General features: G+C 43.5%; 3 protein-coding genes and 1 pseudogene across 6 annotated transcripts in view; 2 read left to right on the top strand and 2 right to left on the bottom strand.

Moving 5' to 3' along the window:
- Nucleotides 1-14,246: 14,246 nt before the first annotated feature.
- Nucleotides 14,247-48,630, bottom strand: ZNF445 (zinc finger protein 445). Of its 4 annotated transcripts, XM_067753874.1 has the most exons (8): nucleotides 43,399-43,500; nucleotides 31,301-31,337; nucleotides 22,104-22,675; nucleotides 19,583-19,751; nucleotides 19,169-19,245; nucleotides 18,745-18,871; nucleotides 18,156-18,266; nucleotides 14,247-17,048 (listed from the first exon to the last, which is right to left on the bottom strand). In XM_067753874.1, the coding sequence occupies exons 3-8, from the start codon at nucleotides 22,530-22,532 to the stop codon at nucleotides 14,866-14,868; spliced, it is 3,096 nt and encodes a 1,031-aa protein (XP_067609975.1). In that variant the 5' UTR covers nucleotides 22,533-22,675; nucleotides 31,301-31,337; nucleotides 43,399-43,500; the 3' UTR covers nucleotides 14,247-14,865. The 4 variants fall into 4 exon arrangements, with proteins under 4 accessions (XP_067609975.1, XP_067609976.1, XP_067609974.1 ...); XM_067753875.1 differs by lacking the exons at nucleotides 31,301-31,337; nucleotides 43,399-43,500 and adding an exon at nucleotides 48,509-48,630; XM_067753873.1 differs by lacking the exon at nucleotides 31,301-31,337 and having other exon boundaries at nucleotides 43,399-43,538.
- On the top strand, nucleotides 46,446-46,948 carry LOC137233084 (transmembrane protein 14C pseudogene; annotated as a pseudogene).
- Nucleotides 48,631-52,118: 3,488 nt separating the features above from the next.
- On the top strand, nucleotides 52,119-54,765 carry LOC137231650 (uncharacterized). Its single transcript, XM_067752156.1, has 3 exons — nucleotides 52,119-52,209; nucleotides 53,036-53,202; nucleotides 54,038-54,765. Exons 1-3 carry the CDS (start codon nucleotides 52,119-52,121, stop codon nucleotides 54,536-54,538), a joined length of 759 nt encoding a protein of 252 aa, XP_067608257.1. The 3' UTR covers nucleotides 54,539-54,765.
- Nucleotides 54,766-63,849: 9,084 nt separating this feature from the next.
- Nucleotides 63,850-68,254, bottom strand: part of ZNF852 (zinc finger protein 852) — a 14,619-nt gene continuing 10,214 nt past the window's right edge. The window contains 2 exon segments of the mRNA XM_067753878.1: nucleotides 63,850-67,253; nucleotides 67,255-68,254. The exon segment at nucleotides 67,255-68,254 is cut by the window's right edge and continues 336 nt beyond it. Coding sequence (XP_067609979.1) covers nucleotides 67,130-67,253; nucleotides 67,255-68,254 — 1,124 coding nt within the window. The 3' untranslated portion in view covers nucleotides 63,850-67,129.

The following is a 68,254-nucleotide window of genomic DNA, read 5'->3' as shown; positions in this document are numbered from 1 at the left end:
AGCCACAGCAATCAGAGAAGAAAAGGAAATAAAAGGAATCCAAATCGGAAAAGAAGAAGTAAAGCTGTCACTGTTTGCAGATGACATGATACTATACATAGAGAATCCTAAAGATACTACCAGAAAACTACCAGAGCTAATCAATGAAGTTGGTAAAGTAGCAGGATACAAAATTAATGCACAGAAATCTCTGGCATTCCTATACACTAATGATGAAAAATCTGAAAGTGAAATCAAGAAAACACTCCCATTTACCACTGCAACAAAAAGAATAAAATATCTAGGAATAAACCTACCTAAGGAGACAAAAGACCTGTAGGCAGAAAATTATAAGACACTAATGAAAGAAATTAAAGATGATACAAATAGGTGGAGAGATATACCATGTTCTTGGATTGGAAGAATCAACATTGTGAAAATGACTCTACTACCCAAAGCAATCTACAGATTCAGTGCAATCCCTATCAAACTACCACTGGTATTTTTCACAGAACTAGAACAAAAAATTTCACAATTTGTATGGAAACAGAAAAGACCCCGAACAGCCAAAGCAATCTTGAGAACGAAAAACAGAGCTGGAGGAATCAGGCTCCCTGACTTCAGACTATACTACAAACCTACAGTAATCAAGACAGTATGGTACTGGCACAAAAACAGAAAGATAGATCAATGGAACAGGATAGAAAGCCCAGAGATAAACCCACACACATATGGTCGCCTTATCTTTGATAAAGGAGGCAGGAATGTACAGTGGAGAAAGGACAGCCTCTTCAATAAGTGGTGCTGGGAAAACTGGACAGGTACATGTAAAAGTATGAGATTAGATCACTCCCTAACACCATACACAAAAATAAGCTCAAAATGGATTAAAGACCTAAATGTAAGACCAGACACTATCAAACTCTTAGAGGAAAAGATAGGCAGAACACTCTATGACATAAATCACAGCAAGATCCTTTCTGACCCACTTCCTAGAGAAATGGAAATAAAAACAAAAATAAACAAATGGGACCTAATGAAATTTCAAAGCTTTTGCACAGCAAAGGAAACCATAAGCAAGACCAAAAGACAACCCTCAGAATGGGAGAAAATATTTGCAAATGAAGCAACTGACAAAGCATTAATCTCCAAAATTTATAAGCAGCTCATGCAGCTCAATAACAAAAAAAAACAAACAACCCAATCCAAAAATGGGCAGAAGACCTAAATAGACATTTCTCCAAAGAAGATATACAGACTGCCAACAAACACATGAAAGAATGCTCAACTTCATTAATCATTAGAGAAATGCAAATCAAAACTACAATGAGATATCATCTCACACCAGTCAGAATGGCCATCATCAAAAAATCTATAAACAATAAATGCTGGAGAGGGTGTGAAGAAAAGGGAACCCTCTTGCACTGTTGGTGGGAATGTAAATTGATACAGCCACTGTGGAGAACAGTATGGAGGTTCCTTAAAAAACTACAAATAGAACTACCATATGACCCAGCAATCCCACTACTGGGCATATACCCTGAGATAACCATAATTCAAAAAGAGGCATGTACCAAAATGTTCATTGCAGCTCTATTTACAATAGCCCACAGATGGAAACAACCTAAGTGTCCATCATTGGATGAATGGATAAAGAAGATGTGGCACATATATGCAATGGAATATTACTCAGCCATAAAAAGAAATGAGATTGAGCTATTTGTAATGAGGTGAATAGACCTAGAGTCTGTCATACAGAGTGAAGTAAGTCAGAATGAGAAAGACAAATACCGTATGCTAACACATATATATGGAATTTAAGAAAAATAAATGTCATGAAGAACCTAGGGGTAAGACAGGAATAAAGACAAAGACCTACTAGAGAATGGACTTGAGGATATGGAGAGGCAGAAGGGTAAGCTGTGACAGAGTGAGAGAGAGGCATGGACATATATACACTACCAAACATAAGGTAGATAGCTAGTGGGAAGCAGCCACATAGCACAGGGAGATCAGCTCGGTGCTTTGTGACCGCCTGGAGGGGTGGGATAGGGAGGGTGGGAGGGAGGGAGACGTAAGAGGGAAGAGATTTGGGAACATATGTATATGTATAAGTGATTCACTTTGTTATAAAGCAGAAACTAACACACCATTGTAAAGCAATTATACTCCAATAAAGATGTGAAAAAAAATGGCAGTCATAATTCTTCATAATTACCCTAAATGTAAGTGAATTAAATTCACCAATCAAAAGACAGAGTGGCTAGATGGATTAAAAAACAAGATGCGATTATATGGTGCCTCCCAAAACTCAGATCTAAAGACAAGGTAGGGACTTCCCTGGTGGTCCAGTGGCTAAGTCTCCATGCTCCCAGTGCAGAGGGCCTAGGTTCGATCCCTGGTCAGGGAACTAGATCCCACATGCCGTAACTAAGTTCACATGCTGCAACTAAGTGTTCGCATGCTACAACTAAGAGGTCGCATGTCACAACTAAAATATTCCGCCTGCTGCAACTAAGACCCGGCACAGACAAATAAATAAATAAATAAAGTAAAGACAAATGTAGGCTCAATGTGAAGGGATGGAAGATGATACTCTGAGCAAACGGCAGCCAAAAGGAAGAGTTCAGACATACTCATATCAGACAAAACAGACTTCAAGCCACAAAAGATTAACAAGAGACAAAGACAATATATAATGACAAAAGGGATAATTCATCAAGAAGACATAACATTTATTAATATATAGGCACCTAACCTGGAAGCACCAAAAAATATGAAACAATTATTAACAGACCTAAAGGGAGAAATTGACATCAACACAATAAGTGTAAGGGACTTAAACACCCCACTTACATCAATGGATAGATCATCCAACTGGCCTTAAGTGAAACATTGCACCAGACTGACTTAGTAGACACACACATACATACACACACACACACACACACGTATATATATACATGTACATGTATATATATAAGTATATATATATGTATATATATATAAGTATATATACATATATGTGTATATATATATATATAAAACATTCCATCCAAAAGCTGCAGAATACACTTTCTTCTCAAGTGCATGTGGAGCATTCTCAAGGATAGACCATGTGTTAGAACACAAATCTCAATAAACTTAAGAAAATTAAAATCATATCAAGCATCTTTTCTGACCACAACAGTATGAAACTAGAAATCAACTACAAGAAGAAAGCTGGAAAAATCAAAATATGTGGAGACTAAATAACATGCCACTGAACACCTGTTGGGTCAACAAAGAAATCAAAGGAGAAATCAAAAAATGCCAAGACAGGGACTTCCCTGGTGGTGCAGTGGTTAAGAATCTGCCTGCCAATGCAGGGTACATGGGTTCGAGCCCTGGTCCAGGAAGATCCCACATGCCACAAAGCAATGAAGCCCACGCGCCACAACTACTGAGCCTGTGCTCTAGAGCCCACGAGCCACAACTACTGAGCCTGAGTCCCACAACTACTGAAGCCCGCATGCCTAGAGACCGTGCTGTGCAACAAGAGAAGCCACTACAATGAGAAGCCTGTGCACCGCAACAAAGACTAGCCCCCACTTGCTGCAACTAGAGAAAGCCCACATGCAGCAATGAAGACTTGACATAGCCAAAAATAAATAAATAAATTTATGTTTTTAAAAAATGGCAAGACAAATGAAAATAAAAATATGACATACCAAAATCTATGGGATGCAGCAAAAGCAGCACTAACAGGGAAGTTTATAGCAATACAGGCCTACCTCAAGAAACGAGAAAAATCTCAATCTAACCTTACACCTAAAGGAACTAGAAAAAGAAGAATAAATGAAGCCCAAAGTCAGTAGAAGGAAGGAAATGATAAAAATCAGGGTGGAAATAAATGAAATAGAGTTAAAAAGAGAATGAAAAGATCAATGACACTAAGAGCTGGTTCTTTGAAAAGATAAACAAAATTAACATTTACCTAGACTCACAAAAAAGAAAAGGTTCAATAAATCAGAAACAAAGGAGAAGAAGTACAACAGATACCACAGAAATACAAGGGATTATGAGACTAGTTTGAACAGCTATACACCAACAAATTGGACAACCTAGAAGAAATGGATAAATTCTTAAATATTATAACTTTCTAAGACTGAATCATGAAAAAATAGAAAATCTGAATAGACTGATCACTAGCAAGGAGATTTTAAACAGTAATCAAAAAACTCCCAAAAAACAAAAGTCCAGGACCAGATGCCTTCACTGGTGAATTCTACTAAATATTTTTTAAAAAGGACTTAAAAAAAAAAAAGTATCCAGTGGGGGTGGGGAGGAGGAATTTTTCTCCTGGATTGAATTATAATTGCACTTATTATAATCAATCAAAACAAAAAATATTGTAAATTTATATAAATAATTTTTAAACAGAAAGAAATTTTATTGGAATTAAAGCTCTTAATGAGAAAAAAAATAAGAAAGGACTTAATACCTATCCTTCCCCAACTCTCTGAAAAAATTGAAGAGAAGGGAACACTTCCTAACTCACTTTATGAGGCCAACAGTACCCTGATACCAGAACCAGCTAAGGACAACACACATGAAAAAACATTACAGGGCAAAATCTCTGATGAATACAGATGGAAAAAATCCTCAGCAAAATATTAGCAAACCAAATACAACAATACATTAAAAAGATCATACACCATGATCAAGAGGGATTTTATTCCAGAGGTGCAAGATGGTTCAACATCTGCAAATTGATCACCATGATATATCACATTAATAAAATGAAGGATAAAAATCATATGATCAACTCAATAGACACAGAAAAAGCATTTAACAAGATTCAACATCCATTTATGTTAAAAAATATTCTCAATAAAATGTGTACAGAAGGAAAATACCTCAACATAATAAAGGCCATATATGATGAACCCACAGCTAACATCATACTCAATGGTGAAAAACTGAAAGTTATCCCGCTAAGATCAGGAACAAGACAAGGGCCCACTCTCACCACTCTTATTCAACATTGGCATTGGAAGTCCTAGCCAGAGCAATTAGGCAAGAAAAAGAAATAAAAGGCACCCAAATTGGAAAGGAAGAAGTAAACTTTTGGGCTTTCCCTGGCAGTCCAGTGGTTAGGACTCGGCACTTTCACTGCCATGGCCCCGGGTTCAATCCCTAGTCAGGGAGCTAAGATCCCACAAGCCATGCAGTGTGGCAAAAAAAAGAAATAAACTTTTATTATTTGCGGATGACATTATTTTTTTATTTTATTTATTTATTTATGGCTGAGTTGGGTCTTTGTTGCTGGGTGCGGGCTTTCTCTAGTTGCAGTGAGCAGGGGCTACTCTTCGATGTGGTGCGCGGGTTTCTCATTGCAGTGGCTTCTCTTGTTGCAGGGCACGGGCTCTAGGCGCACGGGCTTCAGTAGTTGTGGATCACGGGCTCTAGAGCACAGGCTCAGTAGTTGTGTTGCACGAGCTTAGTTGCTCCACAGCATGTGGGATCTTCCCGGGCCAGGGCTCAAACCCGTGTCCCCTGCATTGGCAGGCGGATTCTTTTTTTTTGTTTTTTGGCCGTATGCGGGCCTCTCACTGTTGTGGCCTCTCCCATGGCAGAACACAGGCTCCGGACGCACAGGCTCAGTGGCCATGGCTCACGGGCCCAGCCGCTCCGCAGCATGTGGGATCTTCCCGGACTGGGGCACGAACCCATGTCCCCTACATTGGCAGGTGGACTCTCAACCACTGCGCCACCAGGGAAGCCCTGGCAGGCAGATTCTTAACCGCTGCACCACCAGGGAAGCCTAACATGATTTTATATATAGAAAATCCTAAAGACTCCACACAGAAAAACTATTAAAAATAATAAATAAATATAGTAAAGTTGCAGGGTACAAAATCAACATACAAAAATCTGTTGCATTTCTTTACACTAACAGTGAACTAGCAGAAAGAGACATTAAGAAAACAATCCCATTTACAATCACAACAAAAAGAATAAAATACCTAGGAATAAATTTAACCAAGGAGTAAAAAGACCTATACACTGAAAACTATAAGATACTGTTGAAAGAAATTGAAGAAGACACAAAGAAATGGAAAGATATTCCATGCTCATGGATTGGAAGAATTAACATTGTTAAAATGTTCATATTACCTAAAGCAGTCTACAGATTCAATTCAATCCCTATCAAAATCCCAATGATATTTTTCACAGAAATAGAACAAAAAATCCTAAAATTTGTATGAAACCACAAAATATCCTAGCTAGCCAAAGCAATCCTGAGCCAAAAGAACAAAGATGGAGGTTTCACACTCCCTGATGTCAAATTATACTACAAAGCTAGTAGTCAAAACAGCATGGTATTGGCAGAAAAACAGACACACAGATCAATGGAACAGAATTGAGAGCCCAGAAATAAACCCACACATATATGGACAACCAATTTATGACAAAGGAGCCAAGAACATATAATGGGAAAGGGAAAGTCTTTTCAATAAATGGTATTGGGAAAACTGGACAGCCACATGCAAAATAATGAGACCAGACTACTATCTTACACTATACACAAAAATTAACTCAAAAAGGATTACATATTTGAATGTAAGACCTGAAACCACAAAACCATAGGCAGCATGCTCTTTGACATTGGCCTTAGTATCTTTTCGGATATGTCTTCTCAGGAAAGGGGGAAAAAAAGCAAAAATAAACAAATAGGACTACATCAAACTAAAAAGCTTCTGCACAGTAAACAAAAAGACAACCTACCGAATAGGAGAAGATATGTGCAAATCATATACCCAGTAAGGGGTTAATATCCAAAATATTAATATGTAAGGAAATCATACAACTCAACAATAACACCCCCCCCCCAAAAAAAGAAAAGAAAACCCTATTGAAAAATGGGTAGGGGAATTCCCTGGTGGTCTAGTAGTTAGGATTCGGTGCTTTCACTGCCATGGCCCGGATTCATCCCTGGTCAGGGAACTGAGATCCCACAAGCTGCACAGGGTAGCCAAAAGAAAAAAGAAAAATGGGCAGAGGATCTGAATAGACATTTTTCCAAAGACATACAGATGGCCAACAGGCACATGAAAAGATGTTCAATATCACTATCAGGGAAATGCAAATCAAACACAATGAGCTATCACCTCATGCCCATTAGAATGGCTATTATAAAAAAGAAAAGAAAAAGCAAGTGTTGGAGAGAATGTGGAGAAGGAACCCTCATACACTGTTGATGGGACAGTTAAGTTGGTGCAGCTACTCTGGAAAACAATATGGAGATTCCTCAGTACATTAATAGAACTACCATATGATCCAGCTATTCTATTTATCCAAAGAATATGAAAACATGAATTTGAAAAGATATATGCACCCTATGTTCATTGCAGCAGTATTTACGATTTGAAAACAACCTACGTGCCCATCAACAGAAGAATAAAGATGTATATATATACAATGGAATACTACTCAGCCATAAAAAGATGAAATCTTGCCATTTGCAACACCATGAATGGACCTTAAGGGTATTATACTAAGGAAAATAAGTCAGATGCAGAAAAATAAACTACTGTACAACTTCACTCATATGTGGAATATAAAAAAACAAAAATAAAACCAAACCAAACAAAAATAAACACATAGACACAAAGAACAGGTTGGAGGTTATCAGAGGGTAAGGGGGCTGGGGAGAAGGGCAAAAAGGGTAAAGGGGGTCAACTGTATGGTGATGGATAGAAACTAGACTTTTGGTGGTGAGCACAATGCAGTATATACAGAATTATAGTGTTGTACACGTGAACCTTATATAGTGTTATAAACCAATGTTGCCTCAATTTAAAAAAAAAAGATTCCCAGGAATTCCCTGGTGGGCCAGTCGTTAGGACTCTGCACTTTCATTGCCGAGGGCCCAGGTTCGATCCCTGGTCAGGGAACTAAGATCCCACAAGCCACATGTGGCCAAAAAAAAAAAATGATTCCCATGAATGAATGATTGCCAGCTCCAACTAATGTGACCAATGGTAAGTTAAAAGTCATCCTACAGTTGAAGCTTCATAGCGTGTGAATGACACATTTGAGGACAGGAAAACACCACTTGTTATTGGACATTGGATTACTCTAGTACTAGTGGCCAAGGCTTACCAATTGGAACCTTCTTCAATCCACCTCATACAATTAAAATCATAGTAGTAAGACTTTCTACTTACCTAACATAGCTCCTTCTGATGACATTGTAGCCACCATGCTTGCTCTTAGGACTCCAACCAGACTTTCTTCTTATGTATAACTGCTACTTGTTTCTCTTTTTTAACATATAAAAGTTTCTGCTTATGTTCACATTAGACTGCACCTTGGTAGAATGAGCTTCTCAGTTGTGGATCTGATGATAGAACCTTAAATGTACATAATTATTTTAATTGTAAATGGCCCAAAAAGAAGGAAAACTTGTGGATTTTCCCAACAACTTTATATTTCTATATGAATAAGATTCATGTGTACAACTAGTATGTGGAAATGTTTGCACTAGTCTAAAAGTATACTTCTCTTGGGTTGCTGACTTCAATATTTAGTATTGGTTTATGTACATAATGACTCCTTGGACTCTTTCTCACCAAGGGAGAATCTTCCACTGCCATTTTAAGTAAACCACAATGATGTATCTGAGGGCAGGCAGTCTGTTTTCTACTCTCATTCAAACCTAAAGTTGCAGAGGGAAAACATCCATACTTAGACAATTTTTTTTCTACCTCTACCCAGTATATTTATCAGATTCTTTGATTCACAGAAATAGTAACCCATCTGTTGAAACCACATTAATAGCCTATGAATCTTAACCAGTAGAACTAGATGCATACATTCTCCTTGCCTTACCTAACTTACACAGATTTAATTGTGAAAGGCACGAACTGATGTGCTCCCAGGTCATTTGGGCAACAAAGACAGCTCAACCATCGATTTAAATGGAGGCATCCTTGTCTTTTTAATTGGAAGATTCTTTTCAAATTCAGGGCTATAGGACTTCACTGTCTGGTTTCCTCTGTGCTCTGCTGGGGGTTTATCCAAGTCACTGCTCCATTTGAGGTAAATTGGGATTCTACTATGTTTTGTTAAAGTCACAAATTTGCTTTATTAAATTTATTAATTTATTGAAACTTGTAAAATAATGTTTATAAAGTGGAATACCTTTAACTGTGTTCTTAATTTTGAGAGACTCTTCTTGCGACTTTGAGTTCATTACAGCAAGAGGAGTAAGGTCACAGTGAACAGCTAGTTATTACAAGGTCAGTGGGTAAAATCAACTGCTTATGACATAATTTATACCTTTAAGTCACCAGTCACCACATGATTTCCTCAACAAATATTATTGGTCTCAAATTTTTAAGTCAAATATCCTAGGAATTTTAAAAATAAATAATTCAGGAACGCTGCACCATTTATTTAGCTTATTGTCTCTCTGCTTCAAAGCTGCCCTCCTATAGATGTTTTGTGATGACGGGGTTGAATTCTGCAATCCACATCTCTGCTTTGCTCACTGGTTCCATTAGGTTCTGCAATTAAGGAATGCAAGAGGAAAGCTGCAGTGTTGAAGTGTAATGATTAATTGTGTGTGTCAACTTGTCTGAGCCACTGACATTTGGTCAGATGTTACTCTGGGTATTCCTGTGAGGTTGTTTTTTGGATGAGATTAACATTTAAACTGGTGGACTGTGAGTGAAATAGATTACTCTCCATAATGAGGGCAGGCCTCTTCTAATCAGCCAGAATAGAACAGAAAGACTGGCCAACCCAGGCAAGAAAGAATTCTCCAGCAGACTTGCCTTCTGACTTCACCTGCAACATCAGCTCTTAAAGGTTCTACAGCAAAAAGCCTTTGAGTGGAACTGGAACATGGGCTCTCCTGGGTCTCCAACCTGCTGGCCCACTGCAGATTTTGGACTTGCCAGCCTCTATAATCATGAGCCAATTCCTTGTTCTCTCTTTCTCTCTTCCTATATATTTTTTCTATTGATTGATTCTCTGGAGAATCCTAATACAAGGAGGAAGAGGGGGCTTGTTCCTTCCTGGGTTTTGTGGGCATTGCTTCCTGTTCCCAATGCTTCTTCACCCCAGCAGTGGCAATTCCTTCTGGTAGCAGCAGAGTCCAGCTTACAGGTTTTGCCTACATGGGGCCCTTCCCCCGAGCTCAGACACTAGCACCAGCCCAGCAGTGCTCTCCTGCTCATAGGTCTGAGCTCAGTTCCACAGGGGCTCTCTTCCAATGTCTAACCTTTTAACGATTCTAACCGTTTCTCCTTGTTTCCGCTTTGTATCTTGCCCTGTGGAGGCGGGATCAATGTGATACCACCACCCCAAACTGGTTCAGATGTTGAAACTATAATGACCACACACACATCAAGAGGTTATGAAAAAGTTTATTATTCGTATAATGAGGCTCTGTGGAGACAGCAGGACAGGTACCAAAGCCAGGTGGTTTGCCTTGATAAAGGAGGGGTGAGTGGCTCTGGTTTTTATTGTGGTTAGGGGTGAGGATTCCAGTGCAACAAAAAAAGGCCAGGATTTGCATAAACTTCCCCTTCAGAGCTGAGAGGGTATGCTTGGGATTTCTTATCAGCTTGCCCAGATGCGAGGCAAAATGGGGACAGGGCTTGAAAGCTGTCAGTGGTCAAACATCCAAAATGAGGCCAGATTCTATCACAGCTCCTCCAGTCCTGGGTGGTAGCTCCTTCTCACAGTTACTTCCTCCATGATACCCTAGCCTTCTCTTTTTGCCTTTACAGTTACTTAGACAGATCTAGTGAACAATTCTTTACAAGTTTTTTGTTAAATTAACTAATATGGTTTCTGGCTCCTGACTAGAACCTGCTGACACAAAACCTCTTTGCTCTTCTTAGCTGGGTTAGCATTAACATAAAAGGTGGGGTAGTTGGTATGTAAACCTATTTACTCACCAACCTAAAAAAGTGGAATGGATGACTCGGCATCTTCCATTCACAGGCTCCCACTTCTTCATTAAAATTATAAGGCTACAGCTTCTGGCACCACTTGTTATTTTTAGGCAAGGAGGAATGAAAGGAAATGGAGCTTATAATTTCCTATAAACTGTAGGCCTCGGGGATCATCTGTCAATACATGGAGAACATTCCCATTCTTTTTAACTGCTGCCCAGTTCTCTATCATGGATGTGTCAGACCTGTTTAACCACTCCTTTACTAAGAGCCATCTGTGTTGCTCCCGATTTTTGCAGGTGAGAACCTGAAGCCTTGAGAGATGGAGTGGCTCGCTCTAAGAAACATCACATAAATGGCAGAGCCAGGATTTCTATAAAATCATAAAATGGCAGAGCCCATGCTCAAAAATATTTTTATTTTGAGATGTTTTAAACAAACAGTTAAAAAAGAACCCACCACTTATCCCATTAAATCAACATGCTGACCCATCTACATCAACTTCTTAAAAGAAATAAAACACAACTGAAGCCTCCACGTACCCTCCGTGATTCCATCAGCAACTCCTGCTCTGGGAAAGCAGAGCATGGCTTTCACACCTCATTCTAACACATGATTTTACACTCTTCATATAATTTGAATCCATAGGAAATATATTATTGTATAAAAGAGTAACACTGTTTACTATATGCCAACAAGGTTTACATGCCAGCCACTATTCTAAACACTTTACATGCATTAATTCATTAACTGTCCCCCTCCCCCCATCACCCTGTGAGGTTGGCACTACTATCTCATTTTACAGAAAAAGTGAAACACAAGTAAGTTTAAATAATGCGCCCACAGATACACAGTATGTTTAACTTTACATAAATGGTATTCGTAGCTTCTGCAACTTTCTCAGCATCATTTTTGATTCATCTGTGTTGACAGATGTAACTCGAGCTCTTTCATGTTCACTTCCCAAAGTACCAAACAACCCATGTATTTACCCGTTCTTCTGTTGATGGAAATTTAGGCTTCTCCCAGTCTTACTATCTACACAGTGCTGCAATGAACAGTCATATGCACATTTCCTTCTTCACATGGAGTTATTCTAGGGTTTATCCAAGACTAGAATTCTAAGTGGTAGAGTACACACAATTTTACAAGATGTTGCAAATTGCTTGGCACACCCATGGCAGTGAGTTCCCATGTGCCATACACTTACCCACACAATGGCTTTTAAAAATTTGCCAACTTTATGAGTGTAAGATGGTCCATATCAATCTACATTTCCTGCGCTTTCTTCTCTGCACATGCCTCTGTCTGGGCTGACAGTCTCTGTCAGCAAGGGTGAGACCAACCATACTGAACACCTGCCTGAAAGACCTCCTGATACCCACTCCTCTCCATGGAGTCCCAGCCCATCTGGCTCCCGCCGGCCCTAACTTCAGTTCTTCCTAGGAAGAGGAGAGAAGGCGGGGCAGGGCTGGAATAAGGGGTATGTTCTCCAGGCCAGGATGGGGTGTGAGGTGAGCACTGATAGCTGGGGCAGTCAGAAACTGTCGGAGCGTCCTATGACTCGGAACCACCCATGGTTGGGCTCCCAAGTAGCAGGCGTGCTTGTGGGCGGTCTCTAGTCAACATTTCACTCACAGACCCCTTCAAAAACTTCCAATCCTGACTTAGCTGAAATAATAAATCCAGTTCTATATTCCTTAAAAGAGTCAACTTTGTGCAAAATCTACTCTGCCCAGCCAAAGGATAAATAAGCACCCAAACCTGGCTTCCAAAGTACTTGGTCCGGCTGCAGTAGTGGGAATAACTTTTGGAAACCCAGACAACACCTAACAGAGCAACATACAGGCATTAGGAGAGGTGGGACCTGGGGAGAGGGCTTAGAGGCACACAGGTCAGGGAAGGCTGGGACTTAAAAGAGTAAGGACCTGGGCCAGCTTGGACAAGAGTGTGGCACTCCGCGTGAAGGTGAAGGGAGACAGCACAAGGCAGGTCCGCCCAGGGGCATTCAGGCAAGGGCAATGAAGTTAAACCCAACACTGATTACACCAAAATGTTTAGTAGTTAGCTCCAAGTAGTCAGACTTTTCCTTTCAGCTGATCTGTATTTACTAATATTTCTATAATAATCACATACTACTTATATAATTAAAATTATTTTAAAACTCAGGTTACTGAACAGACTGCATCAGCACTATCCCCAAATATTCAAGGCTTACCTCAATACAGAGAGATTTTTGTTGATTTTTACTACATTTACATTTTTTAAAATTTGATTTGAATGTTTAAAAATAAATATATATCAATTTATAAAAATGGCAGTAGAAACACCCCTATTGGGGCAGGAACTCTATGAGGTACCAGGTGGCACACAAGGAGTGGGAGGATGAAAAATTTGGACAGTAAAGGGGTATTTCTGTGCTTGTAGCATCAACTGACATGGGATCTGCAGCTCTGTGAGGGCTCTGGTCTAGAGATCAGACCCCTAACCCAGAATCTTAGTAAACCAAGCCTTCTTTTCACCAATCCCAATAGCCAGGTAGCAGAGCCAGCTACTCTAATTTCACACACAAGGAAATAGATGCTGATGCTCAGTGACTTACTCAAGATCATCCTGCCAAGAAAAGACAAACCAAGCCTGGAATGCAGATCTGATGACTCCAAGGCCCTTGCCATGACCCTGGGCCCTCAACACATGGGACTCTGAATCTGAATTACATTCTATAAGGGTTCAGATTCAGACCACAATAATCCTCAACTCAAAACTGTCCAAAAGCCCCCTACCTCCCTTTGAGGTAGCCAAGCCCCAGTGAGGACCCACGATGCTCATGCACCTTGGCCCTCCACCTTTCTGGCTTCCTCACTTCCAGCTGGCTCACTCCACTCTGGCTCAGGGGCCTACTTGCCATTCCCTAGGAGACCAGACAAGACCCTACCTCCTGTGAAGGGTCCTATGTAGCATCTAGGGACCTACAGGGCTTCCTCCATGATCTCCTTTGGGTCTTTATTCAAATCTCACCTTCTCAGTTGAGGTCCTCTCTGACCAGCCCATTTAAAATCTCAACCTACCTCCCAATCCAGCACTCCCTCTCACTCTACTCTGATTCATTTTGTCCACAACACATATCATCATCCGAAATACTATATATATCTTATTTGTTTATCGTCTGTAAAGATCCAAGATGGCAGACTTTTTTGTTCCACTCACTGCTGGGTCTCTGGCACACACAACAGTGCCTGGCACATGAGAGATGCTCAGCACATTTCTGTTTAGCAGATGAACGGCTGCTGCCCATACAGGCCTGTGGGACGGAGACGGCGATGGGGCACTGGTCGAGCTTCATTCTCCAGGTGATCAAGCCCAGTACCCTGTTCTCCATTCGCAGCTGAGACAACTCTACGCCCATGGCAAATATCCAAAGTCAGCTGTGAAGACTGAAGCCGCAGCCAGAACTCCCCTGGAGGCATCAGAAGAGACTAGTTCTTACTGCTGCTGGTGCTTTTAAGGTCAAACAGACTAGGCACCATCACAAGCCAAACTCAAAAGGGAAACTTAGGATCCAACTGGCCCCTTCCCAGCAGCCACAGCCCACCATGCCACGGACATTTTGTTGAACCAAGAAGGGCAATGGTCTCTCCCTTTAGAGTTATAGAAGGAGATCTGGCTGGGGGAGCTCCAGGCCATTGTGCAAAGACCACTCCTAGGGGTCCAAGCCTCCTTCTGGAATACGTTGCTGCTCTTCCCCAGCACCTCATTTTCCAGCAGTAGGATGGGGGTGCCTGCCCTGCATTTTTGAATCCTCAGGATTCTCTGCCACTAGCTTCCAAAATAGAAAGGGCTGGGCCCTCTATGAAGGTCTGCCCCACACTGCCTACAATCAGGGGTTCTCTAGCAGGGTAGCCAGGACCCCCTCCCCACACTGTCAGACCCCAAGCTAATCTCTAGTATGGTTTTTCATATGCCGAGCCAAATTTGAAGACCACCTGAAGGTCTTCCCACACTCTTTGCATTTGAAGGGCCTCTCTCGAGTATGAAATCTCTTGTGGCTAATGAGTTGTGAGCTCTTGCTAAAAGTTTTCCCACACGTGGTACATTTGTGGCACTTTCCCCCAGTGGGTATATCCTGGAGCCCAGTGAGTCCGGAGTTCTGATCACAAGTTTTCTCACAATCTTCAAGAGGTTTCTTCTCCTCACTTGGTTTTAATTCCTGTAAACTCACCCCTGTATCCTGGCGAGAAGACAACCCAGCCACACTGCATTCAGACTGGGCCACTCTGGTGTGTTTTCTCTGATGAATACAGAGAGTATGTCTTCCAATGAAATCTTTCCCACACCACTGACATTTAAATGGTCTCTCTTTCGTGTGGTTTCTCTGATGATTAACAAGGCGATAATTTCTGTCGTAAGATTTCCCACACAGATTACATTTATAGCGTTTCTCTCCACTGTGTATTCCCTTATGATCTAAAAGACTTCTTTTACGTGTAAAGCTTTTCCCACATTCTTGGCACCAAAAAGGTTTTGCACCAGTGAGTATTTGTGACTGCAGATTTGGAGCATCTTCACTTTCATGGTACTCATACGGTTTCCCCAAAGAGTGAACCCTCTGATGTCGGGAGAGGTTAGAACTCCATCTGAAAGACTTCCCGCACTCCCTGCACTTATAAGGCTTCTCTCTGGTATGAACTCTCTGATGGATAAGGAGGAATGAGTGATTACGGAAGGCTTTGCCACACTGGCTGCATTTGTAGGGTTCCTCTGTGGTGTGACTGCTCTGAGGAACTTGGAATGCTCCGTCCTGACTAAACGATGGCACGTCCTCACTAAACGATGGCATGTCCTCAGGCTTTATTTCGACGGCATGCTGCCTCTTATGAACAATAAAGGCCGACTTATGAGGAAACTCTTCTGCACATTCACTGCATTGGTATGGTTTCTCGCCTGTGTGAATTCTCTGATGATCAATGAGAGCTTTCTTTTGATTAAAGGTCTTCCCACACTGCTGACACAAAAGAGCTTTCTCCACAGTGGGGGCACTCTGGGGCTGACTGTAGTTGGAGGTCTGCCTAAAGTCTTCTCTACATTTGTCTGGATCACAGACCTCCTCTTCCTGGTGCAGTCTCATGTGACGAGTGAAGTTTGACCTCCACCTAAATGTTTTCCTACATTTGATGCATTTATAGGGTTTCTCCTGGGTGTGAATCCTTTGATGTTCAAGAATATATGACTTACAGTGGAAGAATTTCCTACACTGGCTACAGTCAAAGAGTTTCTCCCCATTTTGGTCTCTCAAATGATGATCAAACCCTGAGCCACAAGAGAGAGCTTCCTCGTGCTGATAAGATTCAAGAAATTTCTGCTTAGCATGAATTTCCTGGTGCAGGCGGTAGGCAGACATGCGTCGGAAAGCTTTGTCACATAAACTGCATTTATAAGGTTTCAATCCAGTGTGAATTTTCTCATGTCGCACACGGTTCGAGCTCCACCTGAAGGCTTTCCCACAGGCCCTACATTTAAACGGCTTCTCTTGAGTGTGAAGTCGCTGATGACATGCAAGATGGGAGCTATGACTGAAGGTCTTCCCACAGTCACTGCACGTATACAATGTCCCCACCATGTGAAGATTCTGCCCGTGTTGGTGATGAGAACTAAGGCTGAAGTCCTTCCCGTGCGCATCCTTTGCCTTCCCTTTCAGTCCAGCGTGAATTCTCTGATGTAGGCTAAACCCCCCAATCACGCGTCTGAGCCCTTTCCCATATTCCTTGTAATCACAGTGGTATGAACTCCCTCTGAAGTGTTTGCCATAGCCATGTTTAAGGGACTGCTTTTTTCTGGGTCCTCTCAAACATGTAATATGTTTTAGATGAAGACTATTACTTCTTCCCGATTCTTCACAGTCTTTTCCTGTCCCGTAGCTGGAATTGGTCTCTTCTTTCTTAACTGTCACTTGTATGGGGTTTCCACATTGCTCCTTTAACCTGCTCTTCTGTGCAAAAGATTCTCTGAGCCCTGTTCCCTCAGAAATATTTGCTGCACCATGACATCCTGATGGCATAGCTTCTTCCAAAGGTTCATGTTTTAAGATGAACTTGTCTGTTTTCACATGGAGCTCATTTCCTGACACAAATAAAACAGAAGAGAATGTACTCTTGGGAGTTCCCTGGTGGCCTAGTGGTTAGGATTCTGGGCTTTACCTGCCGTGGCCTGGGTTCAATCCCTGTTCAGGGAACTGAGATCCCAGAAGCCACTAGGTGTGGCCAAAAAGAAAAAAAAGGGGGGGCTTCCCTGGTGGCGCAGTGGTTGAGAGTCCGCCTGCCGATGCAGGGGACGTGGGTTCGTGCCCCGGTCCGGGAGGATCCCACGTGCCGCGGAGCGGCTGGGCCCATGAACCATGGCCGCTGGGCCTGCGCGTCCGGAGCCTGTGCTCCGCAGCGGGAGAGGCCACAGCGGTGAGAGGCCCGCGTACCGCAAAAAAAAAAAAAAAAAAAAAAAAGGGAAAGAGAATGTTCTCTTTTCCCATACTTGGAACTGCAGAAAGCACCAAGGAACCAAAAAATGTCATGAACTTAGGTGGTGAGGCTTTTGCCTGACTGCCAATACCTTTACAAAATAGTCAGGGATAAGGCAAAATATGGAAGAGTATTCCAGACGACAGGAAAGGGAGAGGAGAAGCAAGACGGGTACGGCAGCTAGCTGTACACATCCAGTGAAAAACAAAAAGGGTTGAGAAGCAGGTGTTAAACAGCAAGAGAGGGGAGAGGAATCATGACACAGAGCATGATAGGAAGGTCTCCAAGAGCTGAGAGGTGGGGCTCCTAGGAGGACTGGCTGCAAGGGCTAGAGGTCAAGCCTACCACGGGGGAAGGACCAAGCAAAGAGAAGCAGCAGGAGTGGGATGAGGGTTCCTAGGAGCGGGAAGGGGAGAGCAGCACAGGGCTGAGGAGGAGCATCAGTGAACTGACAAGGACAGTGAAGCCCTCAGTGGGCAAGAGCTGTTACTGAGAGCGCTGCTGGGGAAGGGGCATGACCAGAAACCAATGTCTAATAGGCCGGTCTGGAGGGGAGAAGCCCAGGCACCCAGTACTTCTTAGCAACACTGCTAAGGATCTTCCTTCCAGTAAACAATGGAGTAAGTTCCCCATGATTTTCTTAGTATAAAAGACCTTAAGAAAGAGGAGAATAGATGCAGGAGGAGCAAGACCTGGTCAGTTCTCTGGAACTCACCTGCAGGGGCAGCACTTGGACTCCCCTTAGGATGAGCTCCCTGGACATTCAAGCCCCACGGCTCCCTTGCCTCCAACCAGGAGATCAGAGCAGGTTTGGTGAATGGCCCCACTGCAGAAGAGAAGAAAATGGGATGTGAATGGAAGGTAGATGAATCATACAGAACTACTCTCCAGGACCCTCTCAGGCCTGAGCTCCTGGTAGGGAGGAGGGAAAGCCAGGGAGGCAGGTGGAGGAAGTTAGGACAGGAGGCCTAGACAGGAATTTCTGACAGCTCTGAGCAGAGACAAGAGAGGCTGAGAGAAACCACAGACAAAAGGATCGCTAGCATTCTCCAGAGCCACATGACAAGTCAACTAGTTAAATCAGCCAACTTATTTTGGATGCCTAAATGGACTAGGAACTTGACACATATGACTTTTAATCTTTATATTAACTTAGCATGACAGGCATTAAGATTAAGTGATTTGGTTAGTAGTTAGAGAGACCAGGACCTAAACCCAGGTCAGGCCCCTTTCTATGCACCATAATGAAAACTAAGAAGGCAGAAGTAGAGGTAGGTAGAAGCATGGGGATATCAATGCCTTACCCAAAGAAGTCACGTTCCCATAATTCTCTAGCATCACATCCCTGTATAGGTTCCTCTGAGAAGCGTCCAGCCATCCCCACTCATCCTGGGAAAAGGTCACCTCCACATCCTTGAAAGTCACAGCCTCCTGAAAAAACACGGTCCTATGCCTTAGAGCCAGTCCACAACTCCCAGCTTTTAGGAGGGGGCAGGGGAATGAGGCTGGCTCTGAGTTGAGTACAGGATGGATCTGATAAAGGGGAAAGAGAAGATCATCACCCAGCAGAAGAGCTCTGGGCTCCTGGGGGATAATCTGGTCTCTGGGACATGCGTCTCGGGATGTGAGGTCACTGGACCGAAAGACACAGGACAGGCGGGAGCTACAGCTACCCCATGAGGCAGCAACGGTGGGACATCAGGAAGGACCGAAGGTTCTGTGGCTCACCTGAGGCTGGACTGTCACCAGGTCTCCTGAACATCCCTCTCTCTGGGAAAGGGCAGAAACCTGTGCAGCAGGAGGATCTGAAGAAGAAAGAGTCATGAGAGAGGGCAGCCCAGCTCTGGTATCCCACTGAGAAGCCCACTCTTCCCCCCACGTGGAGGACTCCCGGGCCCACAGGCAGGTATGGACTGTTTTAAACACCCATTTCACATTTCCCCGGTGTCTGCTGGGGTCAGGAAGTGGGGGGTACAATGGAGGAGAAGGTAGGTAGACATGGGTCACAGGATAGAAAGGACACAGAGCTCAAGGCCAGGACAGAAGGGATTCTCCTGAGAGGACAGAGGGTGAAAAGACAACGTTATAGGAAATTTGGGAAGTGTGGCATAGGCTGGGGTCTTAGAGCCAGGCGGTAAGTACCGGGTTGCCCAGCCAGGAAGTCACGCACTCCTATTTCATAGGGAGGCTGCAGGTGGTCCCCCAGAGCCGAGCCGCTCCTGAGAGGTGAAGCAGGGGGCCATATCTGTGCGGCTTGCAGGGCTCCTGTGCCCATCCAATGCACATCTGGGCTCTGGGCAAGGGCTGGGTCCTGGCAAGAAGAAAATGTTGTGAGAGGATCCTCGTGGGAATCAGAAAGCAAACTCACAGAACTGGCCACATGGCCAATCTCTAAAAGGTAGAGGCCCAGGGAGTGGTGAGCTAGGTCCTTTATTACCTACAGGTAGAGGGAAAAGGAGGAATAGAAAGCCCAGGGAGGATCCCCTCACCCCTCCACCTCCCTGGGCTCTAAAGCGGGCCATGGGGAGACAGGTGAAGCCAGATTCCTGCCTGACATAGGAAAGCAAATGGCAAGTCAGTGACAGCACTGCTGTCAGGCCTCAGGTGCTGCAGGATACCTCCCCACTAGCCCTCAGTCCCCACCCCTGGCCAGGAACTTAGAAATAAGAAATTTATCCCTGAGAGTTAAACTGATAATGGTTCACAGCAGAGATGCAGTCAGATAACATCTATCAAGTTTCGGGCACTGCTCTAGGTAGTGATATGCAAAGTGACCTCGAAGAGGCAGGAAGGCTCCCAGACTATAAACCTGACTAAAATAGCAACACCACTAGAGAGACATGCTAACTGTGAGGGTCAGCTATGGAATCACAGAAGAAAAAGTCTCAGGTGCAAAAACAGGGAAGTACCCATCCAAGCAGAGACCTGGAGAAAGGTGGTCTCTGTGCTGGGACTTCAAACAGTCTTGGTCTCTGGAGGCAAGGCTATCCCTGATGCAAAACTGAGTATAGGAAGCTACAGCCAGTGAACTTCAGGTTTTTCTGGCCCTGTGGCCAAGACATTCTCTACACTGATATGGACGAATCTTAGCCTGAGGCCATTAAGTACCTAATACCGAGCTATAGACTGAAGAAGATAAAGTGATCACAGCAATTTATCTCCTGTTCCTCCCAAATCCTACCAAAGGGAGAATAAAGAAAAAATAACAATATGGAAGCATAGACAAATGAGTTTAAGGACAAACTTTCTCAGGCCCCTGTTTCTCAAATTTTGGTAATTTTGATAAACTATAATTTATATGCATCTTGAGCATTTCTGTTCATTTTTTAGAATCTGGTAGGCTTTTTTCCAGGCTCTGTTTTTTGTTTTCTAATTTCTAACTAGCTTTCAACCAGGTAGGCCCTTTCCGCTCGTTTGGCAATGTTTTCATGGATTTTTAAACCACACACCTAGCTCTCGACTGACTTGAATATACCCAAGCCACAATTTTGTACCTACTATGTACCTTATTTGCTTTAAAAGTTATCTTTAGGTCATTTTGAACAACTCATGGTTTTGGTAAAAATTATAAATGTTCTTTTAGATTTTAAAAAATAGTACCCAATGTTGGGCAAAAGGTTTTCTTGTTTAATATTTGTTATCATTTATTGCTGGTAGACAATGTTCAATGTTTTAATTGATTTAATTTTTATATTAAATTTAGAGGAGAAGTATGTCAAATATGTTTCAGAAATCTTAAAAGTAACTTTCATTTATGCATGAATCATACATGTAGAATTACACATACTTTATAAAATTTTTTAAAAGCCTACAAAAATGATAAATGCTCTTTAAAAAAAAAAAAAACCTCAAAGGTATGGAGAAGTATTGAGAGGCTGGCCTGAGTGGGGCAGAGGGGCACACAGAGTGCACTTTAACTGACCCACTGCTCTACTGCCTGCACTGGGACTGTCAGCTCTGTTTCCTAGCACCAAGCCCAGGGCTGGGCACGTGGTAGGCACTCAAATATGTAACGAACAAATTCTCACCGTTAGATCAGTTTTCCATTTTGTTTTCAAAAACTGAGGCTCTGAAGGTACCACAATGTTGGCAAGAACACCAAGGTTGTGGAATGCAGTCTAAAATTGTGATCTTCCAATTTCCTAGCCCTGGGCTGCCCCTCACCACTCTTCTTCCCCATCTCCCCCGCAAAGAACAAATCCTCAAAAGTTTACTGAGAAAGAAGTAACATGGTTTGTGTAGACTGCTCTTCTAGGTCTCAAGATGTACTTAGAAGCCAAGGATCCTGACACTAATTCCCCCGTGTACGAGCAAGAGATACCACCCCCACTTTACAGGTTAGTACAAGTCAAGTTAGGTATGTGGAGATGTACTTTATGCACTGTTAAGTCAATGTGTCCAAAACCTCATTACTGTTTATGGATACTTGCAGACCCTCTTCTTCCTGGAGCTTATATTCTTCTGGGAAAGAGGGAAGGGCTGCCTGCTAAATGGTCCTTTGCTTAGGGTCGAGTTCTTAGCTGCTCAGGTGCCATGGGAATGAGAAGAGAAGACCTCCCCTGAATTCTTCCGTGTTGAAGGTTCAGAGGCCCACCCCCCCACCCACAAGCAGGCTCACGAGCAGGCAGAGTTCACTGGGCACCACACGCTTGCTCACACTCACCCTCCATGGTGTCCCATAGAAGTCCCTCTGTAGCTCTTCCAGCAAGGCCACAACGTCCCCACCACTCTCAGGGTGATGCAGCTGCACCCAGGTCCGAAGCTCCCCTGGCAGGATGCTCAGGAACTGCTCCAGGACCAGCAGCTCCAGAATCTGGGCCTTTGAAAGAACATCTGGCCTCAGCCACCAGCGGCAGAGCTCCCGGAGCCGGTTCAGAGTCTCTAGAGGCCCAGAAGACTCATGGTAGCGAAGCTGTCTGAAGAGCTGGCGGAACAGCTCCTGGCCAGGACGATTGAGTGTCTGTGGTCTGGCAGCTGGCACTGAAGTGTAGCTTTCATCCTCTTCTTCCTTCTTTATCATCTGAAGGCGTCCTCGCTCCCTTGAAGCCTTGGCCTGAGCTGGATGGACAGCATACCACCTGCCTGGAGGCATCACTCCTGTTCAAGGTCTACCCACCAGAGTGCAAGCAAGTCTGCGTTAGTTGTATGTATCACTGCTGGGCCCTCGGGAGTATCTTTTCAGCACTGCTGGGGACAATGCCATTTGCTGGGACATCAGAAGTCGCTGGCAAGAGACTGAAATAACCAACATTACTGTTCAGGAGGGATGTGAGAAGGATGGTGCAAAGTAGATGCTGTTAGTTAGGATCATCTTTAGATTTCTGAGAAAAGGACTCATGAACATTTGCACAGTGGAGCCTGTCAGGATCAAGCAGACCAGGAAAAGGGATCATATTTGTGGTTACCAGAGGCAGGGCTCGCGGGTACTAGATGAAGGCAGTCAAAGGTACAAAATTCCAGTTATAAGATAAATAAGTACTAGGGATGTAATGTACAACTTGATAAATATAATTAACACTGTTGTACATTATATATAAAAATTGTTAAGATGAAAATCCTAAGAATTTTCATCACAAGAAAAAAATTTTTTTTACAAGAAAAAATTTTTTTCTATTTCTTTAATTTTGTATCTAAATGAGATGGATGTTCACTAAACTTATTGTGATAATCATTTCATGATGTATGTAAGTCAAATCATTATGCTGTCCACATTAAACTTATACAGTGTTGTATACCAATTATATCTCAAAAAAACTAGAAGAAAATTTTTTTTACTTTAAAAAAAAATCAGTGGTATTTCTACATAGTAAAAATGAACAAACCAAAAATAAAATTAAGAAAACAATTCCATCTACAATCACATGAAAAAGAATAAAATACTTAGGAATGAATTTAACAAAATAAGAACAAAACTTATACTATGAAAACTACAAAACACTGTTAGAAGAAATTAAAACTTTAAATAAATGGAAAGACATTCGTTGTTCACGGATCAGAAGACAAAACATTGTTAAGATGACAATACTGTCCAAATTTATCCATAGATTCAAAAAAATCCCTATCAGAATCCCAGCTGGCTTCTTTGTAGAAATTGAAAAGCTGATCCTAACATATGGAAACTCAAGAGACCCACATAATACACAACACAATCTTGAAAAAGAATAAGCTGGAAGAGAGGGAAGAGATCAAGATGGCAGAGTAGAAAAAAGATGGCAGAGTAGGAGGACAATGAGCTCACATCCCCAAGAACACATCAAAAATACATCTATGGGACTTCCCTGGTGGTCCAGTGGCTAAGACTCTGAGCTCCCAATGCAGGGGGCCCAGGTTCAATCCCTGGTCAGGGAACTAGATACCACCTGCTGCAACCAAGAGTTCACTTGCTGCAACTAAAAGATCCCACATGCCACAATCGAAGATCCCACACTAGGCAATTAAGACCTGGTACAGCCAAATAAATAAATAAATATTTTTTTAAAAAACACATCTCCATGTGGAGCAATTCTTACTAAAAACAAGCTGGAGATGGGCAGAAAAACTCTTCTACAACCAAGGCTATAAAGAAAGATCCACAAGGAGTAGGGCAGGAAGAGAGGAGAAGAAATTATGTTGGGACCTAAGCCGAGAGGAGGGGACACAGAAGAGGGGGATAATCATGGGCTCACAGATCCTCACTGGGGAATGAGGGGTTCAAACCACATATTGGGCACCCCAGATCTGAAGTCCAACACCAGGAAGACGAGTCCCCTTGGCTGCTTTGAAAACCAGTGGGACTTACAGGAGGGCTCCACTCGTGAACAGCATGCACACTGCCGGAAACAAAGTAAAGGAAGTAAAGGAAGCAGACTGAAACCACCCGGGGCACTGGCTGGTTTCCTGCGACCACCCCAGCAAGCAACCTGGCCCACAGCAAGCACCCACTCCAGTCCCTCTAACTCTGGTGTAGCTCCCCACTAGGGTGAAGGCTGCCATTGCTAAGGAGAGTGCACACTTGGGCAACAGACCTGACACTGCATCTGAGGGTGGCTATTGCTGGAGATGCAGAGGCAGCAGACTGGGCAAGGGTGGCAAGGGTGCCAGTCCTGGGAGGGAGGAGAGCACATACTTAAAAGAAACAGAACAGGCTTGGACCCGATCCTCAGGGCTTTTGCTCCAGCAACTTGAGACATACCCTTGCTCCCAATAGGGTGGTGTTGGCTATTGAGCATAGGAGAAGCTCTGGCTCACACCTGGCTCTAGCTCTAACCCCTCCATCTCCAGCCCCACCTCCCACTAAGGTGAGAGCTGTGAGCACACCCTGGGGGAAGGTGTGACTCATGCTCACGTCAGATCCAGTTCTCGCACCAAAGCCACTGGGCACACACAGATTGTATAGGAATGCTCTCACGCAAGGACACCCCTTCAAGATTGGGACAGGTAACTTGTTTCACCTAATTTCACAGAAACACAAAAAGTTAAGTAAAATGAGAAGACAGAAGAGTCTGTCTCACATGAAAGAACCAGATAAATCCCCTGAAAAAAAAAACTAATGAAAGAGAAATAAATAATTTAGCAGATAGAGAGTTCTAAGCATCAGTAATAAGAATGGTAACTAAATTAGGGAAAAGAATAGATAAACACAGTGAGAATTTTAAAAAGGAACTAGAAAATGTACAAAAGAACCAGTCAGTAATGAAAAATACAATAACTGAAATGAAAAACACACTAGGAGGAATTAACAGCAGACTAGCTGATAGAAAGGAATGCACAAGTGATCTGGAAGGTACAATAATAGAAATCACCCAATCAGAACAGCAAAGAAAAAACCAGATTTTTTTTAAAAAATGAGAACAGTTTTAGAGACCTCTGAAACAATATCAAGCATATCAACATTCACATTATAGGGGTTCCAGGAGAAGAGACAGAAAAAAGGATTGAAAAGGTATCTGATGAAATTATGACTGAAAACTTCCCGAACCTGAAGAAGGAAGCAGATATCCAGGTACAGGAAGTTCAGAGAGTCCCAAACAAGATGAACCCAAAGAGACCCACACCAAGAAATGTTATAATTAAAATGGCAAAAATGAAGGATAAAGAGAATTCTAAAGGCAGCAAGAGAAAAACAAAGAGTCATATATACAGGAACCCCTATAAGGCTATCAGCAAATTTTTCTGCAGAAACTTTGCATGCCAGAGGGGAGTGGCATGATATATTTACAGTATTAAAGGGGAAAAACCTACAACCTAGTACACTTTAACCAACAAGGTTATCATTCAGAATTGATGGAAAGATAAAGAACTTCTCACACAAGCAAAAAACTAAGAGTTCATCAATACTAAACAGGCCCTAAAAGAAATGTTAAAGAGTCTTCTCTAAGTGGAAAAGAATAGGCTACAATAAAAAGTAAAAATTTATAGGAAAGGGGACTTCCCTGGTGGTGCAGTGGTTAAGAATCCACCTGCCAATGCAGGGGACATGGGTTCGAGCCCTGGCCCAGGAAGATCCCACATGCCGCGGAGCAACTAAGCCCGTGCACCACAATTACTGAGCCTGTGCTCTAGAGCCCAAGAACCACAACCACTGAGCCCATGTGCTACAACTACTGAAGCCCACATGCCTAGAGCCCGTGCCCCACAACAAGAGAAGTTACAGCAATGAGAAGCCCGGGCACTGCAACAAAGAGTAGTCCCCACTCACCACAACTAGAGAAAGGCTGTGCGCAGCAACGAAGACCCAATGCAGCCAAAAATAAATAAATTTTAAAATACATATATAGGAAAGGAAAAACCCCACTAGTAAAGGCAAATATATAGTAAAGGCTGAGGATCAACCACTTAAATAAGCTAGCACAAAGATTAAAAGACAAAAATTGTAAAATCAACTGTAACTACAGTAAACAGTTAAGGGAGAAACATGGATGTAAAATATGAAATCAAAAACAAAATGTGGGGGAGGGGAATGAAAAATATAAATCGTTTAGAATGTATTTTGAACTTAAATGATTATCAGTTTAAAACAAGTAGATATAGTTACAGGTCAACATACATGAACCCCATGATAACCACAAATCAATAAACTATAATAGATATACAAATACTAGAAAGAAAGGAACACAAGAATACTACTAAAGAAAATCATCAAACCACAAAGGAAGAAATGAACAGAAGAATAGAACAAAGAAGAACTATAAAAAACAAGAAAACAAGTTAACAAAATGGCAAAAAGTATATACTTATCAATAATCACTTTAAATGTCAATGGACTAAATGCTCCAATCGAAAGACAAAAGGTGGCTAATTGAATATAAAAACAAGATCCATCTATATGCTGCCTATAAGAGACTCATTTCACAGCTAAAGACACCACAGACTGAAAATGAGGGGATGGAAAAAGATATTTCAAGCAAGTGGAGACGACAAGAAAGCTGAGGCAGCTATACTCATATCAGACAAAGTAGACTTTAAAACAATGTCTATAACGAATGACAAAGACGGACATTACACAATAGTAAAGGAAATCAATACAAGAAGAAGATATGTGGGAATTCCCTGGCAGTCCAGTGGTTAGGACTTTCACTGCCGATGGCGTGGGTTCAATCCCTGGTCAGGAAACTACAATCACGCAAGCCACACGGCGCAGCCAAAAAAAAAAAAGATATAACATTCATTCGTTAACATATATGTACCCAATATATGACCACCTAAATACAAAAAGGAAATATTAACAGACATAAAGGGAGAAATTGACAGTAATACAATAACAGTAGGGGACTTTAACACCCCACTTACATCAATGGGCAGATCATCTAGACATAAAATCAACAAAGAGTGGTATTAAATGACACATTAGACCAACTGGACTTAATAGATATCTATAGTACATTCCATCAAAACCAACACAATACACATTCTTTTCAAGTGTACATGGAACATTCTCCAGGATAGATCACATGCTAAACCACGAAACACTCTTAACAAATTTAAGAGGACAGAAAGTATATCAAGCATTTTTTCCAATCACAATGATATGAAACTAGAAATCAATTACAAGAAGAAAAATGGGAAAAATACAAACATGTGGAGACTAAACATGCTACTAAAAAACCAATGGGTCAAAGAAGAAATCAAAGAGAACATCTGAAAGTACCTTGAGACAAATAAAAATAAAAACACAACTTTCCGAAATCTATGAGACACAGATAAAGCAGTTGTTTATAGCAATACAGGCCTATCTCAAGAAACATCTCAAACAACCAAACTTACCATCTAAAGGAATTAGAAAAAGAAGAATAAATGAAGCCCAAAATCAGCAGAAGAAAAGAAATAATAATAAAGACCAGAGAGAAAATAAATAAAATTGAGATTTAAAACAACAGAAAAGATCAATAAAACTAAGAACTGTCTGGGTTTTTTTTTGAAAAGATAAACAAAACTGATAAGCCTTTAACCAGGCTCTTTAACAAAAAAAGGGAAAAGACCCAAGAAAACAAAATAATAAATGAAAGAGGAGAAACTACAACCGATATCACAGAGATGCAAAAAAATCCTAAGAGAATACTACAAAAAGTTACATGCCAACAAACTGGACAACCTAGAAGAAATGGATAAATTTCTAGAAACCTACACTCTTCCAAGGTTGAATCATAAACAGACAATCTGAACAAACCAATCGCTAGTAGTGAAATTAAATTAGAAATCAAAAAACTCCCAACAAACAAAATCTCGGGACTGGATGGCTTCACAGGGGAATTCTACCAAACATATAAAGAAGAGCTAATACCTATTCCTCTCAAACTTTTGAAGAGGAGAGAACACTCCCAAATTCATTGTACAATGCCAACATTACCCTGATACCAAAACCAGACAAAGACACTACCAAAAAGGGAAAATTACAGGCCAGTATCTCTGATGAACCTAGACACAAAAATCCTCAACAAAATATGAGCAAACCAAATTCAACAATATATAAAAAGGATCACACACCATGATCAAATGGAATTTATTCCAGGGATGCAAGGATGGCTCAACATCCGTAAATCAATAAATGAGATACACCACATTAACAAAATAAAGAATAAAAACCACATGATCTCAATAGATGCAGAAACAGCATCTGACAAAATTTAAATCCATTCATGATAAAAATTCCCTTCAAAGTTGGCTTACAGGGAAATATCTCAACATAACAAAGGCCATTTATGACATACCCAGAGCTAACGCCATAGGATAAAAAGCTCAAAGTTTTCCCTCGAAAATCAGAAACAAGACAAGGATGCCCACTCTTGCCACTTTTACTTAACATAGTATTGGAAATCCTAGCCACAGTAATCAGACAAGAAAAAAAAATAAAAGGCAACCAAACTGGAAGGGAAGAAGTAAAAATGTCCCTATTTGCAGATGACATAATACTATATATAGAAAACCCTAAAGTCTCCAAAGCTTCCACCAAAAAACTGTTAGACTAAATTAATTCAGTAAGATTGCAGGATACAAGATTAATATATACAAATCTATTGCTTTTTTATTTACTTGTAATGAAGAATCAGAAAGAAAATGCAAGAAAACAACCTTACTTAAAATTGCATCAAAAGGAATAAAATACCTAGGAATAAACTTATCCAAGGAGGTGAAAGACCTATATACTCTGAAAAACTATAAAACATTATTGAGGAACTTCCCTGGTGGTGCAGTGATTAAGAATCCGCCTGCCAATGCAGGTGACACGGGTTCAAGCCCTGGTCTGGGAAGATCCCACATGCTGTGGAGCAACTAAGCCCATGCAACACAACTACTGAGCCTGCACTCTAGAGCCCGCGTGCCACAACTACTGAAGCCCTGCGTGCCTAGAGCCCATGCTCCACAACAAGAGAAGCCACTGCAATGAGAAGCCCGTGCACCACAACAAAGAGTAGCCCCCACTCGCTACAACTAGAGAAAGCCTGCACACAGCAACAAAGACCCAACACAGTCAGTAAATTAATTAATTAAAAAAAACATTATTGAAGAAAACTGAAGATGAAACAAAGAATGGAAAGAAATCCTGTGGTCATGGATTGGAAGAATTAATATTATTAAAATGTCCATACTACCTAAAGCAAGCTACAGATTTAATGCAATCCCTATCAAAAAACCCACAGCATTTTTCAGAGAACTAAAACAAATAATTCTAAAATTTATATGAAACCACAGAAGATCCCAAATAGCTAAGGTGATCTTGAGAAAAAAGAACAAAGTTGGAGATATGCTCCTTGACTTAAGAGTACACTACAAAGCTACAGTAATCAAAACAGTATGGTGCTGCACATGTGTGCACACACATACACATACAAGACACATAAATCAGTGGAACAGAATAGAGAGTCCAGAAATAAACCCACACATTTATGATCAAATAATCTATGGCAAAGGAGGCAAGAATATACAATGTAAAAAAAGGCAGTCTCTTCAATAAGTGGTGCTGGGAAAACTGGACAGCTACATGTAGAAGAATGAAAATTAGAACATTTTCTCACACCATACACAATAATAAACTCAAAATGAAGTAAAGATTAAACTCAAAATGGATTAAAGACCTAAATGTTAAGATCAGAAACCATAAATCTCCTTGAAGAAAACATAGGAAGAACACTCTTTGACATAAATCATTGCAATATTTTTTTGGATCTGTCTCCTAAGGCAAAGGAAACAAAAGCAAAAATAAACAAATGGTACCTAATTAAACATAGAAGCTTTTGCACAGCAAAGGAAACCACTGACAAAATGAAAAGAGAATCTACTGAATGGAAGAAAATACTTGCAAACGATATTACCGATAAAGGGTTAAAATCCAAAATATATAAACAGCTCACACAACTCAATGTCAAAAAAACAACCAACCAAACTAAAAAATGGGCAGAAACCCTGAATAGGCATTTTTCCAAAGAAGACATATAGACAGCCAACAGGCCCATGAAAAGATGTTCAACACTGCTAATCATCAGAAAAATGCAAATCAAAGCCACAATATCACCTCACATGTCAGAATGGTTATCATCAAAAAGATCACAAATAACAAATGTTGGTGAGGATGTGGAACCCTAGTACACTGTTAGTGGGAATGTAAATTCGTGCAGCCACCATGGAAAACAGTATGAAGGTTCCTCAGAAAACTAAAAATAGAACCATCATATAATCCAGCAATTCCACTCCTGGGTATATACCCAAAGAAAACAAAAACACTAATTTGAAAAGATACATGCACCTCCGTGCTTATAAAAGCATTATGTACAACAGCCAAGACATGGAAGCAACCTAAGTGTCCATCAACAAATGAATGGATAAAGAAGTTGTGGAATATTGCTCAGCCATAAATAAGAATGAAATTTTGCCATTTGCAACATGGTTGGACCTGGAGGGTGCTTAGTGAAATAAATCAGAAAAAGAAAGACAAATACTGTATGTTATCACTTAAATATGCAATCTAAAAAATGAAACAGGGACTTCCCTGGCAGTCCAGTGGTTAAGACTCCGAGCTTCCAATGCAGGGGGCGTGGGTTCGATCCCTGGTAAGGGAACTAAGATCCCACATGCCGTGTGGCATGGCCAAATAAATTAATTAATTAAAATTTAACATGAAACAAACAAATGAATATAACAAAACAGAAACAGAGAAAACATTTGTGGTTACCAATGGGGAGAGGGAAGGGAGGAGGGGCACGACAGGGGTAGAGGATTAAGAGGTACAAACTACTATGTATGAAATAAATAAGCTACAAGCATATATTGTCCAGCACAGGGACTACAGCAATATTTTATAATAACTTTGAGTGAGTATAATCTATTAAAAAAATGAAACACTAAAACTAAAAAGCGTAAGCTGGGAGAATAGATTTCATAACTTACTTTATAAAAAAGCAGCAGTCATCAAGACAGTGTGGTTCTGGCATAAGGAAAGACATAAAGATCAATGAAACAGAATTAAGAGTCCACAAATTGTCTATGGTCAATTTATTTTTAACGAGTGTGCCAAGACCACACAAAGGGAGGAAGAATAGTCTTTTCAACAAGTGGTACATGGACAACTATATGTCTACATGAATAAGAATGAAGTTGGATCCCTACATAATACAATATACAAAAATTAACTCAAAATGGATCAAAGACCCAAATGTAAGAAGCTAAAACTATAATATTCTTATCATAAAATGTAAGTGTAATACTTTGTGACAATGGATTAGTCAATGGATTCTACCAAATGCATCCCACATGCAAAAATAAGAAAAAATAGATAAATTGGACTTCACCTAAATTAAAATTCTTGTGCTTCAAAGGTCTCATGAAGAAAGTGAAAAGACAACCCACAGAGTGGGAAAAAAAATTTACAAATCACATATCTTATAAGGGACTTGTCACTAGAAAATATAAATAACTTACAATTCAATAATGAAAAGACAACACAAATAAAATTAGACAAAGCATCTTAACAGACATTTCTCCAAAGAAACTATAAAGATGGCTGAAAAACACAGAGGATCCTCAACAACATTAGTCATCAGGGAAAAAGCACATCAACACCACAATAAAATACCACTTCACATCCACTAGGATGGCTAGAATCAAACAGTCAGAAAATAACATGTTGGTAAGGATGTAGAGATAAACACTGGAACACTCATACACTGCTGGTGGAAATGTAAATTGTGCAGCCACACTGGAAAACAGTCACGCATCATTAAGTTAAACGTACAGTTACTACTTGCAACTCCATTCCCAGATAAACGGATACAGTCATCCTTCAGTACCTGCAGGGGATCACACAAAAAACGAGTTCTAGCTAAAGATTTAACTTCAAAAACAAACAGGGACTTCCCTGGCAGTCCAATGGCTAAAACTCCATGCTCCCAATGCAGGGGGTCTGGGTTCGATCCCTGGTCAGGAAATTAGATCCCACATGCCACAACTAAGAGTTCGCATACCGCGACTAAAGATCCTGTGTGCCACAACAAAGACCTGATACAGCCAAATAAATAAATTAATTAATATTAAAACAAACAAAAAGGAGTAAGAGCCCTGGGGTAAGCAAGGATTTCTTAAGGAAACAAAGGAAAAAGGGTGATATATGACTATTCAGTATTTTAAAACCTCTTGTCAAAAAAAAAAGAACAAAAGCACAAACCACTGGACAGAAGTGTAAATGTTTACAGCCACTAGGAAAAGTAGTTTGAAAGTCTGCAGTGAAGCTAAAAAGTCATATTACCTATGCCCCTGAAATTTCAGTTCTAGGAAGCTCCCTGGAAAAACACTTGCACAGGTATTGAGGCATTTACACAGGTGTTCACTAGAGTACTCTTTGTAATAACACAATATTGGAAATGACCTACTTGCCCATCAATACAACTAAATAAAAGTGTAGCACTTTATAGGATGAAATACCATACAACAATTTAAAAGACTGTACAAGACCTTTAAGAAACAATACAATTGTTTCACTGTTCACTGGGTGGTCAAGCTATGCAGCCAAGGTTAAAAAGCAGATCAGTGCCACCCACAGAAGAGACAGAGCGTAATTCTAAGTTCCTGAGAACAGACAACACACACACGAGGCTCAAGTGATACAGTGTTCGCTTAGAGCAAGAGAAGAAAACAAAGTGTACAAGATTCAACCCCCTGCAAACCATTGGTCCCCCATGACCAACGGATCCACTTCGCAGCCAAAGCCATGCAGGTGGAACAGATACCAGCACCACCCTTCATGATACAGTAGAAGAACCTTGGCCCCTTACCCATGGGGTCTGAAATACAGAAAGCAAGGGAGGGCCTGGGGGCCATTGACACATGCACCTAAGAAGAAAAAAGGGGGGCTTCCCTGGTGGCACAGTAGTTAACAATCCACCTACCAATGCAGGGGACACGGGTTCGAGCCCTGGTCTGGGAAGATCCCACATGCCGCAAAGCAACTAAGCCCGTGCGCCACAACTACTGAGCCTGCACTCTAGAGCCTGCGAGCCACAACTACTGGGCCCACGTGCCACAACTACTGAAGCCCACATGCATAGGGCCCGTGCTCAGCAACAAGAGAAGCCCACGCACCACAACGAAGAGTATCCCCCACTCACCGCAACCAGAGAAAAGCCTGCGTGCAGCAACAAAGACCCAACGCAGCCAAAAATAAAATAAAATAATTTTTTTTAAAAAACATAATTCTCCAAAAAAAAAAAAAGAAAAAAGGGGTACACATTAAGCACTGAACAGGTAAAGATAGTCCCTCAAAAGGCTAAGCACAGCACAGGCTATGAGGGCTCTTGATTTCTTTGCAAGAAAATGTCCTCAGCCAGGGCTACTCTTGCAGAGTTATGCTAGAGAGAAGCAGCTGCGCCTGACTGCTTTTCCCAACAGTATCAAAAACGTATGCTAAGTTAAAAAGAACTTAGGTATAATTGGAGAAAAAACCTAAAATCATATTTATGTTTAAATTTCTTAGGTCTGATGTACATAAAAGCACTCGAAAGGTTTTTATTTATTTTTTTTTTGAAAGGTTTTTAAATGGCCTAAAAAGATTTACAAAAACTCCTACTGATTGTGGAAGTGGAGAGGTTGGAAATAACAGTTAAAGGGAGACTTTATTTGTAGTGATTTGATTTTTTTAACACAACATTTATGTTCAAGGTCTCTTTTTCTTTTAAGATTGTACAATGATGACTGCAAATATGCCGAAATGTTAGAAGAGGTTACTCCTGTGTGTTGGAAATACGCCTGCCTGTTATTTTCTTCTTTGTATTTTTTGTCTTTTCCCAATTTCCCCCCCAAAAAAGTAAATTAAGAGGCAAGTTTTAGAAATTATACTTATGAGCTCACTTATGTCTTAAACAAAATAAAAATAAAGCACAGTTTGCATAGGCACAAAAAAGTTCCTAAGCCTTGGCCACCAAAGTGTTTTCAGCAGTTAATCTCCTCTGGCAAGTGGGACTAGAGAGCTTTCCATTCCTATTTGTCTATGTTCCCTGAATTGTACATTATTTTTATAATCAGCAAAGTGATAAATAATTCTGCTTAAAAAACAAAGCAACTGGAATTCCCTGGAGGTCCAGTGGTTAGGACTGGACGCTTTCACTGACCAGGTTCAATCCCTGGTCAGGAAACTAAGGAACCAAGATCCCGCATGCCACGGGGTGCAGCCAATTAAAAAAAAAAAAGGTACTGAGTACCAGCTCCCAGGACTGAAAAGGTGGGCACTCAGCAGAACAGGTTACATGTCCTTGAAGGGCAGTTGTATGTAGATGGTGGCTGCAGCTCAAGTAACTGCAAAAGGGAAAAGAAACCCCACTGACCCTTGTTCTGTTTTAGCCACTGAGTCAACAACCAAACCAAAGAAGGCTGGTTGAACTGAGAACAAAGTAAGACAAAAATTGACAACTGAGGTAGAGAACAAAAGAGAGTAAAATGCTGCCCAAAACCACAACATGCAAAAGAAAAAAGCAAGAAAGAGCATATTAAAACAAAATCAAACCAAGAGTCTACAAAGAAGTATGTATGGCTGTTAGCAAAACTGCCACCATCATGGGCCCATTCAATTCCTCCTGTCCCTCCAGTGACCCTTCCTGTGACTGTACTATGAGGTAAAATCACTTTTCTGTCATCAAGGGCTTTGTAGTTAATAGATATTGTTTTAGGATCATTAGTTCCAGGTGGCCTCTATGCTCTAACAGTCTCCAAACAGCTATGAAGATCTTCACTGACACATTCCCATCGCCCACCAGACGAGTTACCCATTCATAAAACTTGACTTAGAAATGCACTTCCCAGAAAAAAAAAGAAAAAAGAAATGCACTTCCTATTTCCAAGCACATACCCCCCCCCATACCTAGGTTAACAATAAAACTGTTCCAGAGGCCCCTCAGTGGTGCGGAGTGCAGCTGCAAATGCTTCTAGTTCACCCACCTGATCTCACCATGTGAGTAAATTACCCTCTAATAAACTGATCCACTGATTATATGGAGCTGCCTGCCTTCTTTTTCAGTCTTAAGCTATCTTCTCAGTTCAATGGGCACTTTTCATTCCCTCCATCCTCCAACTGAAGTATGAGGTAGACTGCAGACCTTGGCACCTGTTGTAAAGTGACCCCATTACTCAGTGCACCAAGTCACAGATGATGGTCATCTTCCCCTGAAAGGGTGGAACCTTCCACCTCCCACCACTGTTAAGAAAATTTAAAGAAACCGTTACTTCAACCAGAAGCCATCATCACCTACAAACATCTCCTGAACTCAGCAAGTACTGCTAGGACTCTCCAAATAGATGACTGTAAACTGAGATGGGATGAAGAAAGCATGCCATCTATGTGGCTGGACCACACTGACTTCACTTTGTCAGCTCCATCTTAGGCCCACAGTCCCCTTTCTGAGCTTTAGCCTACTCACAAGGAATGCATCCAAAGCCAGATAAGTTCCCTATCAACTCTTACTCTTGCCTTTATCTGATATGAAAACTGGAATAATGCATTTTGCTAGTCTAGATGGTTAATGGTCCATGAGGAATAATGTTCATGAGACCTCAGAAGGGAGGAGAAACCCCCAGTTCCCACTGGCACGAATGTGCTTCTCGCTTAGTAGTCAGATTCTATCTTTAGCTTTGGTCCCTTTAAATTCCCCCATGCCAGGGCTTCCCTGGTGGTGCAGTGGTTAAGAATCCACCTGCCAATACAGGGGACACGGGTTTGAGCCATGGGCCAGGAAGATCCCACATGCCGCAAAGCAACTAAGCCTGTGTGCCACAACTACTGAGCCTGTGCTCTAGAGCCCGTGCTCTGCAACAAGAGAAGCCACCGCAATGAGAAGCCCGCACACCACAACGAAGAGTAGCCCTGGCTCTCCGCAACTAGAGTAAGCCTGCGCACAGCAACAAAGACCCAGTGCAGCCAAAAATAAATAAATAAAATAAATAAATAAGAAAACATTTTTTAAAAAATAAATAAGATAAATAAATGAATTCCCCCACGCCCCTTCTGGCAGCATAGAGTTCAGCTACAAATGCCTCTGGTGGTTGTCCGCCCGTACTGCCCCTATATAAGTACCCACAATAAACATCATAATTATACTTCATGGAGTTGCCTGCTTCACGTTTTGGTCTCAAAGTTTCTTCTCAGTTCGGAGGCTATTATTCAATATCCCCACCATCATCCAGATAAAAGAAATTGCAGTGCTGCTACAAGGGGATGGAGAATCAATTGAAGAACTACTTTGGGATCATACGCGCTGACGAAGCTGCTGAAGTTCTGGCAGAGAAATGAAGCTTTGCTGCGAAAGAAGGGGATGGGGTAAGGAAAATAAGTACACAGAGAAAACAAAAGCAAAGAAAAACTGAGAAGTGATAAGGTACATAACTGAAGGCCTATAAAAAGAGACTTGAAGACACAACAAGGGGAGGCTGAAGAGGAAAGGTGCCTCCGGAGCGGCAGGGGCAGGCTCCAGCCTTGCTGAGCCGCAGCAGCACCAACGGGAGCTGCTCAGGAGGGAGCTGAGAGTCAGAGAAAGAGGCGAGAGACTTTCCCAGCCAAACCTGCAGAAAGACTGGGGAAGAGAAAGACACTCAGGTGCAGAGAAATCCGGGAGTGAGACGCAACAGAATGAACTGGAGACCAGAGAGAAATATTTTGAAGAAACGCACCCAGCGGGAAATGTAAATGGCACTGACCTATCTCAGGAAATTGAGACCCACAGGGAAATCAGCACCAAACATAAGCCTCCAAGCCGACCTGTTCTGAAGCAGCTGCTGCAGAAATGTCCGAAGAGGTCAGTGAAGTATTTGTAAAGAGGTGATGAGAAGATGGACCAACAGAAAAATGAGGGCAACTGTCTGTGAATATGGCAAAAGATTCCAGCCCTCTGAGCCCAGCCCCTGCAACCACGAACATGGATAAAAGTTAGTGACTTCCTGGGACTTCCCCGGTGGTCCAGTGTTAAAGAATCCGCCTTCCAATGCAGGGGACGATGGTTCAATCCCCGGTCAAGGAACTAAGATCTCACATGCCGCGGGGCAACTAAGCCCACACGCCACAACTAGAGAGCCCACGCGCCATGGAGCCCGAGCGCCACAACCAGAGAGAAGACCGTGCACCACAATTCCTACATGCTGAGACAAAGATCCCACATGTCGCAACTAAGACCCGACACAGCCAAAAAAAATTTTTTAAAAAAAGAAAACCATTCCTTTAAAAGAAAAAAAATAGTTAATGACCTCCTGGGCCTTTCGAAGTCTGAATGAAAGCCCCACAGCATAGTAAAGAGATGGGGCCAATGAGCTGAAACTGCCCAATTAAATTTAGGTATCCTAATGCCTCAGGGTTCCTTCCAGGTCCCAACTAGCTTCTGAGGACAGAAGAAAAGCTTCATTCATCAACTTGTTAAGATTATACCACAAATGGGAGCCCCCAGGCCTGGGGAGCAACCTGAGATGGAGCAGGCCTCTTCTCCCCCAGAGCTTCATCCCTCCACCCAGTTTCATTCCCAAATGAAAATGGCTTTCAAAAGAACAGGGGAGGACTTCCCTGGTGGCACAGTAGTTACAAATCCGCCTGCCAATGCAGGAGACACAGGTTCGAGCCCTGGTCCGGGAAGATCCCACATGCCGCGGAGCAACTAGGCCTGTGCACCACAACTACTGAGCCTGTGCTCTAGAGCCTGCGAGCCACAACTACTGAGCCCACGCGCCTAGAGCCCGTGCTCCACAACAAGAGACGCCAGTGAGATGAGAGGCCCGCCCACTGCAACGAAGAGTAGCCCCCGCTCACCGCAACTAGAGAAAGCCTGCGCGAAGCAACGAATACTCAACGCAGCCAAAAGTAAATAAATAAATGTAAAAAAAAAAAAAAGAATGGGAAAATTTCCCAAGCAAGCATATGGGCATATTTCAGGGACATTTTCTTCTTTCTGTCATTTTGCTCTATCATCTTATATGCAATGTAATTTTTTTTGCATTTTATATATTTAATAGTGATACACACACGATATATATATACAAGATATCTATATGTATCTATCTATATCTATATATTATTTATTAAATGTGATAGTCTCAAGGGAATGCAAAAAGGAAATAACCTACTTTTCTCCACTGATGACCAAACAGACTTTCTGGGATATTCCTTGTCCCTGAATTAATCTTGATCTCAGATCTCTTGGCAGTTCCACCCATTTTTTAAGATAATAAAAAACCGGGACTTCCCTGACGGGCCAGTAGCTAAGACTCTGCACTCCCAACGCAAGGGGCCCAAGTTCGATCCCTGGTCAGGGAACTAGATCCTGCATGCCGCAACTAAAGATCCTGCATTCTGCAACTAAAAAGGTGCGGCAACAAAGATCCTGTGTGCTGCAACTAAGACCTGAGGCAGCCAAATAAATAAATAAATATTTCTTTAAAAAGATAATTAAAAAACCCAGTCTAACTTAATACCAAAACTTCAATCTCTCAACCAATTCAAATCTTCTCCCTTACCCCTAGCTCAGGCTGGATTCTTGCTTCTGCAAAGCGGCAGTGAGGAAGATGAGAAGGGACGGGGTGAGTAGTGATGCAGTATCATCTATTCTTTCACTGTTTTTCTATCTTGTTCTGCTTGCCTTCCTCACTTTCTTGCTGATTCTTCCAGTGTCAGAGCAGGGAAAAGAAATGAGAGGCAACCAGGCAAAATCTGATGCTGTCTGGAGTTCTTTCTTGGCTCTTATATGCTGTCTGTTATGGCAGACATCCAACTGCTGCTAGCTCCTCTTGAGAATGCATTTGTAGATTCTTTGTTGGCACCCCTACCCCAGGCACCTTGATGAAGTGGCCTTTTATAGTCCACCTTTTCCTAATTTGAGTGATGCACTTTTGTTTTGTTTTCGTTTTGCGGTACGCGGGCCTCTCACTGTTGTGGCCTCTCCCGCTGCAGAGCACAGGCTCCAGACGCGCAGGCTCAGCGGCCATGGCTCACGGGCCCAGCCACTCCGTGGCATGTGGGATCTTCCCGGACCGGGGCACGAACCCGCGTCCCCTGCATCGGCAGGCAGACGCTCAACCACTGAGCCACCAGGGAAGCCCGCGTGATGCACTTTTGGTTTATCCTTTTAAATTTTTCTCTTACCTCCTTTTCAAAGGATTTATATTTGGGGTCGTTTCCTTCTGCCAGGTACCCTGAAAGGGGATTCTTTTAAGGCAGCTTCAGCCTACTTACATCTATGGTATCATTTGACTTATGGAAAACTTACCCTCTTGCCCCACATCTGTGGAAATGTACTTTACCCCCATCACAATCTTCTCTTCTTATGCTGATGTCAGGGGAATTCTAGCAGCCTCTGATTTTATGGCGTATTCCCCAAACTCTTGTAGGACTATATCATATTCTCAGAATTCTTTTGTAAATAGAAGTGGATGTGGTGCTGGCTGGGCTGATGAGTTAGTTTCCTTAGGTCAACAAGCATCCAGTCAGAAAATAACATGGCAGAATCTTCTTATGCAAGCCTCCTTTAATCTTCTCAAAGGACTTTATTACTGCCTTCCTCACTCCCTACTCTTGCACTTGGATTGGCACCTGGGAAGATAGCATCCCCTGCTATATGAGGAAGAGAAAATGCTGGCTCACTGTCAGGCCAACCAACACTCTTCATATGAATAAGTATTCACACATAGGCTCAAGTTGGGGGGTGACTAAGATTCACAGGCCCGATTTTGTTCACCTTTTAATAAGTCACGTGAAAATGTGTCTGGGGCCTCTCTCTAAAAATGGTTAGAATGTTTTGACACTTATCATTCACCATTTCTGTTTAGGGTTTCAGCCCACTCCGAGTACAGGACCAATCCCATTTAACATCTTCTTACACAAAAACTTGTACATGATAATATGAATATGGAACAAAGTAACAGCCAGATCCTTAATAGTGATTTTCAGGATGGAGGATGGAGAGGTGAGAGAAAAGGAAAAAAGAGAAAAGTACATATACAATAAGGACAGTATTTTAGAACAATCTCTAAATACACATTTGACTGTGTCGTTATACAGATGTGGAGAGATGAAAGAAAGGAACGGCAGCAGCAAAATGTTTATGTGGTTATCTCAGGATGGTGTGACTTCAGATGATTTATATTTGCTTCTTTATCCTGTTCTTTATGATAGTATTTCAAATACATTTTTATATGATCTGGTAAAAACTACAGAGCTGCATTTGTAAAAAAAAAATACAAGCTTTGGAAAGCTTAAAGAAAATGAAACATATCTTACTTTCAGAACGTTTCAGAGCCTGGTAATATATTAATTGGGAATCTCCAAGAGTATCTGCCAATAGAATGGCACTATAGTACTCCCCATTTTTCAGTATGACACATCTTTAAGAAATGCTATGTCAACAGATGTGTCAAAGAAGGATTATTTTTAAATTATATCTAAGTCATTGGTGTTCTATGAATTTGTTTTCTTTCTTACATACCTTTTAGGTTACATACCTTTTAGGTAATATATTCAGAAATTTCAATGATGTGCCTATTGTTCCCTTTTTCCCCAATTACAGTGTAAACTTCATAAGATCAGGATTCTGAACTGCCATATTTATTACAATAGGTCCCCATTACCTGACACACAATAGGTAATCAATAAATATTTGCTCACGCAAGAGGGAGGGGATATGGGCACACATGTATACATATAGCTGATTCACCCTGTTACACAGCAGAAAGCAACACAACATTGCAAAGCAATATGCAATGTAATTTTGATTTCCTTTTAAAATCCCCATTAAGTAATCTCTTGTTTTCATCTTTTTCCTGCCAGTGAGAGAGTACATAAGGTTTATTTTATACACTAATAATAAACAAACAAATTTCTAAGACAATTGCCACTAAAGAAAGATTGCTTCTAGTACACATTTAAAATGTTAAAATAATATTTATACCAATTTGCCAATTAAGAAATGAACTCAACCTAGTGCCCAAAATTTGGTTTCTCAATACCATTCTACAATAAACGAAACCAGGAATCCTTGCAGAAATGGTTGATTCCAGGGCTGGGGGAGGTGAAAATACAAGATGAACAGCTTGTGGTGCCTGAAAATCAGAGAAAGACACAAAAAAGGAAAGGAGCATGTAAGGGGAAACAGGAGCCAACTTGAAAGAGTTCCCAATGGCCAAAGTTAGAATAATTTAGTGACTGCCCTAGTGGGGCAGTGGATAAGACTCCGCACTCCCAATGCAGGGGGTTGGGGTTCGATCCCTGGTCAGGGAACTAGATCCCACATGCATGCCACAACTAAGAGTTCACATGCCACAACTAAGGAGCTGGCGAGTTGCAACTAAGGAGCCCGCCTGCCACAACTAAGGAGCCCACGAGCCGCAACTAAGACCCCACACAACCAAAAACAAAGAGAGTAGTATACCAGTAAGAAGACATATCGATATCATCCTCAATCTAAGCAGAACATCTGACAAAACCAAATCGAGAGGGTCACTCTAAAATTACAAATACAAAATACTTCAAAATCATGAAAAACAAGTAAAACTGAGGAACTGTCACAGACTGAAGGAGACTAGAAGACGTGACAACTAAATGGAATGAGGGATTGTATACTGGATCCTGGAACAGAAAAAGAACATTAGCGAGACAGTGATGAACTCTGGATAAATCAGCAGTTTAATTAATAGTATTGGACCCCTGCAAATTTCTTAAGTTTGATGACTGTACTGTAGTTATGCAAGACATTACCTTTAGGTAAACCAGGTAAAGATATAAGGGAACTCTGTAAAGTTCTGACACCCTCTGTGTGTCTGCAATTATTCAAAATAAAAAGGGTTTGTGTGTGTGTGTGCGTGTGGTACGAGCACCTCTCACTGTTGTGGCCTCTCCCGTTGCGGAGCACAGTCTCCGGATGTGCAGGCTCGGCGGCCATGGCTCACGGGCCCAGCCGCTCCGCGGCATGTGGGATCTTCCCGGACCGGCGCACGAACCCGTGTCCCCGCATCGGCAGGCGGACTCTCAACCACTGCGCCACACTTTTAAGAAGGTGAACATTCTCTGATTTCTTAGGCCAATGTAAGTGAGAAGACAGTAGAGTGGTTTTAGGTTACAGCTTTACCTTGTGTTTAAAAACTGTATTTTATATAGTATTTTCATTCTGAAAACAATCAACCTAATACACATCACTTGTTGAGCATTTACAGCTTCATGTAATGTGTACTATGGAAAACAAAATTTTTTTTTTAATTTTACTTGCAAAAATATGTCTCAGTGGTGTCACACTGCTGGCCCCAAATTTAACCAATATATGAACAAATGCATTCCACAAGTTGAAGACGATATAATTTTCAAAAAGCAATAATATTAATGTACATAATGGCACTGAATTATACACTTTTAAATGGCTTAAATGATCAATTTTTATGTATCGTGTGGTAAATGTTATGTGCATTTTATCACAATACTACTAAAAAAAGCTTTTTAAAAGCAACAGTATACAAATACGGAATCATGTTGTACACCTAAAACCACTATGTTGTTCTATGTGGATTACACCTCAATTTTTTTAATTAAAAATAAAATATATGGATTATACATCTTTAAAAACCAGTAAAATAATCCCACTTCTTAAAAATATATATTTGTACATGTATAAGAGTTTGCATAATCGTGCACAAATTTTAAAAGGTCAGGAAGCCTCCGAACGAAAACAACGGATTGCGGGTACTTTCACTTTTCTAACGCTCACCCGCGTCATCTAATTACATGTTATGAATACGCTTTGTTTGCATAATTGGGAGAAGTGATAAAACACAGAAACCATTACTCCAGATTCCCGCCCCGGGCAGCGAAGCGCAGGCAGATACGCCCTCACCGCGGCGGTTGGGCTCCCAGGCCAGACCCCAGCCCGGGCGCAGCCTCCAGGCCGAGCCTCACCGGCCGCCCGCCGGGAACCCCGCGCCCCCAAGACAAGCCCCGCCGCCCCGCTCCCCCCAACGCCGCCCCGCCGCCCCGCCGCCCTACTCACCGACTCCCGCGGCCGCGAGCTCCTAGGTGCCCTGACCACACGGCCCAGGCCGCGCCAGTAGCCCCGCGCCCGGCTCTCCTCTGGCCCGTATCGCGCAAGCGCGTCACCGCCCCGGGCCTCTCGGCCTCTCTAGGAAGCTGGGAGGGCCGACGTCTCGGCTTCTCCCAGGACCAAGTGCCCTGCTGGACGACCTCTGAGCCCAACGCAGGAGGTGGTCCCCACACACCCCACCTAACCCACTGGGCGCCTGTCTTCTCTTGGTACCCCAGAGCTCCATCCGTCTTATCCTGTTTTCCTACACCCCTCCCCATTTGTGTGCAGGGCATCCCTCCAGGGCTGCCTCCCCCCAGGGAAGAACGGGATCAAAGCCAGGGGTCAAATCAGAGACCAGCAAGATCTAGATTACCAGGCTGGCCAGGAGGAGCTGTAAAGGGGACCACTCATTACCCTCTGGGGCCCCGTTCAAGGAGGGGAACCAAATCCTAAGGAAGGCTCCGTTCAGGACAGTCCCTTCCCCCATCACCACCACAACCAGGGATACTTGCTCATTCCCAGTCCACAGGCACACAAAATTTTTCCTGACCACAGCTTTCAGCTGTTTTCTCCCGTTAACAAAATTCAACTGAGTAAATTTTAAAGCCCTTTTGGCTTTAATTAGCAATTCATTGTGGTGCTCCAAGGATAACGGACAAGATAAACTCAAAGGGCCAACATCGAGGGACAGGGAGTTACCGGGCTCTTATCACTGTCATGTAGCAACCATTACAATATCCCTGATTCCTCCCAAGTGTCATGCCCTGTCCCTTTCCCAACCCATATAAGGAAAGGTATTTGCCCCGTTCTTCTCCTGCTCTGCCACACTGTTAGTATGCATACCCTGCCCAATCAGCAGGTGACTCGTAACTTCCTTTGTTCCCTGGATATAAAAACAGACCAGTAACACTTGCTCCGGGTCGGCTCTCCCTGATTATCAGGAAGCCGGCCTGCTCTTCTGGTAGCGACCCTTCCCTTTAATAAATTCTATCTTCTTTACATTCTGCCTTGTATCTGGAAATTCTTTCCCAACCCGCGTTGGGACCATGACATTCCTGAGTCAGACTGCATCCAATTTAGCAGGCAGAGAGGAGCTCTGAAGAGTATACAAAGCAAGAGGTTTTATAGGCAGAAGGGAATAGAAATGAAGGACCATTGGGACAATTCTTTATAGTTAACCTAGGATATGGCAGTAGGTGCATTCGTAAGTTAAGATTTATGAACGGGTAACTAGTCTCATGGGTGCTGGGAATACGTCAGGGAAGGTTTTCATCATTGTTTGGGGACTAACAGAGCATAGAGGCTTCCTGGACCTAATGATTATTAAACGATATTTATTAACTAAAAAGCCCTTGATGACAGAGAAGTGATTCACTGCACGGTACAGTACAGAAGTGATTCACTGCACAGTACAGTCCTGAGTAGGGTCAGTGAAAAACAGTAGAAATTGTAAGGGCCCAAGATGGCATCAGTTATGCTAACAGCAACACACCGGGTCTGGTACAGGGAACGGTTAGCCCCTGGGTGATTTGGTCTAACGTGAGGCCTTGTGTGGCCTCGGATTTTAATGGATATTGAGATAATTTGGGAAGAGGTTTAGTTACATCTATCTGAATATTTATAGGTTCTGCACTTTTTAATCTCCCAATGTCAGTATTAGAGGTAGCCCGCAGATATTAGGGTAACTGATTAAATTAGGGATTTTTGGCTGGAATTCTTCCTCTCTATACCAAGGACAGATTGTAGGGCACATAAAAAGATATCCTTTCCAGTGGTTAGGACTCCATGTTTCCATTGCCAGGGGCCTGGGTTCGACCTCTGGTCAGATAACTAAGATCCCGCAAGCTGCGCGGCCAAAAAAAAAAAAAGAGAGAGAGAGTTATCCTTTCAAAGTGCTCAGCTAACAAATGGGACCTAATTAAACTTATAGGCTTTTGCACAGCAAAGGAAACCATAAGCAAAAGGAAAACACAACCTAAGGACTGTGAGAAAGTATTTGCAAACGATGCGACCAATAGGGCTTAATTTCCAAAATATACAAACAACTCAAAATTTGGTCAGACCTGTGACTTCCCATCTATTTTCTGCCTTTTAATCAATCCACTTACCTCAGGGGAGAAAATACATTTACCAATAAGGCAGTTAGAGCAGGTTGGGCAGCATCATCTATTGTATGGAAATCAGAATGCCATAGGAAGAGAGCTTCCAGATGGGCTTTAAAGTCTGCCCTAAATTCATCTTTCTTTTGTTTGCAGGTGTGAATAATAGAGCAACCACTTCAGGCAGGGAAAACCTTGAGAAGAGCTTTTAAAAGATCCACTGCTATTTCGCGAGCTTTTTCTGGTCCACAAGGGGACCATGTTGGAGATCCAGGATCTTGAGTATCATTCTCAGAGTTACACCATTCTGCCTCCTGCATCCATTCTGGGGCTTTCCTACATGTGCACAAGCTGGTGAAGATCTGACAGCCCAGATTAGGACTCAATTCTTCAAAATACTTTTGGGGATGCTCCCTGTGTTTAGGAAAGATTCTTTAACTGTGGCCCTTAGTCTGTGACAAAGGACTGAAAGATACCCAAAGGAGATCATTAAAAGTTAAAGGCTTCCCTGGTGGCGCAGGGGTTAAGAATCCACCTGCCAATGCAGGGGACATGGGTTCGAGCCCTGGTCCGGGAAGATCCCACATGCCGCGGAGTAACTAAGCCCGTGCGCTGTAACTACTGAGCCTGAGCTCTAGACCCCCGAGAGCCACAACTACTGAGTCTGAATGCCACAACTACTGAAGCCCGCGCACTAAAGCCTGTCTTCCGCGACAAGAGAAGCCACCGCAATAAGAAGCCCGCGCACCGCAACAAAGAGTAGCCCCCGCTCAGCGCAACAAGAGAAAGCCCGTGTGCAGCAACGAAGACCCAGCGCAGCCAAAAAATTAATTAATTAATTTTAAAAAGATGTTAAAAGTTAACTTTGGCGACTCTCCACCCCAAGGCATGTGCGCCCTTGTCGGCCAGTGCAGACCTTCGGGAAGGAGGTGCAGGCCTGGTGTAATCTGTCTGGACAGAGTGAAAGAGAACAATGCAGAAGGACTCCAGCCCACTAGTGCCTTTATATTGTATTGGTTTTGGCTACGCAGCACTGGTTGCTTCGGGTGGGATAAGTGGGATCGCTGGTTATGCAAAAGCAGGCAGTGTCCCGTCTCTGGCTGCCGGGCTCCTCTTCGGTGGTTTAGCGGGCCCGGGTGCCTATCAGGGGTCTCAGGACCCAAGGAACATTTAGGTTTTCTTCGTTACATCTGGAACCTTGGCTGGCATGATGGGAATGAGATTCTACCACACTGGAAAATTTATGCCTGCAGGCTTAATTGCGGGAGCCAGTTTGCTGATGGTCGCCAAACTTGGAATTAGTGTGCTGGGTAAACCCCATCAGTGGTAGTCATGGCCCAGATTGGACTCATGAAGAATTTTTAAACTTCCACTATTTTTAGTGTATTAAGATAAATGAGTACAGCATTTTCACATATTCTGACATTTTATTTAAAACAACACTGAACAAAAACAAACAACAAAAAACAACACTGAACTTTGCAGAGAAAAAAGTCAGTCATTATCATTACAACCCTAAAGAGGTGGATAAAGTATAACATAAGAGCTTCTTCCTGTATTACCCTCATACAGTTTGATTCTTGTGTGTTGGTGTTATCCGTTCTTTCTGTATCTACAGGTAATATCTCCAGGGATAAAATGTTAGGTATCACCACTGGGGCCCCTGAAACCCCCGTGTCCTGCTCAGAGGAACAGTCTGAAAAAGATCTCTTAATGAGATTTAGGGTATCTGTTCTTTTGCTTATCTTAAAGCACAGACTTACTTTGAAATTATGTTAAATGAAATCAATGAAAATAAAGTTTACTATAAGCACAAAATAAAAATAAAATAAAAGGTAACTAATAGTCTCTTCAGAGTGGAAAGGCGATTCAGATAGAGGATTCGTAGACTGGGAGTACTCAGGTAAAGGAAGATAGATGGGAGTGGTAAGAGTCACGTCAGTCTTACAGCCTTTGGTTTTGGGTAACTCTTGTGTCTTTAACTTTTCATTAATGCTTTTATTAAAAAAAATTTTTGGCCCTGCGGTATGTGGGATCTTAGTTCCCCGACCAGGGATCAAACCCATGTCCTCTGCATTGGCAGCTTAGAGTCTTAACCACTGGACCGCCAGGGAAGCCCCTTCATTAGTCTTTTGCAATGAATCTTTCAATGAAGCTATTTTGGAATCTTGAAGCCTTTTGGAGGCTTCTGCATATCAGTTAAAATAACAGGTATCCCATTCTGTTGGTTTGATTTGGGAACACTCGATTACAATTGTACTTTTTGAATGAATGGCCTTGTCTAACTGAAATGTTCCCCATAATGGTCATTGTAAATCTAGGTTGTCTTTAGTAAGATTTTGACATTTTTGTATGTATCTATAGCTTCCAGGACCATAGTTCTTAGACGTAAAATAAGCACGTGTGCCAGAAGATAGAACACTCAGTTCTTTGGAACTTGAGGACCCTATTTCTTCAGTGAAGCCTTTGGTCTCTTGGAACCAAATTCATCCCTAACAGGAATGTGCCACTGGGTTGGAGATTCTGTGATGTTTTATGTTTTACAGGGCATCTCATTGCACAAAAATTTTCTTGAGGTTGGCAGGTGACCTAGTACTGATCTAACCCATTCCCTAACCAATTTATCCTAGAATGGGGGTCTTAGATTAGATGGTGAGCTCAAACAGCTTTTAGGTGCTCAACCTGAATGTATCTTTTGCAACTTTGCCTTCCAAGATTCCCTTTAACAATAGATCGATCATTCTTTTACCTTATGTGTGTATCAGCAGAAACCAATAATAACTGAGCAGGAACTAGACCTGTGGATGTCAGCAGTAACCAAAGAAATGGTATTGTGGACTGACCAGGAGCTAGGGACTTGTGCTCTGTTAAAGCCTCCTGTCAGTCCAGACTGCCCTGTTAACCCTGGTCTGGAAAACCAATGAGAGCAGCAAGCTCAGATGCAAAGGGAGCAGAGCTCAGATCCAAGAGAAACTTACCCATGGCCTTCAGAAGCAGCGAGAAAGAGAACAAAATGGTTCAGCAGGTGCCAATGCCTATGTTTCCCATTGTCCTTGAGGATGTTAGTAGACTCCCTTGGATCCCACTGTCATCACCAAAACTGTTAAAGAACAAAATTCAATGAAGTAAATTAATTTTATTGGCCTTGGGACTTCCCTGGTGGCGCAGTGGTTAAGAATTTGCCTGCCAGTGCAGGGGACACAGGTTCGATCCCTGGTCTGGGAAGATCCCACATGCTGTGGAGCAACTGAGCCCATGCACCACAATTACTGAGCCTGTCCTCTAGAGCCTGCGAGCCACAACTACTGAGCATGTGCACCACAACTACCAAAGCCCGCGCACCTAGAGCCCGTGCTCTGCAACAAGAGAAGCCACCACAATGAGACACCCGTGCACCGCAACGAAGAGTAGCTCCCACTCGCCGCAACTAGACAAAGCTCGAGCGTAGCAACGAATACCCAACACAGCCAAAAAAATATTTTAAAAATTAAAAAAATAAATAAAGATCTTATTGGCCTTAATTCAGCAACTCATGAATCAGACAGCACACAATTTAGGAGATAGGCATGAGCTCCAAAGAGCTACGCAATGCAAGAGATTTCATAGGCAAAAGGGAGCAGGAAAAAGGAAGTTATACTAGACAAAAAGGATATTGGTCATTGCAAGGTTACTCTCCTTTACAAGGGAATGGCAGGGCTCTATCAGGCAGATTACCTATCTAGTGCTGATCAGGAAATTCCTGAGGGAATGGGACTGGTTTAAAATTCCATTTCTGGGAGGGCCAAAACTTTAAATTAAGTTTGATTTTGGTCACATGGGGCTTAGCATGAGCTACTCCATTTTGGGCCTGTTGTCTCATCTTTAAAACTCCTATAGGTGAGTTCTAACAGGGTTCACCTAGTGGGTGAACAATGGTGCTATCTGCCAGTATGTAGAATTCTGGAGGGGTAAGTTTGTGGGTAGAGAGGCTGCTTGAAGAAGGGCTGAAGTCACATCAGGAGACTGCTCAGTCCCTGTAGGAGCAAATGTCTTCTATTGACAGCATCAGAGAACCTGGAGGGTGTGGAGCCAATGCCGTAAAGACCACCTGCTGCCATTGGAGGACACGTGCAAGCTGCTGTGTCAAGGGGCCAGGTAGCTGTCCTGGTTGCCCTCTGGTACGTGCATCTTAGTGCCAGGCCTCAGCATGTTGCCAACTGATGTTTCAGTAGGAGGGATGCTCATCCGTGCGCTGAGGCTCTGTTCCAGTCGTCTGAATCACATCAGGTTCTTTGTCAATGCCCCAGCCACCAAGGATGGAAAGATAGAATGGATCCTGGCACCAGAGAGCTATTGATGTGATGGAAGAGAAACCAACGGCACATGAAAACTGAATAACTGAGGAGAGTTCAAGGGGTGACATGTAAAATTGTAACTGTTAAGGAAATGGGCCATGAGGTGGTACAAAACCCCAAGGCTAACAATATTTGAAATAGTAAAAACAAAGCAACAGGCCCAAAATGGAGTAGCTCATGCTAAGGGTCAAGCCACCAAAATAAAACTTAACTAAAAGTTTTGGGGGAATTTCCTGGTGCTGCAGTGGGTGAGACTCCATGCTCCCAACGCAGGGGGCCCAGGTTCGATCCCTGATCGGGAAACTAAATCCCACATGCATGCCGCAACGAAGAGCCCACATGCTGCAATGAAGAACCCGCATACTGCAACTAACACCTGCTGCAGACAAAATACATAAATAAATTTTTTTTTAGTTTTGCCTCCTCCAGAAGTGGAATTTTAAACCAGCCCCAGTCCATCAGGAATTTCCTGATCAACACTAGTTAGGTAATCTGCCTGATAGACCCCTGCCATTCCCTTGTAAAGGAAAGTAACCTTATAACCAACCCACTTTTTTGCCTTGTATAACTTCGTTGTTCCTGCTCCCTTCTGCCTACAAAAGTCTTTCATTTTGCAAAGCTCCTCAGAGCTCCTTTCTATCTGCTAGGTTGGATGTTACCTGATTCATGAATTGCTGAATATGGCCAACAAGATCTTTAAAATTTGCTCAGTTGAATTTCATTTTTTAATAGGAAGCTATGACCACCTGTAGGAGGAGGCTACCTGACAGAAGCTGTGGCCTTCAGTTTAGGGACATACTCAACCCATGGTCCAATACAAAGTGAGCTGGGGGAATAAGTACCTGAAGCTGACTCTCCCTCTGGCCTTCTGCCAGAGCCTGCCCCTGGTCCAACCCAACTGGAAGCTGGAGGGCAGTCCAAGAAGGTCATCTTTCTAAGTCTTAAGGCAGGGTTGAGAAGAACCAAGAGTTAATATAGGGGGGCGGGGGAAGGTGCCACTGGAAAATATCCAAAATACCCAAAAAGGAAAATGGGGACTGCTCGTCTATGCCTAATGTGTCCATGAATTTCCTTTTGAACTATGTGAAAGGAAAATAAAAATGGAGTCAGTATTGCTAAGAGAGCTCACTCAGATGGAGCCAGGAGGTAATTGAGGAAGTGGGACTTATACACATCTCAGCCAGGATGGAATCTGAACTTTTGACCACTTATTGACTTATAAAGGCAGGCATCCAGAACATCTACACAATGTTCCAGAAACTTAAGATACTTAACAGACCCTTACCCTAAATAAATCATGACAGCCTATCCCTTAAGGGCAAATATTTCCTTTTTGCATTAGAGCCGATCATAATCCTTGCAAGACAACTTTAACAATCTTGTGGCTTTTGCCTTTATAAGTCTCTGATTCTTTCTCTTCTTCAGAACACTCTTTCGGTTTTACCCAAATCTGTGTCTCCCAATTTGCAATTCCCAAGACCCCAAATAAAGCTCTTTGTTCTATGGACACAGAAAAATTAGGATCGCTAAGCCAAAGAGTGCTGCTCACCACCCGATTCTGCAAGGGTTAAGTCATAACCCACTGCAGTTGCTGACCTGACAGTTGCACTCCAAAAGGAATTTAAAGAAAAAAACAGGATGAGGCACCTTGTGCTTTGGATACACGTGAACAGGCAGGCCCACAGATAGTTAGATGTATATCTCAGGGAAAATTTTAATGGCCCTGGATTTCTGAAACTTCCCATACATAGAAAAGCACTAAAACTATTAACTTGAGATGTCTGTTTTTTATGATTTGCAGTATCTTTTTCTTTTGATGCACACGTTTGAAATTCTGTACCAAGATGTATGCTTGACTACACTTATTTCCTAGCCATATATAACCTGGCTTCTCCCCTACCTCTTCAGAGCAGTTCATCAGACCTGAGTGGCTCTCTCCTAGGCTTTAGTCCTCAGCAAGACCCCAGATAAAACTCAAACTAACTAACTCAAACACTAACTTTGTGTCTTTCTATAAGTCAACAGCTCTTTGCAGCCTTGGTACTAATTATTGTTCGACAAATAATGTTCCAGATAACTTGTCTCGGTAGGGGTGGGGCTGAAGGGGGTGGTGGGGTAGGAAATGAAAATTCATAACCACTCAAAGTAAAGAGTTGTTTGTTTTGTCTGTTTGAGAACACAATGTTCCCATCACAGAGGAGCTTGAGCAGGTTCTGTGTTTGGGGTGTGCTTATGTCACAGGACAGCAGCTAACATGGACAGCACCCAGACTGGTGTGGTCAAACAGATCCAGCAGATCGGCCCCTCCAGCGTTTGCACCGCTGCAGAAGCAGTCTCTTTGCTCTGTTTGCTCTGCTCAGAGAGCAGCTCTGTTTTGAAGTCCTGCCCAGCGCCCTGAGGCTCAGCCCACCTCGGCCACTACCTGATTTCCCTGAGAGCCACAACACAGAGCCTGTAACAAGGAGATCTCTTCCGTCCTCCGGTTGGGGGCCTATTCTTGGAGCTCTGTTTCCTGAGTGCTTTACCTCCTTCCACATTGGGCCAGTTTGCTTGGCAAGGAGCCCTGGGCAGAGCTTCTCCAACTTTAATGTGCATAGGAATGCAAATCACTTGAGGTTAAACAGGCTTAGCTGGTTAAACTGCAGATTCTAATTTGGGAGGCGAGGGAGGGGGCAAAGACTATGTCTGACAAACTCACAGGTGTGAGCGTGTTGTGTTCCTGTACCAGGCTTTGAGTAGCAAAGAACTGTGAATGTAAATCACTGGCTCTTCATTCTGCTGCACAGTATAATCCCCTGGGGAGCTCTTAAAGCGTTTATATTGCACATCAGTGTAAGGCCAACTGGCCCGAGGCAGGGGAACACAATCAGATTCACAGGTTGCATCAGACCGAAATTCTCCGGACCACCCAGTTCCAGAAACTGACCTGGGGAGTTTGCACCCGGCCCAGCCTTCCCGCCTTTCAAGGGGCGGGACTAACGGTCCCCCAGGATACCCGAAAAGACCACCAAATAAGGAACACCCTGCGCCCTCCCAGATTCACCACACCCCTTTCCCTTCTTCCCCTATAAAATCTTGCCCAACCCTCGCCCGGGTGCGACTTCTCTGGCCCCTTTCTCTCGGACCAGTGAACCTCGCCCGGGAGCGCTCCCTAATAAAGCTCACTTGAAGCTTTCCTCTGTTTCAAGGTGCCGTTTGTTCAGATCCGACCTTACATTTGGTGCCGAAACCTGGGAGGGGTACCAAGCCCCGCGGGTTACCGCGCGGGCCGCTCCTCCCTTCCCCCAGGAGACAACCAGGGAACCTCTACTCATCCACCCGATCCGGCAGAAAACGGGGTAAGTCCCCCTCCCTTGTTCCCTCCGACCCCCAGAGTCCCTGCCCACCGAACTCCCTGTCCTTAATCCCGGCCGCGTCAGGGATTCCTCCGTCCTCTCTCCGGGCCTCGGGCAACTGTGGACACGTCCCAATTGCCTGACCGCTCTCCGACCCGTCAGGCCTCAGGTGATTGTGGAGACGTCCCAATCGCCTGACCGCCCTCCGACCTGCCGTGAATTGGAGACTGAGACCAGGGACGCCTCTCTCACCCAGGGACAGACTGGGGGTCATGGGAACCTCACAATCGAAACCAGATCCTAAGACGCCCCTGGGGTGTCTCCTTGCCAATTTTACAGCCCTCGCTATTTTCCTGAAGGGACTTTCGATTTTAACATCCTCCGTGATCTAGATAATTACTGCCGCAGGACGGGCAAATGGTCTGAGGTCCCCTATGTCCAGGTTTTTTGGTATTTGCCCTCCCGCCCCTCCCTTTGCGTCAATTGTTCTACCTCTCAAATCCTCCTTGCCAAACAAACATCTCCATCCAAAACCTCAATCCCCTTGGATTCCTCCCCATTAACCGATCCTCCCGAATCTCTTACCACTCCCCCCTTCAGAACTCCTCTCCAACCTCCACCCTACCCTGAAGCGGTCCCTCCTCCTCCCGAACCCGCTCCGGCCCCTCCAACCGCTCCCCCGCCTCCCTCAACGGTTTCTCCTCCCACGCCCCTTGCTTCGCCAATTAGTGCACATACACGCTCTCACGACTCCCAAGATTCAAATCTCCTCTGCCCTCTGAGGGAGGTAGCAGGAGCGGAAGGACTGGTCAGAGTCCATGTCCCTTTCTCTCTCCAGGATCTCTCTCAAATTGAAAAACGATTAGGCTCCTTCTCTGCCGACTCCTCCCACTACATCAAAAAATTTCGCTATCTCTCTCAAGCCTACGATCTAACCTGGCACGATATCTTTGTGATCCTATCTTCTACTCTGACCCCTGACGAGAGGGAAAGAATTCAGACTGCTGCCCGAAACCATGCAGATCAGGTTCACCTTACCAACAACTCCATGCCTGTCGGAGCCACTGCCGTACCTGGCACCGATCCAGGCTGGACTTATCAGGATGGCCAAGATGGCCGTCGTAAACGCGACCTCATGATCCAATGCCTCCTGGCTGGCATGCAGGCTGCCGCTCATAAGGTGGTCAATTTTGAAAAACTAAAAGAGATAACCCAAGAACCTAACGAAAATCCAGCTATCTTTCTCAATCGCCTTACAGAGGCCTTAACTCTCTACACCCGGCTGGATCCCGACACCCCGGCAGGGGCAGCGGTCCTAGCCACCCATTTTATCACCTAGTCAGCCCCGGACATCCGAAAGAAATTAAAACGGGCAGAAGACGGCCCTCAAACCCTTATTCGAGATCTGGTAAAAATGGCCTTTAAAGTCTATAATGGTCGTGAGGATTTGACAGAATCCAGCCGACAGGCTCGGATGCACCAGAAGGTGGCCTTCCAAACCCAAGCTCTTGTAGCCGCCCTAAGGCCGGCCATCTCCCATGGACCACAGCATCCACGGGGTCCGCAAAAGGCAACCCCGCCGGGGGCCTGCTTCAGATGCGGAAAAGAAGGCCGCTGGGCTCGCCAATGTCCCAATCCCCGACCTCCTTCTAAGCCCTGTCCCAGCTGCGGGCTAACGGGCCACTGGAAGAGTGACTGCCCTACGACTGGACCTCCCTCAGCGTCTCCACGCGGGGGGCAGGCCGACCCAACGGCATTACCACTCGAACTGCTGGGATTGGCTGACGACTGACGGCGCCCGGACTCGAAGACCCCCCATCACCCTCGCCGAGCCCAGGGTAACGCTACAGGTAGCGGGTAAGTCCATCTCATTTCTGGTGGACACGGGGGCTACCTATTCGGTCCTGCCTACTTATTCTGGGCCAGTTTCTCCTTCCCAGATCTCGGTCATGGGTATTGATGGCAAACCGTCCTTCCCACTCCAGACCGGTCCACTCCCATGTCATATCGAAGGACTCCCTTTTACTCATTCTTTCTTAGTCGTACCATCCTGCTCAGTTCCCTTGCTAGGCCAAGATGTCTTTTTCCACTTAGGGGCCTCCCTCCAGCTGGTTAGACTTGACCCTAAGGTCCCCTCCTCCCAACTCCTGCTTCCTCTTCTCGGCCTGTCTCTAGAACCCTCCGCCTCCTATCCCCCTCTTCCAATCACACCGAACCCAATCAATCCCCAAGTCTGGGATACTTCTAAGCCCATAATAGCAACACACCATTCCCCCGTCCTCATCCGCCTAAAGGACCCCTCCAAATTTCCATCAAGGCCCCAATTTCCCATCTCTGAGACTCACCTTAGGGGCCTACAACCTATTATCACCAGACTCCTAAACCAGGGACTCCTCATCCCCACGGACTCTCCCTGCAACACTCCCATTCTGCCTGTCCGCAAGGCCTCTGGGGATTATCGCCTGGTCCAGGACCTCGGACTAATCAATGAGGCCATAATTCCTCTCCACCCAGTAGTCTGGATCCCTAACTTTGCTCTCCTCGCTAAACCCTTATATCTAGCCGCTAAAGAAACCCCTCAAGGACCCCTCACCTCTCCTTCCGCCGTTCGACAGGCCTTTCTCACCCTCTGTAACGCTCTGATATCTTCTCCCTTTCTCTGCCCAACCCAAACCGACCTTTTCACCTTTTTGTGGATGAACGGGCCGGAATAGCCACTGGACTCCTTGCCCAGCCTGTAGGGCCTTCCTACCGCCCCGTGGCTTACCTCTCCAAACAGCTAGACCCAGCTATTCGGGGATGGCAACCATGCCTTCGGGCCCTAGCAGCGGCAGCCGAACTGACCAAACAAACACTCAAACTGACTCTGGCCCACCCACTAACCGTGTTTTCCTCCCACCGGCTGGTCGACCTCCTAGGCCACAAGTCTCTCTCCCTCCTGGGCCCCTCCCGCATCCAGGAGTTCCACCTACTGTTCATTGAAAACCCTGCTATCTCCCTCGACCTCTCCCCACCGCCTAAACCCGGCCTCCCTCTTGCCTATCTCCGATACCGGGACCTCCCCTTCCCACTCCTACCCCCAAGTCGTAGAGGCCCTCAGCCTGCCGAGAGAGGGACTCTTTGACACCCCTCTTTCAAACCCGGAACGCACCCTCTTCGTAGCATGCTTGCTCCCTGTTTTCTTAGGTTCCTTCGCAGGCGCATGGAGGAAGTCTCTCGGGTGGCCACAAACCAAATGCGCCTCGGTCCTTACACCTTGCTTCCTACAGAACCCCCCACTGGTCTCCCCTAAGCCTTGGACCTCTGGTCGCCCGACTCCCCTTTCGACGCCCCCATTCAGCATGAAGTAGCCAGAGATCAGAACGCCGCCGCATTACACCAAAGATGTCGGGATGTAAGGCCAACTGGCCCGAGGCAGGGGAACACAATCAGATTCACAGGTTGCATCAGACCGAAATTCTCCGGACCCTCCAGTTCCAGAAACTGACCTGGACACATTCCGGACCACCCAGTTCCAGGAACTGACCTGGGGACTTTGCACCCGGCCCAGCCTTCCCGCCTTTCGAGGGGCGGGACAAACGGTCCCCCAGGATACCCGAAAAGACCACCAAATAAGGAACACTCTGCGCCCTCCCAGATTCACCACACCCCTTTCCCTTCTTCCCCTATAAATTCTTGCCCAACCCTCGCCCGGGTGCGACTTCTCTGGCCCCTTTCTCTCGGACCAGTGAACCTCGCCCGGGAGCGCTCCCTAATAAAGCTCACTTGACGCTTTCCTCTGTTTCGCGGTGCCGTTTGTTAAGATCCAACCTTACAATCAGCTAAGCACAAAGCTTTGTGGGTGGGGCCCAAGCGTTCCTACTTCTTTAACTCCCCAGGTGATCCCAACATGTAGCCAAAGTTGACAACCCGGGAGTGCAGGATCCTTCCTTTTACCCTGATTCCCTGAAGTGTGCAAAAGCCACAGGCTGAAGGGTTTTGTTCATTTGCGTGTTTTCAAATTTAAAATGCATCAGCTTTCTGACTTTGAAAAAGAAGGGGGAAAGGTTACCCCTTAATTTTTACCTTCTATTTTGTTTATTTTATTTTTGGCTGCACCACGAGACTTGTGGGGTTCTTAATTCCCTGACCAGGGATGGAACCCAGGCTCGCAACAGTGGAAGCTTGGAGTCCTAACCACTGGACTGCCAGGGAATTTCCTTTACCTCCTATTTTGAAATGTGAAGAGATAAGTTTGGGTATGGTGAGTGAGGATGGGGGTCTGGACTATGGCCGAAGAAAGATCAGAATGTACAACTGAGAATCAGCTGTAGCCAAGTGACAGAAAGAAAATTGTCCTGGTGGGATTTTCACTCTTTCTGGTCACAAACCCTGAGCCCCTCTTTGTGGGGAAAAAACAGGAAATCAAACAATGTGTTCTCTTTTACAAAGTGATGTTTGTAAGTGAATTTTTTAACTACTTTCTAACTTGTATCAAAGAAATACTGATACTTTAAGTAGTACTAAAAAGGATTTAAAATGGAATTCAGCCCCTTTTCCCTTACCAGGAATTCACACACATACTTCCATCCCTTACCCCCCTAAGTCCTCCCCTATCTTCCTCCAAAAAGATTATGGTATGCCTCTGGATGCAGGGGTAGAGACAGCATCAGGAAGGCTCTCATGGGGAGTTGAAACTCTATTGGTAATGGGTAAGGGATCTGTCTATCTTTGTGTCAGGCCATAGACACGGGGGAGAAAGACTATGGAATCTGTTTTTGTTTATTGCTGTATTCCAAGTGTTGGATGGCAGGGGTATGTAATGATAACCACCGCAGGGTGAAGTGATGGGGCCAGCAACTCCAGCTGTAAAAGAATTTACCGAGTCAGAAGCAAGGGTTAAAAAAAAAAAAAAAAAAAGAAGCAAGGGTAGAAAGCGAGATTTACTGAGTACACTGCAAGGGAGCAGCGGGTGAGACCAAGAGGAGGTCTGCCCCTGGGGGAGAGAAACTGGACGTTTTTTATGGTCCCTTCTGGTCACCCTCGTATTAATGTTCCACCCATGTGGTGGTTAGGGCTGGGTGTGTCGTTACTCACTCTTCCAGGACCACCAACTTCTTGTGACTGCTGGTAATTTTCCACTGGGGGAGGGTGCAATTCTTTTATCTTGAAATGACCTCCCCAGCCTAAGATGGCTGTTCTACTGTTAAGCTCCACAATAACCTCTGAACTGAGAAGGAAGTTTGAGACCAAAGAAATGATGCAGGCAACTCCATAAAGTGCAGTTATTAGGTATGTTGTAGGTAATTTGCATACAGGAAGGATCAGGCAGATGACCATCCAGAGGCATTAGCAGCTGTACTCAGCGCCGCTGAAAGAGGTACAGGGGGATTCAAAGTATTACCAAATTGGTTGACTGGACCCGCGACCTTTTGTCTCAGCCAGGGAGGTTCTTTTCCCGATTAGATTCACACAGCCAATTATGAAACCGATGCTGAGACTGGAACAGCACAAGCTTTATTCAATGGCCAAAGAATGGAGAACCCGAAACCTAGTTCACAAATCAACTTCTCAACCCAGTTCGGGCAGAAACGCCAAATACATAGGAGGGTGGAGGTTAAAGGTAGGGAATTGGAAAGAGTGGGAGGAATATTTACGACTTATCTAAGAACAGGGGTGTGGTTTGGATGCGGAACTGATGCAACACGCCTTTTCAGTCCTTGAATGGGTTTTTCCGGTTGTTGTCATGGCAATTGTCAACTGTCACGGTGCTGGCGGGTGTGTCTTTTAGCATCCTAATGTATTACAATGAGTGTATAATGAGGCTTAAGATCTACTGGAAGTCAAATCTTCCACCATCTTGGGCCTAGGTGGTTCTAAGAAGTCCGTGTTTTTTTTCTCTTTGCAGCTTCCTTCTGAAACTGAGATAATTGGTTTCTATTCAAGGAAGGGGCAGGAGTATGATTCTGGGTCAAAAGCCTTGGTAAAACATTGAGTCAAAGCCAAAGATAGAATCTGACCACTAATGAAGAAGCACATTCATATCAACCGGAACCGGAGGTTTCTCCTCCCCCTGGGGGACTCATGACCATTATTCCTCAGGGACCATTAACCATCTGTATCAGCAAAAGGCATTATTCCAGTTCTAGGATCAGAGGAAGGCAAAGGTAAGAATTGATAGAGAGGGACTTCCACTAGGAGTCATGACAATTTCTATGTCCCTTTAACATCACCAACAGTTGGTTAAAAGATTAATTGAGACATTAAAATTTTTAAGAGTTTATTTGAGCAAACATCAAATCAGCACCAGCCTGGAAGTAGTTAGGACCACTCCACCAACAGGAGCTAGATGCAAGGTTTTTATAGAGAGGACAAGGAAGAAAAGCAAGGAAATTTCTTGATTGGCTATAGCTGAAGTGGTTGCATTTATTTGGGAAAACCCAGTGACTTGTTTGTGATTGGTTGTTTTTCTTAACCTTGAGGCTCTTAGACTCCCAAAATTTCAAATCTATTTTTCTTGGCTAATGCCATAAAAAATGGGAAACTTATTTATGGGCTGGCCTGCAGAGATTCCTTATAATTCTACATTCTAGAACAGAATGTTCCTCTATTTTACTCTCATAATAAAATCTTTTCTATGCTGTTTAGGGCAACTTTGCCCTACTCTCTAAACATCTCCATTATCATCACCCCAAACTTTCGTTAACATGATGCCAAAACTTCAGAGGACTTATTGTACTTAAATATTTTTTTAATTTTCTGTATGCTATGATGTTTGACATCTCCCCCAAAAAAACATTCTGGCTGGGGAGACTGCCCTTCCTAGGGCTAGCCAATTCTTAGAGATAGCAAATGTCCCAGCCAGAGGCATGTCTTTGATATGCAAACTAACCAGTCCAGAGCCTCACCACCTCTACTGGCCCATACACCCCAGGAGACAATATTCCTCTGCCTTTATCATCCCAGGGCCAGGTGCTAGGCAACTAGGAACCACCCCTTCAGCCCCAAACCCATCAAACACTGCCTTGCCTTTCCCTTGAAAATGCCTGTAAAGACCATGACCTAAACCTTCCCCTCATTCCTGACCCCTGACTCTTCACCACCCTGGTGGCTTACCCATGTGGTCCAGCGTGGAGTGCCATGCCTCCTGTCTCTAGGATCAGTGAGTATAATAAAGTTTGGGTCTTTTTTTCTCCTGTGCCTCTCCTCTGTCTCCTCTTCTGGCTGCATCTGACTGACCAACTCATTAAAAAAAAGTGCAAACACAAACTATACCATCAGCTGGAACATCTTTGAACCATGGGCTGCACTTCACTAAGGGAGTGGCGAGAGCCTACAGCCTGTTCAGCCTTTTCTGGAAAGACAGCTACTTCATGGAGTTGGCTGACCCCCTGGAATCCCACTCAGGCTTGATCTTGGATGTAATATTTCCATTTAATGATAGCACTTTGCTGAGCCTGTCCTATTTTATTAGTAGCATAAGTGAGTACTCACTTGAGGATGGACAGCTCAGGTCTTAAGGTCACATACAGGGCTTTGGTGGTCAGGAGCTCTGTTTCCATTAGGGCCAAAGGCCAGCTAGGAGTTGCCATTTGAAGGGGGTGTGTCTGGCAGCTATCTTCAGTATTCACCAGTCCAAAACCCAAGGGGCCTATGTACCCAAGTAGCAGTCTCTTGTTGCCATAGGCTCCAATCCTCACAAGTAAATCGCCAAGATGTGGAGCTCCAGAGGGCTGGCAAGCACCATTGGTCCCAATGACGGTGTCCATGCCAATGCATCTTGCACAGCCTCTGCTGCTGTTGGGGATCCCATCCAAGGATGTCTGTCTTGTGAGTAACCATGACATAAGGGACCAAAAGAATACCCAGATGTGATACACGTTGCCTCTGACAGCCAAGAAGGCCTACCAGTTATGGAGGCTTGCTCTTGTTGCCGGGGGCTGCCAAGGACAGCAGTTTTCGGCTGACTTTCTCAGGAATACTCCTCTGATTACTGGCCCAGGTGGCTCCCAGAAACTGCACTTTTGAGCAGGTCCCTGCATCTCATCAGTGTTGTCGGCCCTTCCTGCATGCCATAAGATCTACAACCTTATGTACGGACTGGTCAAGGTGTTTCTTGGTCAGGCCAGCAATGAGCATGTCAACACAGTGGATGAAAAGTAGTTCTGGGGATAACTGGGCTTGCTGCAGATCTAGGCCGACCACTGGCAATGTATTGCAGGGGAATTGAGGTATTGCTATGGACTAAATTGTGTCCCCCCTAAATTAACATGTTGAAGCCCTAACCTCCAATTTGACTGCATCTGAAGTCCTAAAACGAGAAATGAAGACAGATTGCAAAAGTGTGCTTATTCTTCAAGACAAAGGAAGAATAACCCTGAAGGTGATTCAGAGATGATCAGGGTTTACCACCTCGGTTTCAAACAGACCAGACAGCTTCCACAGAAGCCATGGGGGCAGAGCCACCCAGAGCCTTGGGATAGACTCCCCTGGAGCTCTGACTCCATCTGAGCTCTGGATGCTCCCCAGAGCATCCAGAAGGTGGGACCATCACCCCAGTGGTCCTGGAGGGCAGAGGACCGACCAAAAAGTTATTCTTGAGCCTTAAGATCTCATGTAACTTGCTTTGCTAAGTTTTGGACTTGCTCAGGCCCTAGCACACTTTCTTCCTTCTGATTTCTCCTTTTTGGAATTGGAATGTGTGAGATTACAATGGTCTCTGCCCCCAGTTCCTGGCACAGAGCCCCTGAAACCCTTGGAATTTTCTAAGTTATAAGAGCTCTAGGAGCATCTTTTGTTCTAATATTTGGTCTTTGACCCTGGTTCTTGACACAGGGGTCCTGAAACCTTTGTAATTTCCTAAGTGATAGGATCATCTTTTATTCTAATAAAGCAACTCTGGGTGAGCTCCTGGATGAGAGCTGGTCACCAGAAAGACCACGCCATGATTCAGAGCTTGGAATTTTCAGCCCCCTTCCCCCAGTCCCGTTCTCCTGATAAGAGAGAAGGGCTGGGAATGGACTTAATAATTGACCATGCCTACACGACGAAGCCTCCATAATAATCCCAATAGAACCAGGTTCAGAGAGCTCCCCAGTGGGTGACACATCCTGACTCCACAGGGACAGAAGCTCTTGCGCTCAAGACCTTCCCAGCCCTTCCCCTATGTATCTCTTCATCTGGCTATTCATATGTATCCTTTATCATATTCCTTTATAATAAACCGGTAAATGTAAGGAAACTGTTTTCCTGAGTTTTGTGAGCCACTCTAGCAAACTAAACCCAAAGAGGGGGCTGTTGGAACCTCTCATCTATAGCTGGTTGGTCAGTAACACAGGTGATAACTTGGGCTTAGAACTAGTATCTAAAGTTGGTGGGGGTGGGGGGATGAGGTGTGTGTGAGTCTTATGAGACTAAGCCCTTAAGCTGTGCGATCTATTTCCACGTAGTGTCAGAATTGAGTTAAATAGTAGGACACCCAGCTGGTGTTGCAGAGAATTAGTGTGGGGGAAGCCACCCACACATCTGGTGACCTCAAGTGTAAGAACTGAAACGTTCTGAGTAGTGCAGGTGACACAGGAGGGAAGAACTGCAGGTTTTTTCAACATACAATGTTGATCCTATAACTGTCCCAGCACTGTATTTTGTTTTTGTTTTTGTTTTTTTTTTTTTTGTTTTTTTTGCGGTACGCGGGCCTCTCACTGTTGTGGCCTCTCCGGTGACGGAGCACAGGCTCCGGACGCGCAGGCCCAGCGGCCATGGCCCACGGGTCCAGCCGCTCCGCAGCATGTGGGATCCTCCCGGACTGGGGCATGAACCCCGCATCCCCTGCATCGGCAGGCAGACTCCCAACCACTGCGCCACCAGGGAAGCCCCCAGTACTGTATTTGGGAAGCACATAATCTGTCTGGTTTCACAGGTTCACAGCCGGAGAGGAACTCTGCCTCAGGATGAATCGTAGCTCAAATCTCACCCATATGTGATTTAGATGAGAATTTGTGGACTTCAGCCTTTCCATTAGGAGTGCTGAATTAAGACTTTGGGGCTGTTGGGATGGAATTAACTTATTTTGCAAATGAGAAGGACATGAATTTTGGGAAGCTGGACTCAGAATTTATGGACCAAATGTTTGTTTCCTTGAAATTCATATATTGAAGCCTAATCCCCAGGGTGATGGTAGGTAGAGTTGGGCCTTTGGGAAGTAACTGGGGTTAGATTAGTTTATGTGGGTAGGGCATTCATGATGGAAGTAATGTCCTTATTAGAAGAGGAAGAGACAGAGAGCTGCTCTCTTTCTTTACAATGTGAGGCTATAGCAAGAAGATGATGGCAGCCAAGACTCGAAGGATCCTTACCAGAACCTGACCATGTTGGCAACTTGATCTTGGACTTCCCAGCCTCCAGAACTGTAAGGAATAAATGTCTGTTGTTTAAGCCACCCAGTCTGTGGTATTTTGTTATAGCAACCCAAACTAAGACAGCTGCTAAAGATATGTCCCTCCCAATCCCCTTCCTCCCAAAAAGGGATCAGGCCCAGTTATTTTTATGCTTCAAAGAATAATCCCCTCATTATGCAAACTCTTCCAGGTAATAAGAGAATAAAACAAAACTTCCAAATCCATTTTGCAAAGCAAATTGAATCTAGTTCTGTACTTAAAAATTAAAATAAAATCACCACAAAAAAATGGATTTTATTCCAGGAACACAAGGAAATTTCATTTGGAAACTTGTCAGCAAAATCGATTCTGAAAAGAATGATAAAACCATAACATTACACCAACAGATTTTTAAAAGTCGGACAGAACTTAGCATCCATTCCTAATAAAAACTTAAGTATAATAATAATTTGCTATAGGGTATACTACATGCCAAGTATTGTTTCAAGTGCGTTACACTTACGAACTGATTTTATCCTCAAGGCCCTATGAGGTAGCTCCATTTTACACATGGAAGACAAAAGGAGGCAAAGCAACTTGCCCAGGATCACACACCTAAAGAAAGTGGTGGAGGCAGGATTTGAACCTAGGCTTCCAGGCACAAAATCTGTGCTCTTTACCACTATAACATATTGCTTCTTCTAAAAATAGGAATAGAAGAAAACTTCCCAAACAGAGTAGAATATTTATCACAAACAATGAGGGTGAACGCCATATAAAACTGTGAAATCCTAAAAAACCTTTCTCCTGAAAGTTAGGAACAAGACACTGAACGCCTGTTATTCAGTATTCAACATTTTAAAATTATTTGCGCTCATGCACGACATAAGTGGCATACAGATTAGAATTAAGAGAACACTAATCGTTACTTATTGTATACCTAGAAAAGCTAGGAAATGAAACTGAAAAACTCTTCAAACCAAAACTAAGCTAGCAAGGTAATTGGATCCAAGTAAAATTTTTTTTAAAATCACTAATTATTAAAACACTAGCAATAACCAGTAGAAATTGAGGTGTGGCTTTTAAACGTAGCCTCTTTTCCTCCAACCAAGAGCCTGAGTGCTTTTCTAGCAAGTAAGGATATTCACTGCTACTTAGCACCTAACCCGGACGGGTGGTGGTCAGCTAACAGGGTTATGAACAGTGCTGGACCCCTCCCTCCAGAGACTTAGTGTGGTACGGTATGAGCAGAACCAGAAGATAAAAAATTACAATACTCGACAGAGGGTTCTCTACTAAAGACATAACCAGTCATGTTGAAATCAGAGTAGAGGGCTGGACCCGTGTGTTCATATGGGGTTAGGCTCTCCCCTGGAATCTGGGAGCTTCCAAAGTAAAATATTTTTAAAAAGAAAGTCCTATCGGTTTAAAAAAATGAAAATAAACACCAAAAATATAGCTATAACAGAAATTTAAAATATTCACAAATGGCAAATTTCCAGTTCTGTCCTCGGTTCAGTAATTTTTTAGGCTCCTAATAAACACTCTAACATTTTCTGAGATGCCTCACCCAGAATCATATCTAATTCTTATTTTCTTTTTTTGTTTTTTTTTTTGCGGTACACGGGCCTCTCACTGTTGTGGCCTCTCCCGTTGCGGAGCACAGGCTCCGGACGCACAGTCTCAGTGGCCATGGCTCTCGGGCCCAGCCAGGCTCCGGGCGCGCAGGCTCAGCGGCCATGGCTCACGGGCCCAGCCGCTCCACGGCATGTGGGATCTTCCCGGACCGGGGCACGAACCCGTGTCCCCTGCATTGGCAGGCGGACTCTCAACCACTGCGCCACCGGGGAAGCCCCTAATTCTTATTTTCTTGAGCCTCAACTCTCTTCCCCTTCTTCTCCACTGTCTCGGAGACATAAATCACAGCTCACAATAATCTCTCTCCTCTAGGTTATGTGCCTGACATTGCCCCTCTAACCTCCTCCTCCTCTGCCACACTGCTTATCCTGTCATATTGCTAAGAGGAAGAGGGTAGCTACCAGGGACAAAGATCCCCTAGCATTGAGGCCCTACTACAAGGATGGAAAGAAAAACTTGTGTCTGATACATGACTGTAGAAGAGGAAATCCCCTGAAGAGATTTTCTTATGCCTTTGAGGTATGAAAGTTGGCCCAGAAGATAATCACAATAATTAAGCGTACACCTCTCACCTAAAAATCAGATGACAGTTGCAGGCATCTAGAACTAGTTGGTAAGGAAATCAGAATGGTTTGACTCTATTATTTTGTCACAAACTTCATTACTGTTCATTCCAATCATCCAAGAATGCTAGGAACTGAAATTGCCATGGAAGTTGAGTCTTCTTTGCAGTAAACTTCGATGCTGTTCTTGTACTTAGACAGCAGGGTGGAGAAAGCTAGTACAGAACCGGAGTCTGTGTTCATGGCAAAGTACATTATCACTGGAACATGACAGCTGCCTCCAATACCTAGATACATACATATACACACACACCTGCACACACTCAAACACAAATCCATTAACTCTCTGAGGCTGAGGTAACAGTAGTAAGACTCTAAAGGACACAAGGAGAAGATATGAATGAGGCCTTTGTATTTGATATCCTATGATACCCATCTTTAGAAATTTTAGGTCTGGTGGTGAAAGGGGAGTTCATGCCCACTTTAAGCATGGTTCAGTTGGAGAGGCGAGTTTTTAAAAGCTATTTAACAACTAGAATGTGCAAAGTATTATCTATATGCTAAAAGAAATAGATACTATACCCAACCTGAAAGCCTACATGAAGTTAGTATAAAAGGACACAAAGGGGCATTAGGTTGAGAATTGACAAGGCAATTATATAACAATTGCAAATTACAGCACAGGTTAATTCAAAACACTGAGGTCAATCAACAGGTTAGGAGGAAAAAAGGAGCATTTTAAGAAGAAAGTCCTTCAGAGATGACCTAGATCTTAAAGGTTCAAGGGACACAGATTGGCCAACAGGAAGAAAAGCTTTTCTAGGTAGAGAACACAAGTGATGAGAGTCTAGATTAAAGTAGTTTTAAAAGGGCCACATTCAAGAGGTAGAAAGTATGACTCAGAGTCTTGGAGAATGACTTTATATAAATGGTAAAATGGAGGAGGTGGAATAGAATAAGGAAATATCTCTTTCCTTAAGAATATAATTGTGGGACAAATAATTAAGAAACAAGATAGATTTTAATTTTTTTTAAAAGTGAAAGAAGGGAATTCCCTGGTGGTCCACTGGTTAGGACTCCTTGCTTTCACTGCTGAGGGCGCGGGTTTGATCCCTGGTCGGGAAAGCTCCCCCACAAGCCGCATGGCGTGGCCAAAAAAAAAAAAGGTGAAGAAAAAGGAAACCTACAAGCACATGAAATGTGTAGTCCTTAGTGGGGAAGGATGGTACTGTTACTCCCACTCTCTCACCTTCCTGACCACCAGAGAGCATTTAGGGAATGATCCACTTTGATTAGTGGTTCCAAGAGGAGACCAGGGTGAGCATACTTCTTCTATAGAAACCTTAACTCAGAGTTCCTTGCTGTCTTAGAGAATCACATCTTAAAAAACAGACCGAGCCAGACCTGACTGCTTTTCTCCAGTGTGAGTTCGCTGGTGGTGATTGAAAGTAGAACGCTGACTGAAGGTTTTCCCACATTCAATACATTCATAGGGTTTCTCTCCAGTGTGAACTCTTTGGTGCACAGTGAGTTGTGAGCTGTCACGAAAAGCTTTCTCACAATCTTTGCATTTATAGGGTTTCTCCCCAGTATGGGTTCTCTGATGTACCATAAGGCTAGAATTATGACTGAAGACCTTCCCACATTCATTACATTCATAAGGTTTCTCACCAGTGTGAATTCTCTGATGAATAATGAGGTATGAGTTTTGATTGAAGGATTTTCCACACTCATTGCATTTATAGGGCTTTTCACCCGTGTGAAGTCTCTGATGTCGAATGAGACATTTACTCAGACTGAATGCCTTACCACACTCATTACATTCAAAGGGTTTTTCTCCAGTATGAATTCGCTCATGGTCAGCAAGTTGAGAGATCTGATTAAAGGCTTTCCTACACTCACTGCATTTGAATGGTTTTTCCCCAGTGTGGAGGCTCTGATGTCGAATAAGACATTTACTTCGACTGAACGCCTTGCCACATTCATTACATTCATAAGGCTTCTCCCCAGTGTGGATTCTCTGATGGTCAATAAGATTTCTGTTAGAACAGAAAGCTTTCCCACACTCATTACACTTGTAAGGTTTCTCACCAGTGTGAAGTACCTGATGGCGGACAAGGCTTTTACTCCGACTAAAGACTGCTCCACATTCATTGCATTCATATGGTTTCTCCCCAGTATGGGTTCTCTGATGGTCAAAGAGTTTGGAACTCTCATTGAAAGCTTTTCCACATTCAATACATTTATACGGTTTCTCCCCAGTATGGAGTCTCTGGTGTTGAATGAGATGGGAGCTGTGGCGATAGGTCTTACCACAGTCACTGCATTCATAGGGCTTTTCCCCTGTGTGGATTCTGAGATGGACTATAAGCTGAGAGGTCTGCCTGAAGGTCTTGCCACACTCATTGCACTCATAGGGTTTCTCCCCAGTGTGGATTCTCTGATGCCCAATGAGGTGAGAACTCCAATTAAAAGCTTTGCCACATTCATCACATCGAT

This window comes from Pseudorca crassidens, chromosome 10 (assembly GCF_039906515.1).
Source record: "Pseudorca crassidens isolate mPseCra1 chromosome 10, mPseCra1.hap1, whole genome shotgun sequence".
In the NCBI taxonomy this organism is placed as follows: domain Eukaryota; kingdom Metazoa; phylum Chordata; class Mammalia; order Artiodactyla; family Delphinidae; genus Pseudorca; species Pseudorca crassidens.
The sequence above is the reverse complement of the archived record's forward strand: the minus strand, read 5'-3'. Positions and strand labels throughout refer to the sequence as shown.

What these genes read in the sequence shown, in the direction of transcription:
- ZNF445 (XM_067753875.1), bottom strand. Translation starts at nt 22,532, where the DNA reads ATGCCTCCAGGCAGGTGGTATGCTGTCCATCCAGCTCAGGCCAAGGCT. An exon ending in TCTATGGGACACCATGGAGG is followed by an intron (nt 19,752 to 22,103) that starts GTGAGTGTGAGC and finishes TCTTCTTGCCAG; the next exon opens with GACCCAGCCCTTGCCCAGAG. An exon ending in TGGTGACAGTCCAGCCTCAG is followed by an intron (nt 18,872 to 19,168) that starts GTGAGCCACAGA and finishes GTGTTTTTTCAG; the next exon opens with GAGGCTGTGACTTTCAAGGA.
- LOC137231650 (XM_067752156.1), top strand. Translation starts at nt 52,119, where the DNA reads ATGGACAGCACCCAGACTGGTGTGGTCAAACAGATCCAGCAGATCGGC. An exon ending in AGAAGCAGTCTCTTTGCTCT is followed by an intron (nt 52,210 to 53,035) that starts GTTTGCTCTGCT and finishes GCTCACTTGAAG; the next exon opens with CTTTCCTCTGTTTCAAGGTG. An exon ending in CCGATCCGGCAGAAAACGGG is followed by an intron (nt 53,203 to 54,037) that starts GTAAGTCCCCCT and finishes TTCTCTCTCCAG; the next exon opens with GATCTCTCTCAAATTGAAAA.